The 72,089-nt window shown below is 37.5% G+C and overlaps 4 protein-coding genes across 6 annotated transcripts in view; 1 reads left to right on the forward strand and 3 right to left on the reverse strand.

Moving 5' to 3' along the window:
• LOC576551 (RNA-binding protein 34) overlaps positions 1-20,515 on the reverse strand; it is a 20,678-nt gene extending 163 nt beyond the window's left edge. Inside the window, exons 1-14 of the mRNA XM_030998484.1 lie at positions 20,484-20,515; positions 19,287-19,526; positions 13,889-14,168; positions 13,126-13,266; positions 9,749-9,858; positions 7,672-7,828; positions 5,188-5,472; positions 4,699-4,758; positions 4,208-4,251; positions 3,603-3,686; positions 3,192-3,252; positions 2,565-2,726; positions 1,386-1,490; positions 1-591 (exon numbers count right to left, since the gene is read on the reverse strand). The exon at positions 1-591 is cut by the window's left edge and continues 163 nt beyond it. Coding sequence (XP_030854344.1) covers positions 421-591; positions 1,386-1,490; positions 2,565-2,726; positions 3,192-3,252; positions 3,603-3,686; positions 4,208-4,251; positions 4,699-4,758; positions 5,188-5,472; positions 7,672-7,828; positions 9,749-9,858; positions 13,126-13,266; positions 13,889-14,168; positions 19,287-19,526; positions 20,484-20,515 — 1,932 coding nt within the window. The 3' untranslated portion in view covers positions 1-420. The remainder of the gene's footprint in view (positions 592-1,385; positions 1,491-2,564; positions 2,727-3,191; positions 3,253-3,602; positions 3,687-4,207; positions 4,252-4,698; positions 4,759-5,187; positions 5,473-7,671; positions 7,829-9,748; positions 9,859-13,125; positions 13,267-13,888; positions 14,169-19,286; positions 19,527-20,483) is intronic.
• A 12,044-nt stretch (positions 20,516-32,559) lies between these two features.
• Positions 32,560-38,110, forward strand: LOC576693 (fatty acid-binding protein 2, liver-like). 2 transcript variants are annotated; one of them, XM_030999655.1, is made up of 3 exons: positions 32,560-32,869; positions 37,126-37,574; positions 37,611-38,110. In XM_030999655.1, exon 2 carries the CDS (start codon positions 37,138-37,140, stop codon positions 37,528-37,530), a length of 393 nt encoding a protein of 130 aa, XP_030855515.1. In that variant the 5' UTR covers positions 32,560-32,869; positions 37,126-37,137; the 3' UTR covers positions 37,531-37,574; positions 37,611-38,110. The 2 variants fall into 2 exon arrangements, with proteins under 2 accessions (XP_030855515.1, XP_011667134.1); XM_011668832.2 differs by lacking the exon at positions 37,611-38,110 and having other exon boundaries at positions 32,562-32,869; positions 37,126-37,603.
• Positions 38,111-41,027: 2,917 nt separating this feature from the next.
• Positions 41,028-54,875, reverse strand: LOC576765 (neutral and basic amino acid transport protein rBAT). 2 transcript variants are annotated; one of them, XM_030998443.1, is made up of 10 exons: positions 54,312-54,875; positions 51,276-51,461; positions 48,558-48,703; positions 47,252-47,377; positions 46,362-46,672; positions 45,646-45,756; positions 44,424-44,631; positions 43,530-43,664; positions 42,835-42,960; positions 41,028-42,455 (listed from the first exon to the last, which is right to left on the reverse strand). In XM_030998443.1, the coding sequence occupies exons 1-10, from the start codon at positions 54,697-54,699 to the stop codon at positions 42,111-42,113; spliced, it is 2,082 nt and encodes a 693-aa protein (XP_030854303.1). In that variant the 5' UTR covers positions 54,700-54,875; the 3' UTR covers positions 41,028-42,110. The 2 variants fall into 2 exon arrangements, with proteins under 2 accessions (XP_030854303.1, XP_030854302.1); XM_030998442.1 differs by having other exon boundaries at positions 45,646-45,755; positions 46,343-46,672.
• A 12,456-nt stretch (positions 54,876-67,331) lies between these two features.
• The window catches only part of LOC586832 (neutral and basic amino acid transport protein rBAT), a 20,819-nt gene continuing 16,061 nt past the window's right edge, over positions 67,332-72,089 (reverse strand). Inside the window, exons 11-12 of the mRNA XM_030999368.1 lie at positions 70,547-70,663; positions 67,332-68,815 (exon numbers count right to left, since the gene is read on the reverse strand). Coding sequence (XP_030855228.1) covers positions 68,531-68,815; positions 70,547-70,663 — 402 coding nt within the window. The 3' untranslated portion in view covers positions 67,332-68,530. The remainder of the gene's footprint in view (positions 68,816-70,546; positions 70,664-72,089) is intronic.

Raw genomic sequence — 72,089 nt, forward strand, 5'->3', positions numbered from 1 at the left:
CGTGCTGGGGGTGGTTTCTTTGAAATTAATTGATGGTATGCGCATCGCATAAGATTGGTCAGTTGTCGGGCAAGACCACAAGCCAATTCATTTACTGTACTCCACTCTTATTAAAGCCTACATCTGCACTAGTTTGGCCAGGAGGGATTAGATCTCCCTGCAAGGTCACTGACAGGTGGTTATCTCATCGAATCAGCTCTCAATTAACATACGGTAAGAAAAAGGGGATCATGGGGGACCAACGAGCACTGCTTAGGCATTGTTTGCTACATAGAGGGCCCAAGTAGCTACAAGTAGTGCAGTCCAGCTTTAAGGGAAATTAGCAGATGATGTGGATTTTCCCCATACTGTCTTTCATGTTTCACATAGAATCCTCCGACCATGGCATCGTCTGACTTCATGGCATCATCCTTCAATGCATCATCTCTTCTGTTTGCCTTTGTGGTTTCCTCCAGGCTTCTGCCTCTTCTTCACCTTACCCTTGAACGGTGGTTTCCGAGGTCCTGCGTGTCCTTGAGCGCCTGACCCGGGTCTCGACTTTGAATTGCTCCTTCTGTGCGCAATCTTACTCCTGGTATTAGAATGATCTCTGTAAAGACATTGGTTAAGGAAATGACTCGGTCCCATGCATTTGTACTCATGCTAGCTGTTGATATTATAACTATGTTATATACAAACAAAATCAAAACAAGCACACACTTGGTTTCTTGGTAGTCTGTTATAATAAACTACCTTCATTATCACCGTCATCATCAGCATCCTAACCATCATCATTATCATAATAAACATCATTATCATCATCGTCACCAGCATCCTCATCCTCATCACCACTTTCCTAATAACCATCATGTCACAAGCATCATCATCATCATCATCATCATCATCATCACCACCACCATCATCATCATCATCATCATCACCATCATCATCATCATCACCATCATCATTATCATCATCATCACCATCATCATCATCATCATCACCATCACCATCATCATCATCATCATCATCACCATCACCATCACCATCATCATCATCATCACCACCACCACCACCATCCTCATCATCATCATCATCATCATCATCACCATCATCATCATCATCATCATCATCACCACCACCACCATTCTAATAACCATCATCACCTCACAAGCATAATCATCACCATCATCATCATTCTATTTACCATCATCATCATCATCATCATCATCATCATCATCACCATCACCTCATTATCATCACCAGTATCCCCATCATCATCATCATCATCACTATCATCATCATCGTCGTCATCATCACCATCATCACCATCACCATCATCATCATCATCTTCACCATCATCTTCAACCCTCTCGTAACAAGAAAGTAGACATTGTAAAGGATATTTGTTGTTTTTGTTTCTCCTTCTTGACTGCTCTTTTGACTCTGAGTGGTCTTCCATTCAGCTTAGTACCATCCATCTTCAATGCAAACTGTACTGAAGACGAATCCTGTTTCAAATGAAATACAAAATAGGCCTTGGATTAACACTCCAGCACTTACAAAACCTGCAGAAAATAGGACTCGACCCTTTTAATGCAATACAAATGATCTCCCTATGCCACCATGTATACAGCTGCTTACAGCAATGGATAGATATACAAAAGGCTTCAAGATTATTTAACTGTTTCCATTGCAAAACTAATCTTTACAGGTGTTCAAAATATGTTGTTATTGAGTTTATCAGGATGGGAAAAGGGCAATTTTGGAAAGCCATTGTGTTGCAGAAAGCAATCTTTTCATCAATTGGTGCCTAAAGTTTTGTCCTGATCTGTGCAAGTGGCAAACAAGCCACCAGGGCAGTTGGCACTGCAAGGAAATGAAAGGTCTATATTATACCTCTGCACAGTCTAAAATTTTCTTCACACTTGGAAATAATACTCTTTAAAGATAAAGTTGATTTTTGGTTATGCGATTACAGTACATTGAGAAAAAACACAGTGTGGAATCGATCAGAAAAGGTTGATCATCTAGCATATAAGTATTGGTGTGTACTGGAATCATCAAAATGTTAAGAAATTTGGCCTAGTCTTGGTAAAGCTACAAGTACTGTACACCGGAATATGTATATGAGAGTACAACAACATGTGGCGTAAAAATCTGTCCCGATTTTTATGCTGTAACATGCCTTATTTAGAATATTAAGTCATTTGAAGAGCAATGCTTTACAGGGAACATTTTTAATCTGATGTTCTTCCACACTTGCATAATAGCAATGATAATGTTCACAAACTATTTTTCACCTCTTCCTAGAACTGAACCTTCTCTTCAAATCAAAAATGTGATTTCTAAAATCATCTGAGCAGCAGAGAGCCAATGTGATTGGCATATTCGGAACTCTTCTTAAAGGAATGCTGGTGTGATCACTTCATCATACCTATTTCCTAAAACTGTTGAATATAACCCTGTCAGAGATTCATTTTAATTCATTTTCCAATACCAGCCATGTTATCAAGTAACCATGAATTAAAGTTTAATCCCTATTATACAAGAGTGAGAATTGTTTTTCTTCTTAATAGACTTACTTCAAAGAGCACATATCCAAATCCCTTTCCTACTCCAGTGGCTTTGTCTCGAATGAGTCTCACTCCTTCAACGGTTCCAAACTCCTCAAAGTGGTTTCTCACAGCTTCATCATCAACGTTGAAAGCAAGATTACCCACAAACAGAGAGCGTTTCATGTCATGCTACAAGGAAAGATAATGATGCATGGAAAGTTGGGAGGATAACATTAGGCTCTACTTTAAATATACAGTCCAAAAGGGTGAACAAATTGTTGTTTTTTTAAAGAAGAAAATAAAACATGAACAAACAAAATAGAACAACGGTGAGGTCTACCCTGGGATCAAAGTGATAAAAGCAGAAAAGAGAAAGAGACAGATCTGGGATAGTTTTAGGAAAACCTGAATGTGTGTACTAAACTTATGAATTTTGAAATTGTAGTTGATCAAAAACGAATTGGAAACACTATGATGGGAAATACAGTAGCAGAGTGTTCTTGAATTATATATTCCAAAAGTAATGGAGGATTTGGCTAAAGAAACAAAAGCAATTAAACTAGTCACTGGTACCTTCAAGAATGAAGACTAAAAGGTCATCCAAGTTATACAACATTTATCAATCAAAAAGATATTTCTTTCTGTTTATTATACCTTCTTGTTGTTGCCAGCTATATCCACTCTCATATGATGCTTGTTCACAATCTTGCCATTGCTGTTAATAAAAGAAGAAAAATAATTTTCTAGCGATCGAATTGAGATTGCTGAAAATTGAATGCGCAGCAATAATCTTTAAAATATACTTATTTTGAGACGACATTACAAAAAGGATATATATACGTATTATATATTTATCACACCCTTCTCATTCTTTGTTAGTTTTCACTCCCAAATAGTTGCTCAACATGTGCAACATAAGAAATAATTTACCTGTAGACATTGTGACATTATTAGCAACAAAATAAACGCCTCATTCATTTAAAAAAAGGATAGAAAATTAATTTAAAAAACAGACAAATATTGAATGATGGGATTGTTTTTCAAGAGATATACTGAATGATATACCTTGCTAAAGCTGCTCTGGCGCACTGCTCTTCCTCAAAGACAATGTAAGCATTGAATGAGGTCTTCTTGGGATTCAATTCCTGTCTGAAATATCAATAATGAAACAAAACAAATTGTTGATACTTCTTCATAAAAATACAAATCTACAGAATATTAAACAATTGAAATGTTAGTATTCTTGGTTAATTTAGATGAAATCAAGAGAATTTCTTATCTATTTCAGTATTGTAAATTCCTGAATTCTGGTAGACAATCCATTTTGATTTACCTCTATTAGTCAAGATATGAAGAAAGAAAAATTAAATAAGAAGATTCTGTGCAGGTTTTCAAAGGTTTTTTGTTTATCATTTATTTATTACATTTTCATAGAAATACAATCAAAGCAAATAAACATTCATACAACAAAACACTGAATATACAGACTAATCAATACCATCGGCAATGTATAACAAATGTTTCACTTTACAATTTATGTAAAATAAAAAAGGAGAATTTTAAATAAAGCCTATGATGGCTTTGTGAGACAAAGTTTTCAGTAAGATATAACATCTTAACATCATAAAGTTAAAATAAAGGCTTCGCCCCTGAAGGGATGATGTACTCACTTTATTGCTGCAACTTTCTTGGACATACTGGGATCAGCCGCACCCTGTAAAGTCATTCAAATATATAATAACATTACCATAGCACAGAAATAGATTTCATACTCTCATCTAACATGAACATTATAACTAAAGATACTACACATACCTCTATAACCAGGCATTACATTTGACTTGACTTTCAAGAATCATTTTCTGATTTACAACAAGGCCTGACATCAAAAGATACTGTAATTGTGACAAGTTCATAGAGTGATGAAGAATTTGTATTAACTGAATGTTCTTTTATGATCTTCATGATGCATATCATGTGAGGTGGTTGCCATAGTAAACACATAAGGAATTGGAATATCATCCTGCAGTGAGATCATCTCGCAAAAGCACAATGCATGAAATACCATTATTAACACACATGTAAATTACCTACAAATAACTACAATATTTACATATTGTCCTTCAAATAACATACAATATATAATATTTCATTATCTTACCATGGATCTGAAACGCATGCTTTCTATTGCTCCATAGATTTTGAAGAGTCCTTTCAGCTCCTGTTCGAGTTGGAATTTAAAAAAAAGAACAGGAACAAAGATTAGTTTTTAAAGATTCCAATCAGATACACATTCTCTTGAGCTACATGATAGGTACGTAGCATGCAGCCTCTCTGTTAACCTGAAAGAATAGGGGAGAACAAAAGAGGTTCTTAGCAGGTAGTTTTGACTAGTGATTACCGTTAGCATATTCTTCTCTAGGATGCTTTTACTATATGACACACAAATAAGATCATTCTTTAAAAGGTGAACAAACTAGGAAGAAGAAACAGAAAAAGGAAAGAGAGCACGACAGATAGATAGAAAAAGAGAAAGATAGACAGAGGCAGAGAGGGGGTGGGGGGGGGAGTGAGTAATAGAGGGGGTGATGTACAGAAGAGTAACAGCAACTAGATAGTATGGTAGAGATAAAACTAAGAAATGACTTACTTTCTTTGTTATGTTGACTGGCAGGTTGCCAACGAAAACCGTCCTAGCAAGAACAATAGGATCCATTGGCTCCATTGGCTCTTTTTTGCTTTTCTTCCTCTTGGATTTAGGCTCATCGTCATCATCTTGCGCTCTTCGTTTGGAACCCTTCTGGGGAAGTTTCTTATCAGGACTGCTATCCTCTGACTGAATACTTGTTTGTCCATCATTGGAAGCCTTTTCTTCTGATTGGGTCTTATTGTTTTTGTTCTTGGACACTCTTCCTCCGGGTGTATCTTTGCCTGCCTGGTGAGAACAAAATGACATTGAGTAAATAAATGACACATTTAAAACAAAACTAGTTTAAAGTACTGTCTCCTATTCTCTACAGAGATACAAAAGGGCTTTCAGATGGCAGAACCCCCGCTCTTAATGAAAATGTGTTTAACAACTTAGGTCAGAATAAATTACGGGAAATAGGAGAAAGTGAGGCTGTATGAGTGCATCCATGTTATGATATGAACAACATCATTATCATCAAATAAAAAAACTACAATTATACAGGATTTAAAGGGCAATGCAGCATTTACAATGATATCTGTATGAAAACAGAGAAATAAGAGCAACAGAATGGCAAAAGTTTGAAGTAATTCAGATCAATTATAAGAAGGTTACAAACGTGTGACATCTCTACAAATATTAAATTGGCAATTTAAGTAAGGTCGCAGCAAATGGTGTATATTATCATAGTTTAAGGGGAGAGATCAGACTTGAATAATTATAGGCCCATTTTGATAATACCTGTCGTTATGAAGATCATGGAACGGGCAGTACATAATCAATTGCAAGAATATCTAACAGAAAATAATGTTCTCTCTCCGAATCAATCAGGTTTTCGTAAAGATCATAGTACCCATACTGTTTTAACCTATTTTTCTGATTTTATTTATAGACAAATGGATAAGGGTCACATGACAGGCGCGTAAAATAATGTTAGAAAAGCTTTGTAAGTACGGTATACTGGGTCAAGAAATTAATTGGTTCATGGAATACTTGAGTGATCGGAAACAAAAAGTTGTACTCGGAAAATTTGAATCAGATTGGGGTACGACTTTGTCAGGCGTACCACAAGGCGCCAATTTAGGCCCGTTGTTGTTTACTGTCATGGTGAATGATCTTCCTAAGGTGGTATCAAAATGCCAAGTAATGTTATATGCAGACGATGCTGTACTGTTTTTTAGTAGTAAAAAAAGTGAGGACATTGAATCGGCCTTGAACTTTGATTTGAAACTAGTTTATGAGTGGGTAAAAGAAAACAATCTGGCATTAAACCACAAAAAAACAGAATTTATGTTATTTGGTTCACAAATGAAATTGGCTAAACTTGAAAAATCTATATGCATTCAACTCGAGCAACACCAAATCTCTCAGGTTTATATCTATAAATACTTAGGAGTCTGGCTAGATCCAACATTGAGCTGGAAAGAACATGTGACAAAAACAAGTAAAAAGATAGGGTCAAGGATAGCATTACTTGGTCGTTCAAAAAGATACCTACCTTTGGAGGGACTGAAGCTTCTTGCCAATGCATTAATTTTGCCTTTATTTGAATATTGTTGTAATACATGGTCTAATTGTTCACAAAATGTCCGAGATGTAATCATTAAACAACACAAGAAAATGGCCAGAGTAATCTTGGGGGCCAATGTAAGAACCCCAACTCAAGAAAATTTAAATAAACTCAAGTGGGTAAGCATTCAAAGTAGGTGGAATTATTTCAAATGTAAAATGATTTATTCTGTTTTTCAAAGTCAAACTCCCGTCTATATTTTACAAATGTTTAAAAAAAAACAATCTTTACATAACATTAGAACACGCAGTGCACAAAACGCAGGATTAATTTTACCCAAAATAAAAACCCAGATGGGGAAACAAAGTTTTTCATTTGATGGTGCGGCTTTCTGGAATACTTTACCTAATTTTTTTTTAAAATGCACCATCAAATTCTTCATTTACTCTTTTGTTTTGGCGCTATAATAATTTAAATCATTGAACTGGTCCATTGTGTTGTGTTTGTTTCTTTTCTTTTATTCGAAAATGTTGTAACTTAATTCACTTTGTTTCGATTTGGATTGTTTATTTTCAATATGTTTGTTAATTTTGTATTTATGTTGTAGGGCCTCCACGGAAAACAGTATTGAACTACTGATGGAGCCACCCTACTAAAAAAAGACTAATAAATAAAATAAAAAAATAAATAAATAATGTAACTATGTCTAAATTTTCATTTCAATATACCGTTTCTCCTTTTTTCAGAGCAATTTGCTATTAGGGTGGGATTTCCCTCTAACGCAATGTTTCTCTACATAGTCTTGGAGGGCAAGTTCAGGAAACCAAAACAACAAGGCTAGCTAGCCTACAGATAATGAATAATTGAAACATTTTCTTTCTATAAAGCTGGAGAAGAAAACAAATGATAAAAAACTGTTGCCTTGTGGAGCTTACCTTGTCAAGAGTAACATTCTGCTTGGTGGTCGCAGATGGCTGGAAGAATGAAGCTAGAACCCTTTTTTGGGATCCTGATGGAGTGCTCGTCTCCTCAGGATTTGAACCTAGAAAGTTAGCAATGCTGCCTGGTACATATTCATTTCCAGATTGGTTGCTGTAGAAACAATAAACATGGTAGCATCATTATGTCATATGAGTCTAAATCTTGTCATATTAAATCATGTTTTGAACTGTGCTGGACACAAGCCAGAAGAGGAAGCAAATCAAGTCAACTCTATATTAGAGATTTAGAGGAAAATGTCCTTAAATAACCCATTATTTTATCCCCCCTAAAAAGTGCACTTTTCTTTATTTGTCAATCTTATTTTAGCAATCACTAAATGTCTTTAAAAAGAGATATAAAACCTCATTACTCAGTAGATATATAAGAAATGTTTGATAAGGTTTTTTAATTTTTTTTTAGTTGTTTGATCGTTTGTCAGTTTTGTTTTTTGTTTTTTAGTGTTTTAGTTTGGTTGTTTTGTTTGCTGTCAATGTAAGAAACAATAACAAATCTCTTTTGTTGTTAGTTTTTGTTTTCTGTTATTCTTTTGGGTATATTATGCTTGTACAATGTAGTTATTCTGTAAATCTTCAATCTGGTCTTGTACACATACTCTCTTCTTATCCTGATTTCAAATTTTTCATTTTTTTATAGATGGCAGCACCAATAAGGTATTACCTTTCTAGCTGCCTCCTCATTCACATAAATACTCACTTTTGCTATGTTTTTGTCCAGATCACCTTATTTTTAACTATTATCTAATTCTACCTAATGTTTTCAGACATCGCCACTGGTGCTTCAACTTGATTGTAAATAGTACTAGTTGTAAACCTGTTGTTTATGATAGTGAGTACTATATAGTAGGTGCATGCACAACCATCTGTAAACAACGTTGAAGTACAGTTAAACCTGAATCTACCGACGCAACCGAAACAGAAAGACTGCCCTTTTATATCTAGAAGAGAAACATAATTGTGTCTCTCTTGGACATTGACAATTTTTCAGGCATTGTTTGATGCATTGCTTGGATTCTGGCACACATAGCAGCATTACTATCCTGGCTGTGTACTGTATAAAGATGGGCAACACTGTCCCAGTGTAGTACATTCACGCAACATTTTGTAAAACCTGCTGTATAGTGTATACTTTCAAATGGTCTGATAAACAAATAAGTAACCAATGGAATTTACATGTTTCGTTGATGAAAATTTCCTTCGTTTTTCAGATATTTGAGCCTACTTTTACCGATTAGGCCAACCAAATCAGCTCTGTTCTGCCATTTTCTAATTTTATGATGTTTTTTTAAATGAAGGGAGACCTGAATGCCTGATTTATATGTCATTTCCCTGCTTGTTGTTTATCGTTGCTATCAAATGCGATCAGTTGTTGTAAGGTAAGCCGCAGGCTATCTGCGCATGTCAGATATTGCGCAAATGCTTTAAATGATGTCACTGGTATAGTGTACGCAAGCACGCTTTATGATTTTATCAATATCAGGAGGGAACTAAGCAGTCGTGTCTCGAAAAGGAGGGGAAAAAACTTTTAAAAAGGGCATTAAAAGTAAGTTTACAAAATTTCTTTCCATTCTTAATATTTTAAGTTTTAAAATCATGTGCCAAAAGTGCGGCTCTGGAGCCAGTGGGAAAGGCATTCTTTTTCTTCCAGGCTACTTTTTGGAGGCACTGCAAGGGGAGGCTGAATTATTAATCTTCCGCTCATCATCATCATCATCATAACAACAGTAAGACTAACAATAAAATGATAATTAAATAACAATAAATCAATGTCAATGATAACATTAATACTACTAATAATAGTTTTATTAATAATAATAAATAATAGAAAAAGAAGTCTAATAAAAAAACTTAAAATCAATATAGATCTATGAGTGATGCGAGATTCATTGGATTTGCCACTGAGCCAAGACTGAAGACAGCTGCGGAGCTGCAGTCAAACCATGACATTATTTTCAGTATGTGGGACTCGCTCAGCTCAGATCTCTAAATGTGTAGAGCTTGTATTTCAACTTACATTTCTTTCTTTTTCTCTTTCTTTTTTGTACGTTTTCGCTTCTGTTTTCCTTCCATTTGGTTGCTGTCTGAAACTCTGAATGCAGAATGGTCAGGCTTAAACGTTTCGTATTATTGTGGCTAGCTTTCTGTAGAGCAGCATGTGAATAATAAATAAAATTACGGTGGATGATAGAATAAGTAGACAAATAAAAAAGGAAAATATGGGCAATACAAGTCGTTGTAAATATTATGTGCTCATATAGTTTCAACATTGCCCCTCCCCCGTTGTCTTCATGCAGGAGAGTTCCTTTTCGGGCTTGGAATTCTGAAAATCAAATTTAACTAATTGCATACACTAAAACACGTTTTTGCAGTGTGTACATTTGTATTGCCTGTTCATAAATGTTTATTTGGCCCAGAGAAAAATCTCTTTCTTCAAAGGCCAGTTGTCTATAAAATGTAATGATTTTAATATTTGATTATAGGCTTACCTTCTTACCTTTTGGTTCATAAAATAATCGACGATTTTTTTTTTTCTTTACTTCAGAAATTACGTGCATTTCAGAGCCATTAAAATAATTTTGTTTAATCCCAAGTGTTGGCATTATTTCCCACTCAAGCGAAGTCATAAGTAGTAGAGGTCTGTTTTTAATAGTGTTACATGTAATCCACTACCGCATGGAAAATCATTACATCAACAATTAAAATCAAATTGGAAATCTGAAGAGGAGGCAGCACGTCAATAAGGAGAACATCACAATAATTAGTCAATAAAACTTAAACAAAGAGGAATGTTATCTAAACACATAGTTCGCGATGGATATACAAACTTCTTCGCAGCGCTAATGCGCTAGCGAACATGACTAGTCTCACGTACGTGCAGACACTATTCAGAAGGGAAAGAACGTACTTCCCATAGGTTTAACACGCGCCATGCCCCAATCTGTGCCGCATAAAAAAATAACGCATCCCGGCGAGGCATTTGGAGAACGATTTTTTAAAATCTTAGTTTAAATGGGCGTAGAAGCTACACGTGGGTATGTGTCTCCCAATTCGAATGTCGAAAAGAGGGGGAAGAGAGAGAGAGAGAGAGAGAGAGAGAGAGAGAGAGGGGGGGGGGGGGTACTAAAGACCAACATACAACAGACCGACCTAGAAATCGAATCATAGTCATAAAGGTTCGATTCGAACGCCATCATGATAAATATTTTCTGCATTAGAATATTATGATAAAACTAAATGTTATGCTTTATTATCATCATCATCATCTTAATCAACATCATCCGTCATCCGTCATCCGTTATCATTATGAGCTTCATCGTCATCATCACTATCATCCAGGCGCGGATCCAGGATTTCTTAGGGGTGGGGGCCCAAATTTGAAATCAATTTGAAATTTAGTGTGCTGAAATATGAAAATCGTGCCGTCCAATATTTTGCTCAGTGGGGGGGGGGGTAGTGAGCAATTTTATTATTATTATTATTTTGTTTTTTTTGCTCCCCAAAATTTGAAAATCGCGCCGGGCCCCCTCCCCCCTGGATCCGCCACTGCTATCATCAAATTCATCATCAATATCATCTTCATCATCATCACAATCAATATCAACATCACCGTCATCGTCACTATCGTTATCATCAACAACACCACCACCAGCAGCACGATCATCATTATCGTCATCATCATCTTCCTCATCATCATTATCTTCATCATCACACCGCAATTGTTATAAGATAAAAAAAAATCATCTAAAACTGATAAATTATGGAAAGGGGAAAGGGGGCGTCGGTCGGTCATTTTGACATGAAGATCTAATGTGTGGATTAAAATTATTGTCTAAAATTTGCAGTATTTTGTGCATATTTCTTATTGAATAGGCCTACCCTCCAAACAAATTTTGTTTACAATTATTTCCTGAGGATTTTTTTACACTTTCCCCTATTTCATATAAAGAATTATATAATTTTGTTTTACTTTCCATCTCTTTGACCATCAAGCCTGTGTATTATACAGTAAAGTTTGCCAAATACGACAGATATTCCATTATTTATTAAAGACTTCTTTATTGATCTGATGAATTCTGGATGTGACTGAAAACATATTACATTGAAATTTGAGCTGGTTTATTAACAATAAAAGAATGATATTAATATCGTTGTATAGGAGACCGTTAAAAAGGAATAACATCAATAATGAGCGATATTTATTTACCTTTCACTTCTTAAAACCTCGTCTCAATCGAAAACGATAACCAGTGACACTTTAAAGAGAGATAGGCTCATATATTTTCCCTGTTAAGTCATGAAAGTAGTTGAACTGTGCTCATTAATATCTCTATAAAAGAAAACCCAAGATAGATAGATAACAAAAAGGATAAGCGCTAATACTGTGTTAGCAGAAAAACTTTTTTCTTTTTCATTTTTCACAGGTGGTTGTTTTTTTAATCGATTTTTCATATATCTTACATACATTTAAGAGATTTTCATCATTAGGAATTGTTATCGTTATCGCACATGTGGGAGGCTATGCATTAGTCGACGTTGTCCTACATACCAACATGCAGACTAACAAATATAACATGAATTCAAAGTATATCAACCTTCACGTTTTTTACCTACTCTACCATCAGAATGAATCAAACAAACGTTTGTACAAATCTGTCAAAACAAACCTCGAGTTTACCCTTCATAAATTGAGAAAAAAGGGATGAGAAAAGTCAAGTATAATCGAAACAATAGCTTTTCAAATAAATCTAAAAGCCTACATACAGCTAAATTCCTAAAATACAGAAACAGCCAGGCAAAATCAGAAATAGTGAATTCAAAGTTTGCTATCTAATTTCCTATTGTAAAATTAAACGACATGTACAATTAATTCCTAGTTTCTTCTACGAATATTTTCGAAAATGAGGAGGAGGGCGTTCCATTTTAGATAATTACATAATTTTGGGTACATACAAATGATTTGGGGTCAATTTTTAACAAATAAGGTAATAAATTGTATTTAATTTGTACAAAATCTGCAGGGGCTCCAAACAAGTTGAAATTCCGTTTCTTTGTTTGTTTGTATGAACGTTTTGAACTTTGTTTATATTATGGTAACCTCAATTTTGTAACCTTGATTATTTTTTAAATATGCTTTTGAATTTTAAGCGAATAAAGAAAATGCAATTACAATTTTTATTGATGATTTTTCTTGACATCGAATTGCCAAGATGTCCTCAAATTCATACTTATTTTCATTTCAGAACAAACAAAATGGAAACATAAATTAAAAAGAAATGGCAGCAGGGAATAGAAAAAACGGAGGAGGGGACTAGAAGCCAGGAATTAATATAATTTGGCCTAAGATAACTTTCTCCATCCTGTCATCCCTGTGAACGATGAGGGCGTGTCTTAGACTTTGTCGAAGACGACTTTGAATGAAACATCCCCTTTGGATACAGTGGTCACCATTTGGCCTTCGACAATCTCTCGAAGCATCTTGAAACCATTCTCAGCGGTGAACAAGAGGTTATCACCCTCCCATGACGCAGTTACCTAATAATAATGATAATAACAATAGTAATAATAATACTGATAAGAATAATGATAATAATAATAGTAATAATACCACTACTAATAATGATGATAATAATGACAATATTGATAATACTAATATCAATAATAATAATAATAATGATAATACTAATAGTAATAATACTTCTTATGATAACAATAATCATAATAATAACAATGGTAAAAACAATACTACTAATCAATGATAATGATAATGATAATTATAATGACATTAGTAATAATTCTTTTCTTTAGCCAGGGAATCGCCATCAGCAACAATGCTGTTCTTCCTGACATGCCTGAGGGCCCATTAATTATTATGACCCCAGAAATTACCAGGTCCCCATTTACACCTGGGTGAAGAGGGTAATGTGGATTTAAGGACGTGAGTGTCGGACTTGGATTCGAACCCTCAACCCTTGAATTGAGAGTCAAGTGAATGAACCACTATTAAAGTGGTTCATTGACCTCCAAAATTTAAAGGGTCTGGGAAAAAAAACTGAGATATGAAGAAGGGATAATAACCATACCGGACTTATAATCATGTCTTCTATATTACAAAGAGGAATTTTAATTTGTATTCGTATAATCATAAAGCACTCACCGACATCTTTGGTAGAAAACCGACCAGGCTGGTCTCAAAGCTCGGCCCGACATCGAAGCTGTACGTGTTACTGCGTTCGGGAGTTTCGCTCGTGATGTCGAAGTGGTCATCTTTCTGCGTGACCTTGACAGTGAGTTTGTCGATGGGAAGATTTGGACGACGATCTGCTGGGATGCACATCGTATCCATCAGATCATTACTCAGCTCACCATGACTGACCATCGACCATTCACCACTGAAGTCCGTAGGCATGTTGAAAGTAAGTTGGTTCGGTTTCTGTCTATAAGAGCAAAGGAATGTAATATAATTATATCTACAGAGGAAATGAGGAAATGGGTAACCTTCAAGCCCCACTGCACTACTTGTAGCTACTTGCGCCATCTACATGTATATAGCAAACAATGCCTAATCAGTGACCATTGGTCTAACCCTAACCCTAACCCTAACCCATGGTCCCCTTTTTTCTTATGCTAATTGAGAGCTGATTTGATGAGATAACCACTTGTCAGTGACCATGCAGTGAGGTCTAATCCCTCCTGGCCAAACTATATTGCAGATGGGGCTTTAATACTCCTAAAAATTATTGCACCACTTTAATCGAAATGAATACTAGTACACTGTATATCAACTCTCAACACAGCTTTCTTCGATGATGATATAGGGGCAATAAAGTTAAGTTCTAGAAAGCGATACCCGTCGAGTCAAAACATTGCCATAACACAGCATCCTATTTCTCCAAACAATAGATAAACAGTGTTATGAGTAGTCAGAACACACCAAAACAAAACCAACCTGTGCAACGTTCTCTGCGTATGTATAATGTAAATTGTAAGGGCGTCAACCACGGGGGGGGGGGGGGGAACACGTCCCCCAAGCTTTTCCTATAGGGGGGGGGGGACATCATATCAAATGTCCTCCCATGTTTTGTCAGAAAAGAAGAGGAATCACCATGCAGAGAGCAACGATTTGTATACAAAATCTCACGAATTGGCAAAAAAAAAAAAAAATATATATATATATATATACATTAGTGCCTCTTACCCCCTACCCCCTCTTAATCACTGGTTGGCTGATTCGCCGCTGAATATATTTCCTAACGAATTGGGGGAAGAAAAAAAAAGCTGTGTCCCTCCCATGCTCAAGCTCGGATTGACGCCCTTGGTATAATTGATATCATTGATTCCGTTTGCTGCGTAAATGTAAGGTAATTTAACAATAAATGAGTGAAAGAAAATTGCAAAAATGGGGCATCTGACCATTCAAATATAGATCAGCATTACTATCTTATAGAGTAAAATATAAACAATGAAAAATATGTTATTACAAGAAACACGAGCGAAGAGGCATCTTGACAATACTAGTCAAACTATGCAGTCCTGAGACTCAACGTGACATCCAGAGTTCAATCCTCCTCAATGTTTTTCACTCTTTGTTTTCATTGTTGAAAGGAATGTTTTAACGGATGCACATTTAAATGGCTACTTGCTATATTTTTGCAATTTGTTAATTAGACCTTCTAACGGTTAAATAAATGTTATCATCTAAGCGTGAAAGTTAAGAACATGGTCTTAATTGGCGTTGGTAGAATTTACATTTTTCTTTCATTTGATAAATATTTCATTGACGGATAGTTTATGAAAGTTTTCTTTTATTTGCTGAGTGTAGTTTTCTCGCCCTTAAAATAATTAATGATCACACGCTATATGGACCCCTCTGTTTTCAATATTGTTATAAATGATTATAATTGATTTGTAATTTATTTATTTTTGGAAACAGAAATTGAATTGAATTGAATTGAATATATATTTAGTTTCCCTTATTTTATTGTGAACTTTGTGTAATTTGAATTATTATAGTGTAATGCCGCTAAATCTTTTTCTCTGTACCGCTTATTCTGGAGGATATTGTCTTGTAGTGTTAGTGCATTATGCTAACTCAATATATGGTAGGGGTTTTGATAGCTCCTAAATAAAGGCGGGAATATTGCATGTCACCCTTCCCTTCATTGCAGCTGAGCTCGTAAATTCCACCGTGCTCGTCTGCAGATTAGAAGTGTCTGGGATAATAATGCAATCGAAGCCGCAATAATGACAGTGATTAATTTTAAGTTTACAAATGGTGATGAAGAACGTTTAACCATAGGTTTAACGACTTTCATTTTGCCTCGCACTGATGTGAGATTGATGACAAAGTAATTATTTGACAACATGCCTTTGTTTCATTACAAAATACACTGTCGAGAAAAAGCGGTCTGACATGAGCTCATATCATCTGGTGATCAAGAGCGAGAAGGGCATTAACTGAACGCAAAATGATATGAAATAATGACCTTCTGTCTCTTAGCAGACGATATAATATCGTTCATCACCTGATGACACGTCTCGTAAATTATTTCATCTTCGACTTGATACCTAACAGCTTGGAAACATTGATGAGTGAGCCATAGATAGAAGCATGACCAGTTGTTTAGTATGGGAGGGGAGGGGGGGGGGGGCATCCACCCTAAATCACAGACAGAAGTCAAGTTCATGCAATGCAACTACAGTAACTCATAGTTATTAATATAGTCTACATAACAAGATGATAGTAATATCAATGATATTAATGGTCAATCACACTATTGGTCAATAATATTTCGTTTTACCCCAATTGCCTACACCAGCGGTAAGACAGTGTTGTCGTTCAGTGACAGGAAGGCATGGCTGCATCTATATACCATGGTTATTGAAATTGTAATTGCAATTCAATATTGATACGAACATTTTTATTTACAAACCCGAGTGGAAGCATTGATTCAAAATACACATTGAGGACTGTATATAGGTTTTGAGATTCATAAATATGTAGAGGGAGAATTTTAGGGTGATATTCCATGTTTGGATAGTACGAAATGTTTCATGTTTGGCTGTATAAGCTTTGCTCACTTTTATCTTGTATCGATGCATCCACGCACTGATAAGACGGTGCTTTGAACCGCTTATTGATGAAACTAATTTTGCTTACTCAGGGAAGTCTCACGAGTCAGCTTCAACAATGTTCTTTCCGAAGGCCCTACAATTACCCTATCTATTGTCAAGTAGCCATTTACACCTGGAGGGAGAATGGCAAATGGGGATTAATGGCTTGCCAAAGGGCGCTAGTGCCGGGCTGGGATTCGAACCCTCAACTCTTGGATCAAGAGTCAAGTGAATGAACTACTATACCACGACACCTGTTTATTTTTATTTTATTTTTCATTAAAGAAATGAATTTGTATTGTATTGAGCATTTTCATTAAATGTTTGCCCCAAAAAATCCCTTTCACTATATATATACATTAATTTGCAATAAAATCAAGTAATCAACTCTAGAATCATTTTAACTTCTCGTTTACTTAAAAAAAAATGGGTGAGATTGTGACAATTAATGACACAAATAACGATTCATTACGTCGTTTATTTCCCTTATTATTTCATAGGGCAGCGAGTACTTTCTTCACATTTACTTTTTATAATAATGATACCCTTCCAGTTGGTAAAAAAAAAATCGAGGTGCATAGATAAATAAATCAGCCTGAACTTTGGCACAGATCATGGATTCAACATAGTGCAGTCTGTGCAGGGACTCAGATATTGAATGGGGGGGGGGGGGGAGGGGGGGGGGGGGGGGAGGTTATGAGTCATCACAGTCATGTACTAATTTCTGTCTGGTCACGTAAATGCACCCCCTTTTTTTCTCAATCAATCAACATAAATTTGCAGGGCTGCCTCACCAGGCCAGCGGATAAAAGCGAGAAATTCTCTTTCCCACGCGAAACATTATACTCCTAAAACCACACTGCTCTCACCCTTGTGACACGCTCAGTCTAATAAATTGTATACCTATGTGGATGACTATGTCATTTAAGTGTTTCTCTATTATACCTAGTCCTTTTCAGTCACCTTCCCACCCCTTCAAGGTAAACAAAGCGGGAACTCACCGGCGAATACAGACATTAAAAGTATACATCAATATTGAAACCCCCGTCACACTGGCAACGAGACCTTTGCTAGACAGCCCACAGACTATAGACATGCGGTTCGAGTCCCGCAGCGGTAATAATGTCATTTGACAAGACATTAATCTTCAATTGCCACTCTCCACCCGGGTGAAGTAATTGCGTATCTGGTAGGAATGAATGTCTTCCTTGAATGCCCTGCGCGCTTTAGGGCACTGAGCTGGGCTGAAGCCGGGGTAAACTTTCAAATCGCCTGGAGCATCCCTTGGTAAGGTAACATGCGCAATATATATTTAGCATATTATTATCCTTATCGTTACTAGTATTATCATTATAGTCATTTTTTATCATCGTTATTATTATTGTTTTAATTATGACAACGATTGGCCGAGAGTCGGACGGTCGGTCGGCATTTTTTAGTAGAGTCTTGGCAGTGTGACTGAGGTATCGAGCAAGAGCATTATGCCCCGAGGTTAAAGGATCGAATACATTACTACCCGTTGAAAATACGAACAACTTGAAAATTTGGCTGAACTGTTGCACATCAAGGAAGTGTCACACTCTCCCAAATCATTGTAATCGACACGAATTCAAAGACATTTATACAAGAATCAAAACAAATAAGACATTTTATGAAATTGCAATAGATATAATCCTTCCATTGATAAACAAATTCGCAGTTTTATGTTACACTTTCGAATATACGTTATTTGTTCTGAAGGTTATTCACACGTCGAACTCGCAAATTTACAATTAAGGGGTTAATAACTCCGGAATTCAAATTCCGGAAATTTAAAATCCACATATTTTGCAATAAAGGGCCTATATATATTATATTGTTGACATGGTTGTCCCGAAGGTTCTCATATAAAAATGTTGATAACTTTTGTGTTCGCCTTTTTTTTTTTAAGGACTCAAATTAAAGAGAAAATCAAAATAAAATTGATAACAATTCTGAAAATCAGATATAATTCTCAGTTCATTTGCCAAAATTGCAAATTCTTTTTCATTTTAGGGATGATGAATCGGCATTGTTTAATTTATTCAATCACAAATAATAATTCACTTGCGTAATTACGAAATTTTTGAAAAATTCGGGTTTTTTAAATAACGAGGGATCGATGAATCCTCGAAATAACAAAAAAACGAAAAATTGAGCTATGTTTATTCAAAAAGGATTACAATACTTATGTCCTATATTGTAAATGAAAGTTTCCCTCTTTTGTATAGTTTCATATCAATTTTTTTTTAATGAATAAAAAAGGAAGGACAACAACATGAAGAATATTTAAAAAAGAGCAACAAAATGAATTATATTTATGTTGCGAGAAATCAATTGGAATAATAAAAAATCCATATAAACAAATCGAACAAAAACAGGAAAGAATGAATAAAATCGGATGAAATAAGTTCAGAACATACCTTGAGAAGTTGCCGGTTTTCCTCACCTTTTCAGCGCGTTTGTTGAAAGCTGTTACCGGGTTGTGATGTCTAGCTTGAAGTGAGCTGGGAAGGTCTTCCGCACCAAGTGAAAAGCCTAAGTTTCCTCGCAGTGTCAAGGTTATGCGCATAGACGAACAGGTGTCGATTTGAACTTGAGCGTTGGGAAGGGGGCGTGCATGGCTGCTGTTCCCCTCTTCCGTTTTCTTCTTCACTTCATGTCTGTATATGAAGAGTTTCATTCCAAAAGGAGCTAAATCCACTTTGGGTACTTCTGAGTAAATCGCCTTTTTTTATTTCTCCCCTTTCCCTTCAGCCATGTACCTTCATGTTGTTATATTATGTTAAAGGTGTGAACATGGACCAATAATGTATGATTTAATAAAAATCTAGAAGTTATTTCTGATTTTTTATTAATTTTTAGATTCTTATTTTTCGTGGATTTAGCTCCTTTTGGAATGAAACATGATATTGTACCTAAAATTTGTGAAATTTTAGAATATTTTCTCAATAAAGTCCCTGTAATTTATTTTAATTTAGTAGCAAACCTTTCCTTTTAAATAATAACAGTGAAATCACATCTAAAAATACCTTTTGAAAAGAAAGTAAACAACATATTACAGTTTCATTCCAAAAGGAGCTAAATCCACAAATTTTAATAATTTAGTAAAAATCAGGAATAACTGGTAGATTTTTTTTCTTATGATATATTATTGGTCCAGGGCGACACCTTTAACATAAATAACAACATGAAGGTACATGGCTAAAGGGAAAGTGGAGAAACAAAAAAGGTGATTTACTCACAAGTACCCAAAGTGGATTTAGCTCCTTTTGGAATAAAACATGATATTGCAACTAAAAAAATTCATACTTCCTGGTGAAATTTTTAAATTTGATATCGTGCATTTTGTCCCCATGTAGGAAATCATTATTTTAAGACAAAAAAAACTCAATTTTGATGAAATATGGATTTAGCTCCTTTTGGAATCAAGCTCTTCATATATCAAGATGGATTCATGTCTACGAAGCCTGGCCCTGGAAACAAGGGCATCGCCAGGAGGGGGTACCGGGGGGCATCATACCCCCACCCTCTCACATTTTCGGGGAGTTTTTGTTTTTCTCTATCATGCATTTCCTATACATGCTTAGTTTTAACAGCCGAAGTCAAGTAGTCCTTACCGTAGGACGTGGGGGCTAGCCCCTTCCCACATCCTCACCCACTCCCTCGCAAAGTGCCCCCCTCATGTTCGAGGATTTGTTGACGCTCTTAAATGGAACCAATAGGCCCGAATTCACAAAGGAGGTTTGTCGACAAACCTCCTTTTGTTTCGACAAACGTCCTTTTGTCTTTTACAAACCAAGGTTTGTAAAAACGCGTCGAAACGCGTCGTATGACGCACATAAACCTCGGTTTGTCGACAAACCTCCTTTGTGAATTCGGGCCATAGTGTTTTTAGATGGCATATCTGTAGTCTTCGCTTCACCTTCATCGTTTTACCTCTTAATTATCACATATTTCAAACTGCTTTATTAAAACAAAATTAAAAATTCATGTTTGTCCTGCATTTTTATTTCTTTATTTATAATTTTATTTTCGATACTTTTTCTCATTCTATGTCGATTCTATTTATAACTACATGCATTTCTAAGAATGTTAGAATACTTTACAAAAAAAAGACAAAAAGTTATTGTCCTACAAAGACTCTTCAAATGCTTTACAACTCGCTCATCTTGCCATACATTTCATATTGTAACTTGGTATGGGCTCCAATTGCAAAGACACAAATTTAACCTATATTTATTTAACGCAAAAGAAAGCGGTTCGCGTATGCGCTGGCTCCCATTATTTAGCTTATACCAACCCATTTTTTAATGAATTTAAAGCATTTATTACAAAAAGAAAAGAAAGTGTTTCTGCTGGACATAATTTTCCTTCTGTTTTGCTATATACACTGCATTGTAAATTGATTTATATAATATATACGTTTACAAACAGAATGTTGATTTGTTACATTACATTGTAAATTGATATATGATATTATGTTTCTAAACAGAATATTGATTTATATATTTATAAACAGAATATTGATGTACATCAATGAAGTTTAATAATAATAAATACAAAATAAAATACATGTATTTTTCTCGAGTAAAACATGTTTTTATATAAACGTATAACGAATTTGATCTTCATGTTTGAATACATGAATAACCTGCTTCCTGATACTTTTAAGAATGTTGTTGGTATAAGATAACACTATCCATCCTTACTATCCTACCCGGTCATTTGATGGATCCTAAATTATTGATCCTGCATAAATCAATAAGACATCATGGTCCAGATTTATGGAATGCACTCCCAGATTCACTAAAACCATGTAAAACCCTCAATTCATTCACATTCAATACGAAGAAAGCATTTTTCAGTGTACATTGTTTAATCTTTTCCCAGTGCTGAATTAATATTCAATATTACTTTCAGATTCCTTTAAAACATCCATCACTATATTTTATAACTCCCGTATACTTATATTAGTTTTCTGTGTCAGACATATTTACATCAGCATATTTCATCATTTATTATTATTGTATTGTATATACACATTACAAAAAACTTGTTATATTTGTATAATTATGTTGCTGAAATGTAGTTTGATTTGAATGTTGCAGAAGAAAATAAATTCAATTCAATTAAATTATTCCGTATCCGGACACCTACCCCCTCATTCAATAGAAAGGGAAGGGGAATAGGTTTTGTGACTATATGAATACCCTCAACTAAGAGGGAGGGGGATAAGGGACGTGAGTTATAATGTCACGTGTGAAGTGAGACATTTCTGGCACAGACATTGAACATGTGGTTTACCGACCCTGGATGAATGCTCGCAATTAGTCATTAGACAGTTGTATGATACGTGATGAAATTAACACGTAGCATTTAATAGTGCTAGTGGAAAAATACAACATGCATGTTACTGGTACCGAGGATAAGTCCTCTGGAATGGATTAAGCCATGACATTAACTCTGTATAACTCAAAAGCTTTAAGAAATAGGAAAAAACACCTAGTGTTTAACATGCAATTCTCATGTTAGCCCAGTAATTGTACTATTCCACTGAATGACCGCCAACCCCTTAGTTTCAAGTGTGGTACCTTAGAGCACTCAAATGTATTATCATTTCACAGATGTAAGATATTACTTACAAAATAATCTATATATCAGTTCTCATTATATCGAACATAATTTTGAACTAGACTTAACAATATACTTCTGTTTTTTTAATTTTTTTTATGTGGGGGGGGGGGGGGAGGGGGGGGGGGGGGGGTAAATAGTGTAAACAATCCAACGATTCAAGCTCTATTTGCTTATGTTTCATCACCTTTGTGTGTTCATTCTTCAAACTGTATATTAGTTGCAACTTGTCTTTGATAAAACATTGTTATATTCTTTTTCACGTGAAGTCAATTCAAATGGATTTTAAAATTGAAAATGATTTGTTATATCATATTCTATTTAATGTGATGTTAACTCCAATTGAATTGTGAAATTGTGAAAATGCATAAATAAAAAAAAAATTAAAAAAAATAAAAATTATTCTGGGTTTCACCCCGACAAGCAACTTTTGCTTTTGTTTTTCCCCATCCACATGCTAGTTTACTCATTATTTCACCCTTTTGTTATTTACTTGTTTGTTTGTACGTTAGTTTCTTTGTGTATTTCCTTTGTATTTTATAAAATGTACATTGTTTCGGATTTTGCATGTTTTTTTTTTTTACTCGAATGTGGTAAAATATGATATTAAAGGAAATGAAATGAAATGAAATGAAACGAAACGAACATAATTCATAATGTCTAAGCCAACGCATTTTCCATCATCGTATTGATTCATAAACGAACCAGAACGAGCACTGTTACTATATGCCTTCTAGATCACGATTATAAAGTATAAAAATAATCATTTTTCTTGTCTTAAAGGTAATGACCAGTATTGGAAACGCCCCAATTTCAAAAAATGAAATGGAAGCTCTCATTACCAATCATGTGAAAGAATATGTTTTGACTAATACATGATGATAACAAATTTGCCGGGAAACCGCCTACTAATTCATATATTTGGTAAATTTGTTTCTCTCGTGGTCTGTGAGAGATATAGGGTAGTCCCATATACATCTTTCTGTGTATAGTGCTTGTAACTTTACGAAGAATGGGCCGAATTTCTTATCATTTTGATGATTCCAGAACCTTGCAGATGCTAGATGCTAGATGATCAACCTTTTCTGATCGATTCCACAACGTTTCTTTCACAATGCAATCGCATGACCATAACTGGTCTTTACCTTTAATATTTTAAAGCTACTGAGAATGTAATTGTCTGCGCTAACAAAGTATACGGTTCCATGTGGGGCAGTATTTTGAAAGTGCAAACGTGACATAATCCGAAGCTATTTTTTACGTGCAATGTATAGGGTATATTGTTGACCTTGAATTGATTCCTAAAGCATAAGCGATGCTGTTAATTACATGCACTACTCAACAGGTATCATATTTCAGACAGGGGTCTGAAACTAAAGCGCTTAATTAACTCTTATGTTTCGTTCACTTTGTTTAGACTACTTATATTACACCTCACATAAGTGACATAAGAATAAATTACTCCATCAGTATCTTGTCTCTCAACACATTGCCGCCTTGACACCATGATATCTGTACACTATGATCAATAACGAATCATGAATAGCCCCCCCCCCCCCCAACAAAAAAGTAGAGGTGTCGAAGTCGACTGGTTTAAAGACCGTCAATACTACTGGGCCAGAAGGGATTAGACCACTCAGCCAGTTCATTGACAGGTGGCTATCTCATCAACTCAGCTCTCTCAAGTAACATAAGCAAAAGAGGATCATGGGGGACCAACAGGCACCGATTGGGGAAGTTTTCTATATAGAGGGAGCAATTAGTTAAAAGTAGGACAGTGGGGCTTAAGCTCTTGACTTGAAATGCAAAGGCCGTGGGTTCGATCCCCGACACGGTACCGATGTATTTTTGCAAGGCATTAATCTACATGTACCTTTGCCACTCCATACCCATGCAGGTAGGATGATGAAAGCATTTGTGTTAGTAATTGCCATATGCCCTCACGGTGACCGTATGGTAGGAGGAATACTCCCCAGGGAGTGAATCCGATGGCCGGGGTAATAATATCTATAAAGCGCTCATTAAACGATAAGAATTCAGATTATTAATTATGATAATAATAATAATTTTGTTTACCTATAGTGAAGCCTGATCAGCTTCACTACTTAATAATTCAATCAACCAAATCAATTCAAATATTTAAGCGCGGATTCCAATTGGCAAAGCATTTATTGTAGTAGAATCTCCGTTCTTATTTCCCTCTACCGCTATAATTATTTTTCTTATGTTATATAATGTTTGTACTCTATATTATGTCAAATATGTCAATGTTTAGTTTTGATGAATGTTATATTTTTATATATTCCTTGTATTTTTGTATATTACAAACTTGTTATGTCGTTCTAGAGGGCGTACTTGGAAAGCAGTTTTGTTAAACTGACTGTACCTACCCTCTATTTTAAATAAACTTGAATAAATAAAAATAAATAGAAAACAATGCCTAATCGGTGCCTGTTGGTTCCCCATGATCCTCTTTTTCTTATGTTAAATGAGAGCTGATTTATGAGATAACCACCTGTCAGTGACCTTGCAGGGAGGTCTAATCCCCCTGGCCAAACTAGTGCAGACGGGCTTTAAACCTAGGTGAAGAGTGATACATGTGGATTGATGGTTTGTCAATGGACGTTATAGTGTCGTGCTGGGATTCGAACCCTCAATTCTCAGGATTGAGAGTCAAGCAAATGAACTACTATACATAACATTGTCAACCTTACTCTTGTTTGTCTTATTTATTGATCAAGTCTCATTACGTCTAATGAGTCTGTTTTGGTTTTATTAGCACTGTAAGTTTGTAACAACATTGTAATTTTGTTTGATATCTGCTATATAGGCCTACCAGTTTATGAATATTTTTCATAATCTCAACAATCAAAAAGCATTGTGGAAAATAATTGAACTATGAACCCTTGAACCTGATTTCCAGCTAGACAAAGGTAGATTTTTTCAAAGAAATTATATTCCACTATATTTACATATCAATTGGGCAATTTCCAATTGTTGGATTGAATTTATTTTACGCAACAGTGCATGTGTCATACATTTGGGAAGACCGGCGGGACCGGTTAGGGAACTTCCCTTTAAGTACTATCGAGCCCTCTATCCTAACTTCTTCCCCCTCTCAGTCTCAGCGCGGGAATGTTTAGTTTAGTTGCTTTTGGTGTGAAATTGGGTTCTTCCGTTTATTTGTCAGGGGAAACCATGTTGTTCCGCACAATGTGATGAGAAACATACGATGAATCTACCATCAAAATTCGAACATTTTGAACCGATTTTCTTTTATAACGTAAAAAAGGGCTTGAAGCTTCCATGAACATTTAACTTCAGACCTAATTATAATTACCAAAACATACCCCAATGTAATTTTATACTTTTTCGTAAAATGTCTCATGATTCTTCTCTGTTAGATTTTTTTCTCACTAATGGGAAAAAATAGTGTTTGATTAACATGTGTAAAATTTATACTAGAAATACTAGGAAAAAAAAACTGCATTGAAATAAGACTTAGAAGGAGATAATATTCTTGATGTGTGCATTAGACTTCTTCACACGTCACTCTTCTCGTCAAAAATTACCTTGAATGTCCGGCGTGATACTTTCAAGTCCTCTGTTAACAAGAAAACAAAAGATAGATTATGAAAAATGGCAGAAAGGGACAATTTCATCTTGAATAATGACTAATGAATTCAATGTTCATGTTCTCCTACTGGCCTCTGCAATGTATTCTATAGAGAAAGCAATCGTCTTAGGTGTTTCAGAGCGACCTGTCCTCAGGGTCATCTGACTTGGCACCATCTTCCACACCAGACTGTCAAGGGTGTATAAAGAACATGTCTGGGCGCCAAGGTGCGAGTTATTGTCTTGGCCAGATCGAAAACAAAAAGACTTGCCCCCCTTTTTTCTCTTGCATAAGATGAGAATAATAATAAGAATAAATAAGAATTAGCTGCCAAGATCAATCAGGGTTATTGGTATGACCTCAGAATGGCCTTCTACCGCATAGGTCCAGAGTGAATTAGAGACAAGCGGCTGCCAAACTGGATCCACTTTATATCACTTTGTTCCTCTTTTCAGCGCGTAGCTAGGATTTTATTTTAGGGGGTTGGTATAGTGAGCACGAAGCACGCTCCCTATGGGGGGGGGGGGGGGGGGGTGCAAGCTTTGAAAGAAGACGATTCGTTGTACCTTTCTCGACTCTTAATCTTTGTCTGAATTCTGTCCCCCCCCCCCCCCCTCTCGCGCGAAGCGCTGAAGCTTTGACGTTTCATTAAATTATTAGAGAAAGAAGATGATTCGTTGTACCGTTCTCGACTCCTTTTTCCTTTTCTTCTTCACTTTTTTCCTTCTTTTTCTCTCTCTCTTTTTTTCTTTTTCGGCCGGCGTTTTTTTTTTTTTGTTGGTGGGGGGGGGGGGGGGGGGGGGGCGACCGCCCCCACCGCCCCCCTGGCTACGCGCATTTTTTCGTCATCCTAAGCTCGAACGGGTATGTTATACCATATAAGGTTGGCACCTCGCTATCCGTCCTGTCACTAAAGTATGGTGGCCCTGAAGGGACATCGCGAATAGACTAAATCGTGAAAAATATGCGATAAAATTCACGATATCGTCAATTTTATCGCATATTTTTCACGAAGAAATTCACGAAATTGACGATATCGTGAACTTTATCGTGAACTTTTCACGATGAAATTGACGATATCGTGAATTTTATCGTGAAAAGTTCACGATATAAAGTTCACGATATCGTCAATTTTATCGTGTACTCTATCGTGTACTCTATCGTGTACTCTCCTGACGGGCGCTTCGTAAACAAAACCAGCCCTAGCTGGGGGAGACAGAGAGAAGGAAAAAAGGGAAAGGGAAAGAGAAGATAAAAGGAAAGAAAGAATAATAAGAAGAAAAGAGGGAAACGGGGGGGGCGAAGGGCTCTTGCCTCCTCCTCACTCTCCCCCCCCCCCCTCCCTGCCAAAAAATAAATCAGAGAGAGAGAGAGAAGGGAAAGGGAAAGGGAAAGAGAAGATAAAAGGAAAGAAAGAAGAGGAAGAAGAAGAAAAGAGGAAAACGGGGGAAGGGCGAAGGACTTTTGCCCCCCCCCCCTCCCCCCCCCCCCGCCAAAAAATAAATCAGAGAGAGAGAGAGAGAAGGGAAAGGGAAAGGGAAAGAGAAGATAAAAGGAAAGAAAGAAGAGGAAGAAGAAGAAAAGAGGGAAACGGGGGCAAAGGGCTTTTGCCTCGTCCCCCCGCCCCCCGCCAAAAAATAAATAAGAGAGAGAGAGAGAGAAGGAAAGGGAAAGAGAAGGAAGAAAGAGAAAAACGAAAAAGAGGGAGAATAGGAAAGAAAGGAAAAGAAAGAAAAGAAAGGAGGCAAAAGCCCTTCGCCCCTGTTTCCCTCTTTTCTTATTCTTTTTCCTCTTTTTTCTTTCCTTTTATATTTTCTTTCCCTCTCCCTTCTCTTTCCCTTTATGGCGGGAGGGGGGAGGTAAGAGCCTTTCGCCCTTCCCCCGTTTCCCTCTTTCCGTCTTCTTCTTCTTTCTTTCCTTTTATATTTTCTTTCCCTTTCCCTTTCCCTTCTCTCTATCTCTCTCTCTCTCTCTCCTATTTATTTGTTGGCGCGGGAGGGGGGAGGAGGCAAGAGCCCCTCTTTTCTTCTTATTCTTCTTCCTTTCCTTTTTTATTCTCTTTCCCTTTCCCTTCTCTCTCTTATTTATTTTTTGGGCGGGGGGATGCAAGAGCCCTTCGCCCCCGTTTCCCTCTTTTCTTCTTCTTCTTCCTCTTCTTTCTTTCCTTTTATCTTCTCTTTCCCTTTCCCTTTCCCTTCTCTCTCTATCTCTTATTTATTTTTTTGGCGGGGGGTGGGGAGGGAGGAGGCAAGAGCCCTTCGCCCTTCCCCCGTTTCCCTCTTTTCTTCTTATTCCTCTTCTTTCTTTCCTTTTATATTTTCTTTCCCTTTCCCTTCTCTCTCTTATTTATTTTTGGCGGGGGGGGGGGGTAGGAGGCAAGAGCCCTTCGCCCTTCCCCTGTTTCCCTCTTTTTCCTCTTCTTTCTTTCCCTTTCCCTTCTCTCTCTCTCTCTCTCTCTTATTTATTTTTTTGGCGGGGGGGGGGGGGAGGTAAGAGCCTTTCGCCCTTCCCCCGTTTCCCTCTTTCCTTCTTCCTCTTCTTTCTTTCATTTTATATTTTCTTTCCCTTTCCCTTCTCTCTCTCCTTATTGTTGGCGGGGGGGGGGGGGGAGTGAGGAGGAGGCAAGAGCCCTTCGCCCCCCCCGTTTCCCTCTTTTCTTCTTATTATTCTTTCTTTCCTTTTATCTTCTCTTTCCCTTTTTTCCTTCTCTCTGTCTCCCCCAGCTAGGGCTGGTTTTGTTTACGAAGCGCCCGTCAGGAGAGTACACGATAGAGTACACGATAGAGTACACGAAAAAATTGACGATATCGTGAACTTTATATCGTGAACTTTTCACGATAAAATTCACGATATCGTCAATTTCATCGTGAAAAGTTCACGATAAAGTTCACGATATCGTCAATTTCGTGAATTTCTTCGTGAAAAATATGCGATAAAATTGACGATATCGTGAATTTTATCGCATATTTTTCACGATTTAGTCTATTCGCGATGTCCCTTCAGGGCCACCATACTAAAGCTTCATCAGTGAAAGAAGGAAACACGAAAGGATATTTCTACATAATTCCAGTCACTGAAAACTGCTGACAATTTTAATGGTTTGATGGGTTCCATAAAGGAATGCTCAATGTAACTGATTAAGGCTGTAAGCCATACTTATAGAATGATAGCTGAAGGAGTCTATTGGCTGGAAATTAATCAACTGGATTCGGATAGCGCTCGGGCATTTTTTTAAGTGGATCTTCGTGGGATCTTTTTAAAGCCCATCTTCTCGGGCAAATCGAGGAAACATTAAATTCAAAACTCTTGAATTTAATTGGCATGGGTATAAATGAGTTCATATAAACATGATAATAAAGAAAATTAGGAGAGGTGAAGGAATACTTAAAAGGCCAATTTTAAAGGCGCGATTTTGTCTTCCATTCTCCGTTTACTTGATCGATTGGGGAGTGAATTGGTAAATGTGTGAGGGTATCCTTCTTTATTTAGTAGTACCAAAATATTATATCATTGTCTGGCAAAAGCATGTTTCGGAGGCTCAAATGCTTGTCAAATGCGTCTAGAAACTTGAAAAATGGATGCCCCATGCCCGGTAAGAATGCACTTCTGTCCCTGTATCACTTCAGCTTAAAGCTAATCTTGAGCTCTGGTATGGGAATCGTATATCGAGAGAACATGGCTATAATTCATTCTGGATTGTTTATCCTGTAGTAGATTGATTGTTTGAACCAGTAAAATAAAAACAAACTCACAAAAACTTGCTGGAAGTCATCTTCAATAAAAACGCAACTCTCATTTGAACAGAGTGACCTGTGTTTATAAGCACACAGGGGCTGCGCGCCGGAGTGTCTTCAAAAGTTGGGGGGGGGGGGGGACCAACAAAAAAGGGAATTTTCTTGGGCGAAAAGGGGCACCTAAAAAGAGAAATCTAAAAGCGAAAATATACAATTTTTAGACATTGATATTTACCCCTACATTGTAATTACATTATCAGGGATGATTTCAATGTTTTTTTCTCTCTTTACGTGGTCCAAGATACTGCCTTAGCATCATACTTTGCAGTTAGGTGTGATGGTGAGCGAGCAACCTTTTTCAAGATTTGTGAGGTCGCAGTGCAAAACATCTTATAAAGAGGAAAGAACAATCCTGATGGGGTTTTAAGTACAATCTAATCATGAAAGGTTGAATAGATCTTTAATAAGGAACATAATTATATCAACCTTGAATACGAACGAACAAAGCTTGCTTGCTGCGTACGCTCGTCGAGCGTACGCAGCAAGCAAGCTTTGGGTGCAATTAAAGAAAAAAATTGCTCTTATCGCCTTATATTAGAAGCACATTTTATGGTAAAACGAAAGGAAAAAGGACACTTTTGAAAAATAGCCCATGTCAAAGTTAAAGAGGGGTACCTCTCAAATTTCAATAAGAGACTCATCGGAGATGAAAAGAGGCACTTATAACAATGAAAAGAGGACATGTACAAAGGAAAAGAGGCACTCAAAAATAGAAATGACTTTTTTCAGATTTAAAAAGAGCCAAGTAAAAGGGGGCACTTTAGGGGAAATTTAAAAGTGGAGGGGAGCAATGTCCCCTCCCCCTTCCCCCAGGCTCCGCCGACTCTGTAAGTACAAGGTCTCGGGCCTACCTACCTTGATTTCCTTATCTTTCTATGCTCATTACTCATTTTCTACAAAAGGCATCTGTCAATTATTTGTAATCTTGAACATGCAGTGTAAGTTTGTTGGATTCTGTGAGAATTTATTTTCCATCATTACCAGAACTGAAGCTTATCTTTAAAACATAATGCCAAGCTATAATATGCAGGCTGTGATTCTCGGCAATAGTCCTACAAATAATTTTGAAACAAAAAACAGCGTTGGTTTTCTTTCTTTCCTATCCCTTTGTAAATCTCTATTTATAAATATTGTGTGCTCTACAATAAAGCAGAGTACTCACAGTTTATTTGTAGATGCAGGATTTGGACCCCCCCCCCCTTGTCTGAACATGACTATAAGCCATGTTCAGATGGGGGCTTCTTAGTCGGCGTAAGCTAAAGGTACATGTACTATGTCCCATTTGTAGCCAACACCAAATTCTGTAGAACTTTTCAGGTATTATGAATATTCACGTATGTCCTATCTGTGCAATTTAAACGCGTTTACTTTCTAGGCTTCACTGTCATGCACTATTGAGTGACCGATTTCATTTTTTTCTTCGGTAATAACAAGCATAACATGAGCTGTAAAGGGTACATGAGCATTTGTCTACATCAATAACCTACTTCGTGTAATGGCCAAAATTAAACGATTGAATCTTCAGGCGCAGAACAAAACGTACACCATTCGGTATAAGGGTCTAAAAGAATTGCAATCCCTTAAGTCGATTCGACAACTAACGGTCGATATTTTCACACACAGCCATTTTCAAGCCCTTCGTTATGAGGGAAGTTCTAAATTAGTATATTATCTTTCAAATGCCGGTGTTATTTAATTTTTTTTTTGTTAGCCTGCAAATGGGACATAGTACCTTTAATCCCTGCAGCAGTAAATATCCCATACATATTTGACTTGCACCAGGCGCGTACGCAGGATTTTTTCAAGGGGGGGGTTTTAACATTTATAAATCGGTCCGAAAATTTCGCAACGACTCAGCCAGCCGCTGAATAAGCGGGGGGGGGGGGGGGGGGGGGGGGGGGGGGGGGGGGGGGGGGGGGGGGGGTAAGAGGACACTTTTTTTTTTTTTTTTTGTCTCGAAATTTGGAAATTTGACATTTTGCTCCGTTGGGGGGGGGGTAAGGTCACCTTTTTTAGGTCGGCCATGGGAATATTTTTTTTTTTTTTTTTTTTTTAATAATTAAAATAAAAAAAAAAAAAAAAAAAAAAAAAAATCCAGGGGGGGGTTTTAGGTTTTTTTTAGGGGGGTTTACACACAAAAAATTTCCAAAGGGGGGGTTTAACCCCCCAAACCCCCCCCCCCCCTGCGTACGCGCCTGACTTGCACCATTAGTTGTCCATACCCTCTCGATCGGACCAACTTACCAAGATTAAATTAACACGACCTTCCACCGACCCAGTCTTACTCAGCGGAACTTCCGGAAGTCAGTGGTGGATCCAGGATTTTCCAAAAGGTGGGAGGGGACGTAAAATGTACGAGATTGCAAGCGTGAAGCCTTTACGGTAATATCCCCCCCCCCCATGCAGTTCTTCATTATTGAATACAAGTTTGATTTTTTTTCCTAAAATGGGACCTATATCTTCACAAGCTCTGCTTCTTTTATAGGTTCCTCCACTTTTTCTCAAATTATGATGTAATTAAGAATCTATGCTGTTATCTTCTCCAATCTCGGAAGTTGATTGCAACAGTTTTTTCCACACATCTCTGTTATCTGCCATTCTAGAGCAGGAAACATATTGTATATTTGATTTCCATGCTGTAGATAGATTAGCAATCGAATAAACATTGAATACAAAACCATGGTCAATGTAAATCATATGAAGACAAGTGATTTGCACTGCCTATAGTATAGAGGGCAAACAAATTAATGACATGTTCATATCGGATACCTTGTCTGGTTTGTCGCCCCCTCATTATAATAACATCCATACGATGAGGCTGATGAGCAACTATAGATAGCTCGATGTATACTCGACACTGACCGTATATTATACGTTGCTCGATCACTCATCAGTTTCTGCGGGTACATAATCACATGCATACCGTGCTCGTATTTGCTAGTGCTCCAGAATAAACTTAACTGTAAGTATACATTTCTTTTGCTTTCACGGTGGTTGAAATAAGCGGTAACAAGCTGTGCTTCAACCCTTCAACCAAGGTCTCTTCGTCTTTCTTTATTCTACATTGTACTGTTATGATTGTACTCTATTATATTTTGTTACATGTGCTTTCTGGAAGACAAACAAACTTGATACTTGATAAGCGAACGTTCGGGGCATACTTTTGTAATATTATGAGTGTATATCATAATATTTATGCAGTGCGGAATAGCGCTGTCAACAGCCCTATAATAGGCCAAATGGTCATAAGATAGTAAGAAGATTTTCTGGACAGTATAATGCGGAATACATTACCGTAATAGTTCTGTCTACTCAAGTATGTTTTTTTCGTGCAATGAATTGAAGATAAACATATTCAATTTGGTGTCTATATGATCTGGTTTATGTGTGTAACACGTACGGACTTGCTGAAAAGCAGTCTTTTTAGGATGTGAGTTTTAACGTGATAAAATAAATTAAATTTAATTAAATTTAACCAATTATAATTCCGTTAGGGTGTGCGTGAATCGAGTATCATAATAATGCTTTCAAAGAGAACCCAATGGCTAGGCCCAAATACAATATACCTAGCGATATGAGTGTCTTATGATGATTGTTGTATTTTCTATACCGACACTGTCTGGAAAAGACTCCGACCCCTGTATATTATATTCAGCAATTCCTGCATAACTCACTTCCACACGATTTCAAAGATCGGAAGATCAGCTCAAGGGCAATTTCATAGACATCCCATAGAAATCGTGTTTGGATCACGTATGGTGTTCACACATTTCTTAAAGGGACTCGGTAACATTGTTCAGATGAGAGAAAATCGTAGGTAGTGACTTCAATGCTAGATGTAGAGTATTAAAGATAATCTGATGGTTTGAGTGAAAACATACCTTTATAAATGATAACAATTAAAATAAAAATGATTTTTTAAAAGCCTGTTTTATGTCTTATTTTCATAGAAAACGGTTGGGAGAATTCAAAAATGTGTTGGGAGAATTTATTGTTAGAGGGGTTACACATTGACGCCTTCAAAGGAAACCATAGATATCTTTGTGATTTGAGATTTTTTTTCCAGGATTTTGTGCATGTTAGAGGGTTAGAACAGTAGAAGAATTATAAGAGGTAACATTTCATATATTTTATGCAGTTTATTTCATAAACCTTCAACAATGTTACCGTTTCACTTTAAGTGATTGACAAAGACTATTTCAACAGTCTGGGGTTGATCTTTCGAAAGTATTTACGAACGTGATCACTGCATAATTTACTGACCTAATCTCCCTTTCCCTTTTCTCTCTCTCCCCCCCCCCCCCCCCTCTCTCTCTCTCTCTCTCTCTCTCTCTCTTTCTCTCTCTCTCTCTCTTTCCCTGTTTTTTTTTTAGGGGGGTCCCTTTGCTTATTTTCTCTTATCTTTCTTGAAACATGCGTTCACGCGCCTAATGTGAGGATATGTGAAACCGCAAATAAAGGAAATGACTAAAAATAATTGGAGAGGCGACATGAAAGCTTAAACAGCATAAGACGGCATGATCAGTATGTTTGGGCTCTAATATTATTGTTTAAAGGTAAAGACCAGTTATGGTCATGCGATTGCATTGTGAAAGAAACGTTGTGGAATCGATCAGAAAAGGTTGATCATCTAGCATCTGCAAGGTTCTGGAATCATCAAAATGATAAGAAATTTGGCCCATTCTTCGTAAAGTTGCAAGCACTATACACAGAAAGATGTATATGGGACTACCCTATATCTCTCACAGACCATGAGAGAAACAAATTGACCAAATATATGAATTAGTAGGCGGTTTCCCGGCAAATTTGTTATCATCATGTATTAGTCAAAACATATTCTTTCGCATGATTGGTAATGAGAGCTTCCATTTCATTTTTTGAAATTGGGGCGTTTCCAATACTGGTCTTTACCTTTAAGTTACATGATATGTACAGTATCTGATGATCGATTGCTCTGACAGGTAAACGGTTAGATTTGTCCTGGCATTTTTTAAAAAGGCATATGCATTCAAGTGGCGTGTTCTTTTTTTTTGGCGAGGGGGGGGGGGGGGGGGCATATGACATGTCATGAGCCCTAATTTGGCATATATTGTATTGTATAGTTTTGTAGCCTGGGGAAAGGATTTTAGACAATCTAAGTCATAAGAAATTATGAAGATTTTGTTTGTAATTTTGAATGAGATTTCAGAATTGCCCCCCCCCCCCCCCCATTACACTGCCGCAGTAATAACAAGTAGTGCTTTTATCAAGACTTATCAAGGAAGGATGTTATAGCTACTTCCTTTAAAACGAGGGAACAATGCAATCTTTGTATAATCAGCAATGATCATCATGAGTGACCTGTAGTGGGAATGGGGGGGGGGGGGGGACAAGCGACACGTGCCGTCGTTTTAAGACCCGAGATGACATAACTAATAAACACAAAAATGGAAGAAAAAAAATCCCCATATAAATTCGATTTAGGCTCAAAAGGCAAATGAAAAAAAGATTCCCCTCTGTTATTTTGTTGTCAGAATTTTTGTCTGAATTGCCCTCCCCCACCCACTATTAGCAGAATCCCGGATTCGCCCCTGTATATAGTATAGGCCTACCATGTACAAGTATGATTTTTGTAGTATTAAAACAAATATTTATTAATTTAGGGTAGCATTGTCAGTTTAAAGCTAAAGACCAGTTATGGTCATGCGATTGCATTGTGAAAGAAACATTGTGAAATCGATCAGAAAAGGTTGATCATCTAGCATAGATGTACTGCAAGGTTCTGGAATCATCAACATGAGAAGAAATTTGGCCAAGTCTTCATAAAGTTAGAATCACTGTACACAGAAAGATGTATATGGGACTACACACACGTGCGCGACACGTACATTTGTATCTCTCAACAGGCGAGAGATACACTAATTTACCAAATATATCAATTAGTACGCGGTTTCCCGTCAATATTTGTATTATAATGTATTATTCAAAACATATTCTTTCACACGATTGGTAATAAGAGCTTGCATTTCATTTTTTGAAATTGGGGCGTTTCCAATACTGGTCTTTACCTTTAATACAAAACTGCTTTTTATATTGACGCTGTTGGCCTAGACAATAATATGATTAAAGATTGAAATTATAGACAAATCAATTACTTTAAAATATAGGCTCCATATACATGTACCAAATGATAATTTAAGACAAACTTAGAATAATCTATCAATAATGAAGGCGAATTCAAAGACTTTGGTTGAAATTTACAACAACAAAAACAACACAAAGACAAACAAAATTAATCCGATTTGTGCCTTTGATGTACCGTACAGCAAAGAAGAAAAAGAAATGGAGTAGTGAAAGATGGAAGACTTATGGGAAAAGAGACAGAGAAAGTATGTGATTGTGTGTCCGTTTTTCTCTTTAAAATGCAAAATTTTCCCACTCTAGGGGGGCAAGGGGTATATCCCCTCCCGACCTAGTCAATCTACCACCCTCAAATTTTGACCATCTAGTACACAAAAGACTTGTCCCCCCCCCCAAAAAAAAATAAATAAATAAATAAATTAAAAAAAAAAAAATGACTTAGCCTACGCTAGGCCACTGGGGTTGGGGAATTCACTTGTATAATATTAACTTTGTAGATGTGTTGTTGGTGAGTTGAAACAGATTTCCCTCTTCTTTTTGTAATTATAAGTCCTACAAGACCTAAAACTAGATTTTGTTTCTGCTATTCAATTCTAGATAAATTATGCGTGACCGAATATAAGAAGTTCCTCACTTCCCCCTCTTCTCAATCAGTGTGTATTATTGATGACATTTATTTTAAACGACAGTTATTCATTGGTTCGCCAACGGGTTTGTGAGCACGGGCAAATTGACAAACATTTTATCTATTTCGATTTCATTATGTAATTTCTGAATAGGCAACATTCAGTAATTGTCACAGAAACTTTCGAAAAACCGCCTGATCTTGAGGCAATCTTAATAGTCTTATCCACTGCACGCAGTGAAACGGACCAATGTAAAATCTAAATGTGATTTCTACGGGATATACGGAAGGTAATTTATACAAAAATTGACCCCTGGTTAATTTATTGAAAAAACTCTTTGCGATTGTGTTATGGGTAAAAACATTAACAAATAAGATGTAAAATATAAGATAAAACCCCAAAACAACCGATGCAACTCTTTATCATTAACAAATACATGATGGCTATGTTTTTTCTTTCTTTTTTTCTGCAGAAGCCACTAACCATGCCAGTCAACTTCTCCGGTACGTGGAACATTGCTAGCCATGAAGACTTCACTGCCCTCCTTGACAAACTTCAAGTACCAGAAGACAAACGACCACCGAGCAAGATCACCAATCTTCAAGTGGTGATCGAGCAAGATGGCGACCACCTCAAGATCGTCAGTAAAACCTCGTTGGGTGACAGAGTCAATGACTTCACGGTCGGGGAACCCTGTAAGTTTGTCATGTTCGGCAACATGCCCGAGGTTGACGTCACATCCGCCTGGGAGGGCGATCGTCTGGTGATCACCGATGCCCGCGGCGCCAAGCTCATTCGCGAGATCGTCGGCGACCAAACCGTGTGTACGTTCTGCGTGGGCGACCTCGCCGTCAAGCTCTTCTACAACAAAGCCTAGATCATCGTGAAGGTCTTCTATACAAGTCCCAGATACAACATGACATCATCGCCGTTAGGATCTACCACAACAAGGCCTAGATCATCGTGAAGATCTTCTATACAAGTCCCAGATTCAACATGACATCATCGCCGTTAGGCTCTACTACAACAAGGCCTAGCTAAAATACGTCGTCGTTAATTTCTTTACGAGGCCTACATAAATTTCAACTCACTTTGGGTACTCTGACATGGAAAAATGAAAAAACAATTACTCTAATCTTCTACTTATCTATGTGATACACCGAGTATGTTCACATTGAGAACAACATAACATTACTTGTGTATGTTAACTAAGTTGCTAATTAAAAACCTGCCATTAAAAATTGGAGGCATATTCAATGCCACTTTTGGGGTTTGCTTAAAATGGTATCACACTACAGACTGTAGGCCTATTAATCCCAAAACGACGGTATTACATTCCATTGTATTTGGGGGCATTTTGTGCATTCCAGACTCATCTTTTGATTTCACCGACTTGTATTTCATTGTTGATTTTTCAAAAAAACTGCCTCTTTTGATATATTGTTGAATTGAATAGAATTAAAGACCGTCACCACTACTGGGCAAGAAGGGATTAGACCACACAGCGAGCCATCGAGGTCACTGTGACAGGTGGCTATCTCATTAACTCAGCTCTCATTTAACATAAGAAAAAGAGGATCATGGGGGACCAACAGGCACCGATTGGGGAAGTTTTCTATATAGAGGGAGCAAGTAGCTACAAGTATGGTAGTGTGCCTTTAAATAAAATTCTTAATTATAAAGGAAAATTCAGCCAAGTAAACTGCTTTTGAACAATGTTATGGACTTACTTTTGATTTTAACTGAAAATTTGAATTGCTCACGTTAGTTCTAAATGGTTATTTGAACAGTCCCTACCAACTCAACATTGCGGGAGGTCTTCGTATCAGGAAGAGGGCCGGTGCACTACGAATTATAGGGACAGGCGTGCGACTGGTGTTGTTTATCTGGGTTTACTCTTAATTGAAAACTTGCAGTGTAACATTTTGATTTAAATCAGTGTCATGTCATGTATTAAAGGTATTACAAAGTTTTGGTATGGGGTCATGAATTTGGTTCAAATGAACATATTGAAAGCATATGCGATCCTACAATATTCAGTGATCGTTGTCTAAAGTCTAAAGTTTTGAAATTGTAAATAATAAACTCATAATATAAACTACATATTCTGAGATTTTCATGGTCGCAGCTACCATTGTACGGCCGTAGGCGCTATTTGAAATTCATCAACATTTACCGGGAGTAGCGATACATTTTTATATTCAATTTTTTTCGAAAGCAGAAGTGTTTTAGGGCCTACATTTTCTAGTGCTTATAATACATCCACAGGGGCATCCAAATATATCGAAATTGTAAAGAATCACTATCCACCCAATTTTCAAAATTTCCCAAAACTTTGTATTACCTTTAAAGAGTTGCGATTTATTCAAATTCAAAGCGATCGTATAACCTGATATCAATTGCAACTCTGTAGTATTAAGAGATAAAACTAAGTTTCCGTTTAATCTTTTGCATTCAGTCTGATTGAGTTCTGACTACAATGTAATTTTAAGACGGGGCCATGATTGCTACAATTTGAAATTCGTCTTGTTAACCCTTACGTAATTTTCGTCCAAAGTTAGACTGCAACCGGGTTGTTTTATAGTGCAGTTCAGTTGATTTTCTCGACCTCTTTTTTTAATTTCTCAAGGGGTGGGGGTGCCTCCCTGTCTCCTGATATATATATATATTATGATTCACCGGTCATCTACACACGGATGTAATTTGACATGTTTTGAAATGATTTGTAATCATAATATACAAATTTCTTTGGAAGCGCAGAGACGTTATATCAATATAATTATGATGTGCATTATACGAGACAACATATTATTATTAGTGTCATATATGTGTACATGCTTTGTTTTTGTGATTAAAATTTTGTTAAAGATCAATCTATCCGATTCATTCTCTCGTCTGTTTCAACACAATTTGTTTGTACTTTCTTCTTCTTTTCTCCATTCATACTATCTGTTCAAACCTGAAGTTTTTGTCCTGCTCCTTACATCTAGTCATTACTCTCTCTTTCAACTTTCATTCTTGCACATTCTCTCTTTTAAAGGTAAAGACCAGTTTTGGAAACGCCCCAATTTCAAAAAATGAAATGGAAGCTCTTATTACCAATCATGTGAAAGAATATGTTTTGAATAATACATGATAAAAATGTTGACGGGTAACCGCCTACTAATTGATATATTTGGTAAATTAGTGTATCTCTTGCCTGTTGAGAGATACAAATGCACGTATGTGTAGTCCCATATACATCTTTCTGTGTACAGTGATTCTAACTTTATGAAGACTTGGCCAAATTTCTTATCATTTTGATGATTCCAGAACCTTGCAGTAGATCTATGCTAGATTATCAACCTTTTCTGATCGATTTCACAATGTTTCTTTCACAATGTAATCGCATGACCATAATCTTTAGCTTAACTCAACTCTCTTAATCAGACTTTACTTTCCTTCCTTTCCTCTTTTGCTTCTTCATATCTCTAACCCTTCCTTGTTTCCATCCAGGACTCAGTCCTATTTTTTTTTCTCCCTCTCCATTTCAACGCCCTGAACAACATCTCACAGAACTGTCACCCGTCCATCTTTGTGAAAATCTCATCTGAACTAGTGCTTTCAATACATGTATGTTTCCATGGGATGTTATTGAAAATGACGATTTTGCAAGATGTTCCCTCATTCAATCTCCTCCTCTCGATCCCCATTTCCATATCATCTCTTTTCCCCTTCCACTCTTTTGCATTGGAAAAAAGAAATCCCTCATTCAAAGGAAGTTTTTTAATTCTTATATATGTTCAAGAAAACACTTCATGACTTAAAGACGGAACACTGAAAAAACCTAATAGATAAACAGAAAACAAGTTTCAGATGACCTCTAAACTGTACATGAGATTGAAAGAGAAGGTTGAGTTCTGGGGAGAGGTGGAAAATAATTTGTGAGTATTATCATTGCTATTTTGCAAGTGCGGAAGAACATCAGAGAAAACATGTCCCATGAAAAGCATGGCTCTTCAAATGTCTTCATAGTCTGAATATGACTTAAAAATGAGGCCTCATTTTTTATGCCACATGTTTGTGTAGTCCCATATACATCTTTCTGTGTACAGTGCTTGTTACTTTACCAAGCCTGGGCCAAATTTCTTATAATTTTGATGACTCCAGAACCTTGCAGTAGTAAACACACCAATACTTAAATACTACATGAACACCTTTTCTGATCCATTCTACAATGCAATCGCATGACCAGAACTCAACTTTATCTTCAAGGCCTTCTTACAGGCATCCAACGAATCGTTGTGATGCTACACTGAATCTACTTTGGAAAGCTCTCTCATTTAATAGAAATCGGTAGACATACATTAAAAAACAGACTACAAACACACCATATTCTTGACAGGGAAGATATCTTTTAATCAAAAACACAAATATGCGGGACAAGCACAAGTTAAACTATTCAACTACTGTACTTAATTTCATTTCCATAATCCTTAGCTAGGCAGATGTATTTCTTCTCATGGGCATACTTTACAATCCAACGAAAAGGACAGTTACATGGGGGGCTCTTACTAGTGTGCGAAAACACGTGGACAAACTTTTGAAATACATATTAAAGGTACTATGTCTCATTTGCAGCCAACATCTAATTCTGTAGAACTTTGCAGGAATTATGAATATGTCATGTATACATACATGTCCTATCTGTGAAAGTTATGTCCTAATATTCAAATTATGCAAGGAAGCCCATTTACATTCTAGACTGCACTGACATCAATAACCCACTTCATGTAATGGCCAAAATTAAACTGATTGAATCTTTACACAGCACAAAACGTACGACCAATGGGTCTGAATATCATACTAAATGGATTGCAATCACTAAAGTCGCTTCGACAACTAATGGTCGTTATTTTCACACTTAAAAACTTTTTCAAGCCCTTTTGTTTTGAGGGAAGTTCTTAATTACTATTATCTTCCAAATGCTGTTGGAATTTAATCTTTTCATTTTTTTGGGCCTGCAAATGGGACATACCGTAGTACCTTTAAGTATCATTTTCCTTGAACAGGTATCACATTTGTTTCCACATGAACAACTTTCGAAAAACTAAAAATTTAGCGCTTGAAATAATTACGGTGCTATTGTAATTCTAACTGCTTAAATAAACTAGATAATTGTCTCGCCATTGTTTTTTACTAATGATGGCGCAGGCAGCACTCGACAGAGATTTGACATAACCCTTCACCCAAATAACCCCACATCGTAAATAAACCCAACATGTGTTATATTTCAGGTTTCCAAATCCAATTTAAAGGAAAGGAGATAATTTATATCAACTACAGGTCATGTTTGTTTCAAAAACAGACAATACAAAGAAGAAAAGCAGGATACTATGTGCTTCAGCTGAAAGACAGCATTTATGAAATTCCCCTACAAACAGGGAAATTTGGACACATGAAAGAAACAACCACTTTTTATTTCTTGATTTCTACTAGGATGGAGGTGAATGCATCAACAGTAATATCTGTCAAGGCAAGCTTCGTCTTCTCCGGCATGATACCAGAGCTACTGAGCTTGAACACTCCATGGGTGAACACAGTCTCGCCAAGTTTCACCTCAAAGTCAATCTTGGTAGACGAGGAGCCAAAGTTATTGACGACCAGGTAGCCAGGCCAGTCGGGGAACTGACGCAGGTAAGCGTAGACGGTTCCAGATGAGTGCATCAGATGATACTCGCCAGCAGTCATAGATGGCTCACCATGGAAACTGGCTAGCTGCTTGAAGACCGAGAGTGAGGATTTCATGTCAGCATCTTGAACCTGAAAGGAATAACATTTTCTGATTACATACAATTCAAGTTTGCAAATAAGTTTATATGCTTATCTAGATATCACTGTCATTTAAATTCTTGTTAAAATTTGCTTCTTACAAAAAGAAAAACAATTTTTTTTTTTTTAACATTCAAGTAAATGAAACATTCATCATTTTTTTTTATATTACCTTTGACAAATTACTTGGGGGTCAATTAACACAGAAAGGCAATACTACTTGATTTAATCTAAAAAGGCAGCATTATATTCTGTCATTGCTGCCACGAGACATTCATGTTGGTTGTACAGTCCATTTGTACAAATTTGATTCATATTGGTATCATATTACTTATAAACGAAAACATGTACAAAACAAACAAAAACTCACCTCAACACTGTAGTTGGAATCAGTAGGAAGATCTAGCCAGGCTGTAGCATTAGAAGCAGTGAAGTTACCATTGGTGAAGTTAGCCCAGTACATGGGTCCACGCGAGGCATCAACACCACCAACGGCCTGTTGATAAACAAAAGTGGACTTCACTTGTTAAACACATCAAAACATGATAAGGCATGAAACCAATGAGAAAAACTCCAATTGGCGGAAGATTGTACATTAAAAAAACAAAACAAAACTTGATTAATGTTCTTGGTTTACATAAGAAACATGTATGATGCTATTAATGTTATAATATAAAACTGGATTGACGGTGTCCCAAAAGTTGATGACCTTATTAATCTTCAAGATTTGTATTCAAACAGCTTTGAAAAGTAATATGATTACACAGAACCAGGATGAAATCTTTCCATTCCTGTAGAGACTTTGACAAAAAATTCATTTCCTTTCTTAATTGCGAAGATAAATACTTTTAGCTCACTCTCTTCAAAATTGATTCTAATTAATGAGTTTATGAGTAAAAAAACAGAACTTCAAGAGATTTCTAGTATACACATGAAGGGCTGTATTGGTCAAAGCCAAAAGACATTTAACCGAGCCTGAAAACAAAAGTTGAAAGAACGTAATAATAGGTTCTGGTATGATGCTTTGCTGGAAGAGGACTAACATAGCACCTATGGTATACATACCAGGTCAAGGGCTCCCAGCTCTTCTCCATAGTAAGTGATGGGGGTACCAGGAAGGGTGAGCAGGATAAAGTTGAGTGAGCGAGCAAACTTCTCTCCAGCACGACTAGCAATACGAGACATACTCTCATCACCAAGCTGCATGATGAGAAGGAAAGAGAAGTCATTTATTAGGAATATCTCAGCATCAGAGAGTATGTTTATACTTGTATGTGTAGAGGTAACTAAATATACATATTTGATTAATAGGTCTGGATATCATATAGATACATTGTATCATTTTATACAAGCATATGTAAGTATACAAGCTTATGGTTAATGAGATTTATGCCTTCTTTCTTGTGTTTATACTATGCTCTTCAAAATTACTACCGGTACGTCATTATTTTTACATTCTACTATTTAATTTATTGGAGTATTTTGTTAATATGAACAAATATATGGAAGAAAACAAGTGTGACTTTGAACTGGGTTGAATTGGTTGGAGCATTTGAAACCTTTGAAGAAAATGCACACAGGGGAAAATAAAACCCAAAACAAATAGGAAAGAGTGTACAACTACTATTACTACTACTACTACTAATAATCTGGATTTATACAGCATTTATTATGTAATATCATCCCTTGTGCTTTAGCGATATCAGAACCCAAGACATCCGGTGCATTTGCACATAATGTGCACCATCTCCACTCCCCAGGGAATATTCTTACCATATGATAACTACTAACCCAGAAGTGTAAAATGATTATAGAGGGATCAGGAAGTAAGCCTATTTAGGACGCAAATCAATGTACCACTCAAGATTCTCTGGTATACATTATCACAGTTGGAAGATAAAGCGACATGGAGAGGTAACTAAGTACATTATCAAGATGTTGTGCATTTAGACTACTTACTGTCCAGGTGTTCCATCTCTTTTCAAAACCACCATCCTCCTTGCCTTTTAGCCATTTGGCTACAGCACCCTGGATGGAATCAACGGTTGGATTGGCCTCAATAGACTTAGCAAAGCCAAGGTTGATCACCAGGTCTGCTTCGCGGCTGTCATTGCCAAACTGAAGGACGGCATCGTTAGGAAAACGCTCAGTCTCTGTCACCAGGAGTCTAGAAGAAGAACAAAATAAAATAATAAATATTGTAAATCGTATCTGCACAGAAGCCTCATTGATAAAGATAGCCAGTTTGGGAAGACATACTATTCATAATTGTTTTCCCCTCTCCCACAGGACGAGTATTTTGGCCCAAATTCACAAAGTTGTGCGTCATAAGACGCACATACACCTAGGTTTGTCGACAAACCTCCTTTGTGAATTTGGGCCAATGTGTCTGAAAAATGCATGAATTATCCCTGAAGTGACTAAATTAATCTATGTACCTATATCCAGAGCTGCCAACCTCCAGAACAGAAAATCAGTAATCACAAGGCTCAAAATCAGTAATTTGGGGTATAAATCAGTAATTTCTTATGCGGCGCTATGAATCTAAAAAAACGACACGCCAACACTGCGCGGACGCATGATTATCTGAAATTTTTGGTGATTTTACTCACACAAAGATGTTAAGTATTGAATTTCAGGTCATCACAACACAGTTTATCATGAAAAATGGCTCCTATTCACAGCACTCGCTACGATAAATCATATTTAATTCATTAAAAAAAAAAAAAAAAAAAAAAAAAAAAAAAAAAAAAAAAAAAAAAAAAAAATCTTTTTTTTTTTTTTTTTTTTTTAAATCCGTAATTTGAGACAACATTCCGTAATGGTCGTTAATTTCCGTACCAATTACGGAAAATCCGTACTAGTTGGCAGCTCTGTATATCTATATGATACAGTGAAAAATAGACAAGAGGACCATGAAAATGACCTGTTAATTTGGGGTAAAAAAACAAACTTGGACTAGCAAAATTACCTGGTAATATCAGATATCTCATAGTTACAGAGCCCTTTACAGCTATTTTCTACTATAAGCATATATTCATCTAAATAATTTTCTTTGATACCTGACCATTCATAACACTTTGGAGTAATTTTGCTATTTATAACATTTATATCTTATAGAAATCACATTGTATCATTGGAAGCAAAATGACATTGTTTGATTATAAATGCAATAACTCACCTGTACTTTCCAAGATAAGTGTTCTGTCTGAAGACTTCTCTCCACCTGACCAGGAGATCGTGAAGTTTGGCCTGCATCCCAGGGCAAGCATCACCAACACATTTGTATTGCTGAAATAAAAACAGTACATTGATGGACAAGTTAAAGAGAAGCTTTACTTCTAATTCTAAGAAAGATGAAAAAAGGACATTTTGAGCTTTCTCATTCTTTTGATGTCAGTTTGGAAGAAGTCATAACTGAGATGTCTCCTGAAAGGGTTTGTTCTTTAAAATGATCCCATATTTGAAATACGAGAACAAATAAATAAATGTGTGTGGTCCCATATACCCATTTATGTGTGCTTGTATTTTTATATCACAAATGTGTCAATTTTTTAAATTAAATTGACGATTCTTAAAACTCACAGTACGCACCTCTTCCCAGGTACTGTACAATCAACCTCTCCAGATTAAGACATGGGCTCCTAAAATTTAACTCTGAGCTCTCAAAATTGCAATCTAGACCCAGTGAAATAAACTAATGTGTAATCCTGGGCCCTGTCGTACAAAGCGTTGGTATCAATCGCAAATATGTACATAAGAGATAGAAGACTTCAAACTTTTTTGCGTTTGATTTGGATCGATCACAACTCTTTGTAAGACGGGCTCCCTGGTATACTTGATGAATATCATACAGGAACAGGCAGGAGAGCACCTACCGGAACGAATTCGCTTCCAGATGAGCCAGTTGGTTCTGGTTCATTGCTGGGTTCTGGTTCGCTGGAGGGTTCAGGCTCACTTGAAGGTTTCATAGCCATGTTAGTAGTAGCAGAAGCAGCAGCAGGAACGGTAGCAGCAGCAGAAACGGTAGCATCAGCAGCAGCAGCTGGAGTGGTAGTAGCAGCAGCGGGGGCGTCTGTGCTCCCAGTCGCTTGACGACGGCGGCGGTTGCCTAGGGCTGTGGCCACGTCACTGGATTCAAAGATGTAATCAACATCACTGAAGATGAATCCATCAACCTTGCGATCAAACCAGAACTTGAGCGCATCCTGAGAGATTAATGGATAGAATAATGATATCGGTGATTCAGGAGAAACTAGTATTAGCCACTTCAGCTCTCTCTAGATGACAATACATAAAGCAGCTTGCATATGGTACTATGTTACATATATTAAAATGTGAGAAATGAGGAAAATTGGCTTTCAATCTCACAAATCTCTATAAGCTTTTTCATAGTTGAGACATACTAATACTTAAGTAGGTAGTTAGGTATATGACTCTTGACTGTAGCATCCATGCAGAATATCATCAATCATAGTACAATGTATGGTATATCAACACAAGGTGGCGCTATTCATTTCAGACTCAACTGAAGCTTGAGTTCTAAATATCATCGCATGTACTTAATACAGAAGTTTAACATGTAAAGAACACATCTCGTATAGCACATTATACCTTAAACAAAGGTCTCTGTGCCATTTAATGTCAAGATATGTTGTTTACAATTGAAATTAAATTAAGAGAAATATACCATGCATGTTTTTGGTTCTTTAAATCACTATGAAATTATTTTTTCTTGTAATGAAAGAACATGGTTAGCTTTAACAAGTTGAGATATAGATTCATACCTCAATAGCCATCTGGACGTTGGTGTTGTCATAGTTGAGGTCTGGTTGCTCTGCCTTCAGGTAGTGGTAGTAGCACTGCTTCCTAACAGCATCGTAGGTCCACGCACTGTCACCAAACTTGTTGAGCTGGAGAGAAAAAAACAAAACAAAAAAACAATGAACTCCATATCAATATACAGCACCACAGAGATAAAGTTTTGAACTGTAGGGAAAACTGGACTGTACATCATTTTATTCATAATTTCACAGGAGATCCGTCTTGACTGAAATCCTTAGGGTTCGTCTACATTAGGCTTGTTTTAATTGTGTAATGTTGGTAGCACCTGATTTCAGCACCGAGGACCTATGTGTACTGGACCTCAGGAAGTGACAAGCCCTTGTGTAAAAGGCAGATAACATCAAACCAACATGTTTTTATACAACAGAACTTTTGTAAGACTTCATTCAGACAAATCTTAAAGGAAACCAAAACCTTCATACTAAGTTACTTTTATTGTAAAGTTTAAAAGATTTGAATAAAATCAGTGAAAATTTGAACAAAATCGGGCAAGGAATAAGGAAGTAAGAGCTTTTTAAAATTACTAGTCACCAGAGGGCGGTATTCAATTTGATGACATCATCTGTGAACAACTCTCCATGTTTTTTGCACATAAAATTTCACAATTTTGTTGTTTTCTTCGTATTTATTTGTGTTCTAGATCCGACTTCATAACATGTGAAGTAGAATATCATTTTGCATTCTATATCTTGCTTTCAGGGGAGTACATTATCTCAATCACAAGAAAGAAGGAAAAACATGAAATTTGATGTACAAAAGGCATAGAGAGTTGTTCACAGATGATGTCATCAAATTGAATACCGCCCTCTAGTGACTAGTAATTTCAAAAAGCTCTTACTTCCTTATTCCTTACCCGATTTTGTTCAAATTTTCACTGATATTTTTCAAATATCTTAAACTTTACAATAAAAGTTACTTAGTATGAAGGTTTTGGTTTCCTTTAAGCAGATTTTCTTGTTTTCACACAAACTTCACCAGAATTAAAAACTGAATAGAGATGATGATAGACAATACAGTTAACTTTTCTTCAGTTGAACAAGTTTTTTAAAGAAATATACCAAACTACCGGTATGCAAGATATGTGATATTTACACTTTTAGCATATGTCGAACAATTTTGTTGTGTTCCCAACTCTACAGTTTTTAGTATGTAATACCATGACGTCAAAACATTTAATATATCACATGTACATGTAGAAAATGGTTTAAATGAACCAGAATTTTTTTCTGTCAAAAGTAGTTGACCTACCCATTCGTTTGGTGGGTTGGTTCCATCACCACATTCCTTCCATACATAGTAGTCACTGAAGTTACCGGTACTGTTACGACTGGCCAAGAACCAAGGATGGTCCTTGCTGGAATGGTTTGGTACAAATTCTAAGATCACTTTCAGATCTGTTTTGAAGAAGAAAAAAATAAAGATATATAAAATGATTAATAACTGTTTTTAAAAAAGGGAGGAAAACAAACAAATAATAACCATTTCTGCAAATTGGTAAGTGTTGGCAAGGTTACTGCAGTTAATAGATGACAACAAATCAAAATAAATGTAGGTTCTGGTAACCTGAGCCTTTCAACATTCTGAATTGAAGTTCTGAACAATGCCTCAAATTTAAGTTCATTTATTATACTATTGAACATTAAGTACATGTTAACAAATGTCAACTTGAATAAATCAATAAAATATATAATTGCTGGCCAAATGAAAGGATATACAAGAATTGAAAATAACTTTTCATTTTAAATTTAAGATTCAATCTAGAGAACAGCGGGAATAACATTTTACCACAAAACTTTCCAACAAACTACCCCGATATCAAGACATTTTTTATTTCTTCAATTTAATTATGTCTCCCGCTTATGCACTAATTCAGGGAATATGTGGAAATCTGCTGGTGGTACTGCATTAGAGTATAGATTGTATGTAAGAGCTTGAAATGAATGAACTCTGTATGGCCTTGACTGTCTGATGATTTCTGATCTGTACACAGCAGGAATGCAGGATCGTAGGGCGTGACCATGGTACAGTACATGGCAGTCTGGATTAGAGTGTAAATCTGCAGGCACAGACTCTCATTCGACACTAAAACATAATTCCATAAGGTTTTGAGTAGAGCCTACAGTGTAACTCAGTCAGTCTTTAGTATGGCCTGTTGGCTGTGGTTTCTGAGTCTCCTTGCTCAAACACTGTTATAAATGCATTATGACCGACAAGGGTAAGTGCCTACAAACTAGGTCTGCAACCCTAAGTGGTAGCTAGAGGGAGTCTGCAAGCACAGACTGCATCTGTCAGTTTGTGGCTGTGTCAAAAGCCTACTGTAGTCTCATAGTGCAGACACTGTTACACACAATGACTGACATGGGCTTGTGCAGGGTCAGGGACGGGGCAGGTTGTTTCTCTGCATTGTCAAATCATACAATGGCAGGAAGGACTGAAACAACAGTTGGTGAGCAGGGATGGACTATTATCAAACTTCCTGGTTGAGTAGTGGCACCTTGACAAAACAAGAATGAGGTCGTGCCACTGCACTACGAATGACATTGCCTATTACCCTAGTCCATAATGTTTTCTGTAGCATAATACACGATAATCCACAGGCACAGGTGGTTTAAACATGTAACAACGACAGGTTTAACTTCTTATTGTAAAGGTTTCAGAAAATCGCAACCCGTTTTGAATTTTTTATTGTACAGGTTTAAAATTCAGCAACGGATTAATATTTTTTCTCAACCAATATTATTGATTAGTCCTAAAAATGTGTTTCAAATGCTTCAGATCACAAATCACATTTCACCAGAGTGCATCAGGCACAAACATTTGTTGTTTGGCTATATTGAACGTTTCTGAAACGGTATAGCTCTGCAGTGAATTTTTAAGTCTGAACGCTTACTGACGAAGTGATGTAAAAACGAAATAGACTCACTGTTATAGTATAAATCCTACTTGTCTTACACATGGTTTACAACAGCACCATTCCACTGCCCTGTGTGTGGGAAACGGGGGTATAGGAGATCCCATTGTATGCATAATTCTCATAACCTTTGACCCATGTTTTGGGTTGTTCTTTCCTTTATTGTTATGTGCCCTATGCCCTTATTCCTAGTCTCCGTCCACTGACTCTAATTCGACACTGAACCACAACTTCTAAAGCCTTGAGCTGCTTAGAGTACAGAGCCTATGCAGTTTGCAATCAGAATAGTCTCTCTGATCAGACACCATTACGCACAGCGAGTCAGCGACTGACAAGGATTTGTGCCTGCAAACTACATGTACCCTATTCCCGCGGGATTAATGTTATGAGAGCAAGCACTTGACTTGGCATACATGTAGCACAGGTTGACAGGGTTCAACATACAAGAAACAAAGTGGTTCAAAGATAATCATCAGGGCACCTGGAACAATTCTGTTATTATACTAAAAACAAGAAAGAGATTAAGCCATTAGTGACTGTAAAAACAATGTTTGTTTTAACTAAACAATGAAAGGATACAAAGTCCATCCATTGTGCTACCTACAGTGTAATAGCTGAAAGTCATTGCCATTATCAGAACACAGTGTATGCACGGTTTTGACCTCTTCGTTGGGCATTTCACCATTTTTTTCTCACCCCAATTTTGTATCACATGAGGATAGCAAAATACTACCTACCCGTTCAGTAAGGGACCAATAGACAATTTCCATCATACTACAGGATTACAGGGTACATGTAGGTTATAATAATTGTATATTCCTACAATGTTACAATGGTCTCATGTGCATTGATATATTATTATGAAATTTAGTAGAGCAAGAGTTAAGAAAAAGAATATTGAAGATTTACAACCAAATCTGTACAGAATATTCTAATCTAAGTCTCTTATCATTCAAACATTGCATTCACATTTGGCAACTGTTAAAGAGCTCTATTGTTGCAATATTGAGAGACAATCATCAAAATAGTACACACAAGACAACATTTGATCCTACCTTTCTCTTCAGCACTAGTCATGAAGTCGTCAAAGTCTTTGAGAGTTCCCAGACGCTTGTCCACATTGGTGAAGTTGACAATCTCTTGGCCTAGGTCCTGTCCCTGCAGAGACTGCTGGTAGATGGAAGACAGTACAAGCACCTCGGCCCCAATGCCTTGAACGTAGTCCAGTTTCTTGGTTAGTCCTATCAAATGGGGATTTGAAATGTGGTAAAGAGTGGTTGCAATAAATCTGTGTATCAATGAACGACACAGTCAGTCAGAGATAAATCTGATCAACAAACCATATTTTAGGGAATAGGGATTGAGCCTAAACTTAGTGTAGGGAGGCCAATGCCCGGGCGTAAGGCTTCTACACCTACGATTTGTGCGCTCGTCGCCCACTTCAAAAAATTAGCAAAGGGAAAAAAATGATGTAAAAATAAAAATTGAAGAAAATATGAAAAGAAAATACAATTATACATTTCACAACATACCTATAATCACGGATCTGTAACAGTCTTTCACCATTTGTTGACAATCTTGCAGATTTTGACGTTTTTTAATCCAATAATTGTGGTTGCAGACGACCTTGACGCACTCGCACCACCGACTAAGAAAATCCTAGAGGGCGTAGAGGTTTGCTCACTAAAAACCTTCTCATTGGCAGAAGGTAGACCCTAAAAATATGGGATCCGTTTTGAGTAAAGAACTTTTGATAGAGATCAACATTTCAGATGTTCACAATTGCCACTTCTAACAACTAGAAAATATAAAGAAAAAAGATTATATCTTTTTAAATACAGATTTTTACAAACTGAACATTCGAAAGTAGATAGAGTACGATGTTTCTGTCAATCTTGCGTTGGTTTGAGCCCTATAGCTACATCCATCTCAAAATGAGAAGGAAAACAGTGAACAGTGACGTCATTGTTCGCGCCAAAAATAAAGGGTATTGCGACATAATCTGAGCTCCGGTCAGAGCGTGCCCAAAGCGTAGTCTTATTTATAGACCCTAGTACCTTATTCTCACAGCACTAGATACGAGTGTCGTGAAGTAATGTATGAGAAGTGTTAAAAAAGATATTTCAGTAAAAAAAAAAGTCTACGTGAGCAGTCTATACTCCAATTGAGAATTGAAATGAAAGCCATGATTTGAATGTGTGTGTTGTATGATACATGGTTAGTGAGTGTGTATGTTACGTATAGCGAAAGGGAGAGAGAGAGAGAGAGAGTGAGAGAAATATTAGTACACGTACGTTGCATGCATGGATGTGCGCTATGATTGTGTTCGCTGCAAGATGGATTTTAATTGGACCTCGTAACTTCTCGATCGTTGATAATAAGGAATACTCATGAGGAAATCAAATTATTGGAATACACATCTAAGGTAAATATCAATGAATTATATATATTTCTTTCCTTTTTTGAACCATCGTCTTCGGCTCGTAGTAGTAGAAGATGTAATCGTTCGCACATTGATGGCTGGACTTCAGCCTGCATCGGGGCTTGCCTGTGTCGGTGGAGGGATCAACTAAGAAGAAGAAGGTGTGTACGTGTGCGACCGATTCAAGGCTAGCCGCTGTTGAGTGATTGCACTTTCGCGCGAAGTTTTAAACTTCATCATGAACTTTGTCCCTCGGGCCTGTCTAATTATGAACGTAACTTTGCGACATGAAATATAATTGTTTCAAGGCTCTTACGTACGGAAAGGCGTAGAAGGAAATGGCTACAAACCAGCTGGATATCTCCTATTTGATGGAACCTATGGAGTCGGCAGATGGGTGGATTTTCTTAGTGAAAGTAAATGCTTTCTTTTAATCTTAGTTTTAGTATAAACAAATTAGTAATTAAAAAGTTAGATTTGGGCATTGGCCTCCCTACTTAGTGATTTAATTCTTTTGCCTCCTGATATACATGTAATTGAGTTGAAATTAATATTATAAATGAAATTGCTTTGTCTGTTAGAGTCAACAGGGGGATAAACACACATGAGTTAACGTCAAATTTTTAGATTGACATGTATCTTCATTTTTATTTCAGCTTTCCAGGTTTTCAATAATTTGCAAGCACATTTAATTTATCACAATCTTTAGTTGTTTCTAGCGTTACGTGATATGTGTACATGTATCAAGTTGTAACCTGTATTTACGTTCCTGTAAATTAGTTTTCTTCTCTTCCCCTCTACATGCCCCACCTTGACTTTTTTGTTGTTCTCCTTTAATCTTCTCTAAAATTGCCTCTCTTTTTTAAAAACTCAATATTTCTTTCAATTTTCTGCTTCTCTTTCTCATATCTCACCTCTCTAACACTGTGATTTTCTTGCTCCTTTTCTCTTATAAATCACCCCCCCCCCCCCCCCCCCTCTAGGCTCTAGCTCTCTCTCTCTCTCTAGATTTTAAGAGTAAGCAAGGCTGTAAAACTAGACCCAAGACCTATTACTCAAGATGGTGGGCCTAGACAACTTGTATTTTTCTTCTCTCATTTTTTTTTTATTTACCCTCCCCCAATTATTTTCTGTAAGGGGCCTAAGGGGGGGCGGGTTTATTGTCTAGGACTAGGTCGACAATAAACAATTTCCTATCGTTGTGTCCTTCCAATTTATTCCAATCACGACCAAGCCCATTCTGTTTTGTTGTGGTGGTGGTGGTGGTGGAAGTAAACATTCGAATGACAAAGTAAAGAGCGAACGCATGCCGCACGAACAAAATGCTATGCAGTGCAGTGTGCACTCATTAACATATCACACACACCCGGCATTCGCAGGCCGGCTGAATCCAGTTCCAACCGGCGAAATTACTCGACCATATCGCCCACGCACACTATTGCGCGGCTCGAGCATTGCATCAGCAATTCTGCTCGCATAAAAACAGAAACATAACAAAACAAAACAAGTGGGGAAACCTCGTCATACCGCACATGTTATATTTCTTTCATCATCAAAACAATTTTTTTCCGTTGAACACATAATAAACTTTTAAAAAATTAATAAACAAATGAAATTATGAATATGAAATGAAGAAAAAATGACCAAATACTTTCATGTTTCGACATACCTTGGAGATCGCCATAACCATCACCGTTGCTATCCTTGAATGATTGGGGCACCACTCGGTAGAAAACACTCTTTTCCCACCACTCGACTTCTGGGCATCGAGGTACTTTCACGACAATGACGATTGCAGCAACAAGCATTGCCACCCAACCAACCCAGAAAAGAACCAGCAAGATGTTGCGGGTCCAATTCCAGAAAGGAGTGTCGGCAACTTCCAGCAGCTCAGCCTTATTCAGACCACCCCATTCATTATCCTCGCTGGCAGGTTTCTTCTCGTCACTGCCACCATGACCATCAGCAATCTTCACTTCTCCTTTTTCGATATCGCCTTCTGATTGAGGAGCCATTTCGTACTTGGCATCGTAATCTGGCTTTCTGTCGTCGCCCATCTTGGCTTTTATATGAAGGTCTCTTAGTTAGAAAGATGAAATATGACACCCTTTCGACGTCGTCTTAAAATGTCCTTCTATTATTTTCACCGGCTGTACACGTATGCAGAGCAGAGCTATGCGCTAGGTAATGCAATTATAGACTGTAGTAATGGCGCGGAATTTACTATACTCACGCTGTGATGTGCAGTGCAGTGCGGTACTTATGAATGGGCACGCGGGCGCGAGATCATAGTACATGTACTATAGTATGCGAGCGGTAACTATGGAAAGCCGTTGGTGACTTTATTCACGTGCCCCAGACGTATGGAACGCGGCACACGTCTGCTAAATTGACCAATCACCGCCTGTTATTTAGCAGGCGCGTGCAAGGTGCGATAGCACACGCCTGTTACTTTATTAGCACACGTGTGCCTTTTTCCAGACGGATGCTGTTTACTGCGCATGCGTCTGGAATTGATTGACCAATCAGATATCTTGTTTAATATGGAGTTTAATGTGTGTGTACGGTGAGTGCATGCAGCGCAGACAAGCAAAAATGTGCCTTGCACGTGGTGATCGACGCACGTGGTACTCTTACCGTTCTTAAAAGTATTGACTTTGATTTCTATGTCAGAAAAGAAGTATAAATTGTAAGAGTACTTCCAATGAGGTTGGAACCTTCTGATGCAAAGAATAGTATATCAAATTATAAACGAGGTACCGAACTGCTATATGATTAACGTTTATCCTCCACCTAGTATTGGAGTTTCTAAATACTATAAAGCTAGTCTAGGGTTGATAAAGAAAAGGTAAGTCTAATATCATGAATGGTAGTTTCCAGATTTACAGTCTATCATTCAGAACCTACTTTAATTGCAAATTAGGTGATATACTATGCAACAGTGCCATCGTGATAATGTGTATGATCCAGTGTAGATACATAGTGTTGGAACAAGATCTCTCCCCCTCTTCCATCTCTCCTTTATCTCTCTTGGGTCACTCTGTACAGAGGTCAACCTCACTCGTGGTAGGGGAACCCACACACTCTCTCTTTCTCTCCCTTTCTCCCCCAATATTCTCGTTAATGTTGTGTTGTTGAGCAACACTCTCCATTGGGCTAGGACAGGGGGATTAGTGATAGGAGGCATGTTTGCTTATCATATTAGAAGTTGGAAACACTGTGAAGAGTTTGCATTTGCTTGGCACAAGGGATTGTCTGACCATTATTATTTGGTAGTTTTCAATCGAACAAACCTGCTCATATTTATCCCATAGGCCTAATTATATTTAAGGGTTGATGTTTGGATGTTGATTGGCTTATAATACAACATGTATTGCTGTATATTGCATAAGTGGAAGTTATCACATTTCTTAGAGACAATCAATTTAATATTCTTTAGTCTATATTTCTTGTCTTGTATATAGTTTATGATTATTCCTTTATATTTCTATGTTATATGTCATATGGGTAGTCGAAGCATAATAATAGTGCAATAATTATAGGTGAATCACATGCAGATTGCAGTATTGATTGATAAGTTCGTTTTCCTAAAACGATATTTACACCTGAGATTATGTATGTGTTGTGTGCTAGAGGAATACAACATATTTCTATGTTAGTATTATCATTTCTAAATCTGAGAGGATAATAGATTTAGATTTAGCGTTTAGATGAGATTGCCTAGGTACAATGAAGGTCTAATTTAAAGTTAGGGTATAACGAATCACCATCAGGGCCGTCTCCAAGGGGGGGGGGGGGTGTTGGGGTGCGACACTCCCCCCCCCCCCACCTGTCAGGATATTGTCGGAAAAAATGCGCTGCCGTCGGGAAAAAAGAGAAAAGGGGGAGGGGAAAAACAGAGGGAAAGGGAAAGAAAAGAAAAAGAAAAAAAAAAAAAGAAAAGAAAGAAAGGAAAAGAAAGGAAAGAAAGAAAAATAAAGGAAAGAAAAGAGAAGAAAGAGGGAGGAGAGGAAAGAAAAGAAAAGAAAGAAAAGGAAAAAAGAAGAAAAAAGAGTAAAAGGGAAAGAAAACAAACGGGGGATGAAAGAGAGGAGAAAGAGGGGAGGTAAGAGCCTGAGAGAGGAGGAGTGGGAGTAAAAGAGAAGGGGATTGTTGGGTGGAGTCGTCTCGTCGAGGGAGTAAGAAAGACACGGGTAAATATGTTGCTGTGTCAGGTCAGCTGTGTCGGTATTTTTGCTCGATCCTCGTGTACTATATCAATGCAGAAGTTTGAAGTCGGTGAGATATGTACTACTATACTTGTATTTTCACTTTCCTATAATATCAGCTAAAGAAATCAGAGGTTTGAAATTTTCGGGGAAACTGAATTCAAACAAGGTTTAAGAGTCAACAACGGTACGACGAATCGTCTTCCTTTCTCTATATTGTGATGAAACGCCGAAAAATTCCGCCCTTCGCGCGGAAGGGGAAAACTTCATTTAAACGAGTCGAGAACGGTACAACGAATCGTCTTTTTTCTCTAATAATTTAAGGAATCGTCAAAGCTTCCGCGCTTCGCGCGAGAGAGGAAAACTGAATTCAGATGAATAGGGCTTAATAAGAGTCGAAAACGGTACAACGAATCGTCTTCTTTCTCTAATAATTAAATGAAACGTCAAATCTTCAGAACTTCGCGCGGGAGGGGGAAAACTGAATTCAGATAAGGATTAAGAGTCGAGAACAGTACACCGAATCGTCTGCTTTTTCTCATCATTTAATGAAACGTCAAAGCTTCCGCGCTTTGCGCGGGAGGGGAAGAAACTGAATTCAGACAAGGATTAACAGTCGAGAACGGTACAATAGATCGTCTTCTTTTCCTAATAATTTAAGGAAACGTCTAAGCTTCCGCCCCTCCCTAAAATAAGATCCTAGCTCTGTGATAGCTATGCATGCTGACTAAGTTGACGAAATAATTCGTATATTTGTGTCGTCGTGGAAAATGACCATTTGCGCATATGCAAGTACAATAGATAGTCCATAGGAAAAACAATTTAGCCTTCGGCCCCGGGTTTATAGGGTTAAATTTGTAGATATTGGAAATTTAATTTTGTCGGTAATTGGTGGCTAGTTTTGTCGGTAATCGTTGGCCTCTACACCCCCCCCCCCCCCCCCCCCCCCCCCCACTGAAAAAGGTCTAGCGACGCCCCTGATCACCATATTAGGTATAAATATGATGTGTATAAGAACAAAACATATATAACATTATCTGTATGTAAGTGTTTATTCGATTTGATAATGAAACTGCTCTTATAATAATGTAGATGTTAGTTTATAGGAACTCTGTAGGACCATGCATTATGGTTCAAGGCATGCCCACATAGAGAATTTCGTTATGTTAGGGGTCGGGGCCAAATGCAATGAATTATTGATAATTTATTGGATTTTCTTTGTGTTTTTTTTTTATTTCTGGGGGCGGCGACGTACCCTAGCCCCCGCTGTTTACTCGTACCGTACCAAGGGAATACTGCGGGGAGGGTAGACCGAATGGCGTAGCGTGGTCGTAATGATTTTTTTTTTGGGGGGGGCAGGGGCAGGATGATGGGTCGCGTACTTTATTGGGGCACGACTTTTTTCTTTATTTGTTCAGAATTGTACGTTTTCAATAAATGTTTTCTACAAATAATCGAGGCCATATGGCGACCCCCCTTCCCCCCTCCCCCCCCCTGCGCCTACGCCACAGCCGTGGGGTGTTCCCTATTCATTATTTCGCTTTCTTATTATCATTTTGTTTATTTCTAATTTAATTTTAATTTAATTGTTTATGAAAAGCGACCCTCAACCCATGTTATGAATAACGACCCTTAAACGCGAACCTTCATCCCGGGCCTACCCCCCCCCCCCTCCCCCATCAGTCTGACCACGTAGTGCAGGTACATATTACCGACAATTTTCGTTCAAGTAGTTCATAGATGGCGTAGCCTGTGTGCGTTTCGCGGGGGGGGGGGGTTGGGTGTAACAGCGTTGCCATCTAGGGGCTGATGTATCATGTCCCTAACTCACAGCAAAGGAAGGAATCGACAGAGAGGGGGTTGTATGGACTGAAAGGGCAAGTCCACTTCAAAAATTAATAACAAACCAATCAAACTAAACGTTTACAAAATAGGATAAATAATAAAGGTTTGGATTGTTAATGACATGAAAAACTTTTAAAATCACAAGACAAATTGGCAACTCACTCATGAGTCTGTGACGTCATTCAGGCGCGGATCCAGGATTTCTTAGGGGGATGGGCCCAAATTTGAAATCATGCGACCCAAATATTGGTACGTAATGGTGACCAGCAGTGACGTAATGGGGGGTGGGTACAGGGACGGGCGAGCTTCCCCCTCCCTCCTCCATGAAGCGCGGAAGCTTTTACGTTTCAATAAATTATTAGAGATAGAAGACGATTCGTTGTACCGTTCTCGTCTCTTAATCCTCGTCTAAATTCAGCCCCCCCCCCTCCTCCTGCGCGAAGCGCGGAAGCTTTTACGTTTCATTAAAGGTACTATGTCCCATTTGCAGGCCAAAAAAATGAAAAAGTTAAATTCCAATTGCATTTGAAAGATAATACTAATTTAGAACTTCCCTAAATAAGGTGGGACTTGAAAATGTCTTTAAGTGGGAAAATAACGACTATTAGTTGTCAAATCGACTTTAGGGCTATAGAGCCCAAAAGTAATAGTCTTGATTTTCAGACAATTGTACCGAATGGTCATACGTTTTATGCTGCGCAAAGATTCAATCAGTTTAATCTTGGCCATCTAAAGAAGTGGGTTATTGATGTAGACAAATGCTCATGTACCCTTCACAACTCTTTTCATGTATGTTATTACCAAAGAGGAAAAAAACCAGTCAGTCACTCAATAGTGTCTGACAGTGAAGTCCAGCAAGTAAACAGGTTTCCTTGCATAATTTGAATATGAGGACACTGCTAACATTAAATTTCACAGATAGGACATACATGACATATTCATAATTCCTGCAAAGTTCTACAGAATTTGAGGTTGGCTACAAAAGGGACATAGTACCTTTAAATCATTATAGAAAGAAGACGATTCGTTGTACCGTTCTCGAATCTCATTTTAATCCTTCGAAAATCTTCTTTGTCTGCTCCTTTTTCTTCCTATGTCCTCTTCCTTTGCTCTCCTCTCTCTTATTTTTTTTTTTTTTTTTTTTTTTTTTTGGGGGGGGGGGGGGGGGGGCCAGCGATTAAGGGAGGACCGCCCCCACTGCCCCACCCCGGCCCCGGAAGCTCAGGGGTTTAAGGCAATGAATCACCGTCAGATGAGCATCTAAGGGCCCGCCTTAGGGCCCTAGGTGGAATCCAGGGGGCAAAGCCCCGAAAGCTTAGGGGTTTTATAGGCATTTAATCACGGTCAGATGAGCATATTTTGATACCTCATTATTTTGTGCCACTGGCAGGTAACCATTATTTCTTTCTTGCTCTCTTTCTTTCTATTTCTTTTTAATATACTTTTTTGTTAATTGTGTGTGTGTGTGTGTGTGGGGGGGGGGGGGGGTTCGAGGCTCCCGATCCCCGCCGTTCCGCGCGCCCTGACATGTAGGCACCTCAAGAAGCATATTTCTTGCCTGGCTGTAAATTTAGGAATTTGTCATTTTCCAACAAACGCATACAAAAATATAGGTAATTTACTAAAAAATGAGGACAAATCTCGGAAATATTATGTCATTTTAGCATTATTTGTAAACCACCGTTATGGAATTAGAAATAAACCACGTTTGAATTTTATTTCCCCCAAGCCGCCCCCGCCTCCCTATCGGTACACCAGAGCCCCCCCCCCCCCCCTCCGTTACACCTTGTTGGCGGGAAAAAATCGCAACTGATCTCCCCTACCTTTCTTCTTTCTCTTTTTTTCTCTTTCACTTTCTCTCCTCTTTACCTTTCCCTTCCCTTCCTTTTCTCTCTTATAGGTTGACCGGGGGGGGGGGGGCAAGGGTCTTTCGGCCCCCATTCCGCTCCGCAAGCTGTTGGCGGGATTAACAGCAACTTCCCTTCTTTTCACCCTTTTATTTTCTTCTTCCTCTTTTTTGTTCCCTTTTAGCTCTCCTCTTTCCCTTTTCCTTCCTTCTCTCTATCTCTCTCTTTTTTTGGGGGGGGGGGGGGAGGGGGGAACAGCCTGGGAGGCAAGGCCCTTTCAACCCCGATCTCTTCCTCCCCCCTTTTCTTTTCTTCTTCCTCTTCTTTCTTTCCCTTTCTCTCCTCTTTCCCTTCTTTTCCTTCTCTCTCTCTCTCTGCGGGGGGGGGGGGGGAAGGACCGCTCGACCCCCCTGGATCCGCTCCTGACGTCATTGCCTCGTTATCCTCTTATTGTTTTCTTTCTATTGGTAATCTCCTAACACCAGCATCCTAGTCATATTGACAATAATATGTTTTTGTGTGGATGCACTAATAATCTAATGTAGAGTAATTGTTTTTAGTTAAATCATGAAAAATGTGAATTCTGAAAATTTATTTATATAAAAGTCAATAATTATGAATATACAATATTCTGAAAATAGTTTCAATTTTTCAAAGTTTATAAAAAATCTTGTGAAATGTCAGCCCGCAAAACGATACAAATCATATAACCTGGGCAAAGGCATGGGGAAATCAAGTCAAAAGAGGGAAATTAATGGGATAAAAATATATAAAGCAATTGATAAATAGTGAGGCAATGGCGTCACAAACTGATAACCAAATTGGCAATTTGTGTAGTGCTTTCCATTGTTCCATAGTTTTTCATATTAAAAAAAAAAAATCATAACTTCCTTATTAGTTATCCGATTTTACTCATTTTTTCTGCTCTGCTCCTCTTGTTTTTATACATCTATTGAAAGCGAATTATTTTGAAGTGGATTTACCCTTTAGGTTATACCACATTCAAGCTTTTCGTAAATATACAATATTGCACGATTTATTTTCCAAATAAGTAAGGAAGTTAGATTTCCAAGATTTTGAGCTAAATAAGATAATAAGGTTTTGTGACCGGAAGGCATATGTGAACGAAGCTTTTATTAGAACTTATGGACCTACCATCTCCAGGCACCCAGAAACTATACAATTTTAGCCAATGAAAATTTTCAAGATTTTCGTTTGTCCATGACACTGGAATTCTCAAAACCTCAGGATACTAAACGGAGCTGACCGGACTACAAGTCTAGTTACTGCTAGTTACTGTTTGTTGGAAAATGACGAATTCCCAAAGTTACTGTCAGGCGAGAAGTATGCTTATTTAGAGGTCTACATGTAAAGGCTCGCGGCACAGCGGGGCTCGGGGGCATGGGTCCCCCATCTATTTTGAAAAAGTTTATTCAAGAGAAGTGGGGAGAAGTAAGAAAAATAAATTGTGACCTGCCAGTGTCACAAAATAATGAAGTCTTAAAATATGATCAACTGACCGTAATTAAATGAAATTTCGGAGGCTTCACCCTCTTGACCCCACCTAGGGCCCTAAGGCGTGCCCCTGAATGCTTATCTGACAGTTATAAAATGCCTAAAAATCCCTGAGTTTCCGGGGTATCAAAATATGCTCATCTGAACGTAATGAATGCCCCGATAGCCCCTGAGTTTCCTCGGGGGCTCAGCCCCTGGACCCCACGCCAATTAGTGACCTACCCGTGTCATTAATAAGGTATCAAAATATGCTCATCTGAACGTAATGAATGCCCATTGCCCCTGAACTTCCGGGGGCTCCGCCCCTAGACTCCACACCAATTTATGTTCCGCGAGCCTTGACTTGCAGACCTCAAAATAAACATATTTCTCGCCTGACTGTAACTTTCGGAATTCGTCATTTTCCAACAAACTCATAAAACAGTATAATTTACTAAAAGCATCATGACATTTTACGACATTTGTAAATCACTGAAATCGAATTAAAAATGAACCACTTAAGGGGGAGTCTGCCCCCCTTCGAATTAGTACGCCAGTGGTGTCTAGTGGCGTATCTGGCGCTTGGTCTCGTTTGGGGGAGGCGAGATGAGCGCGAAACCATAATTATCTTTTCCCCCTTTTCTTTTCCTCTTACTCTTTATTTTCTTTCCCTTTCTCTCCTCTTTCCCATTCCCTCCTTCCCTTCTTTCTTTCTCTCTCTCTCTCTCTCTCTTGCTGAGGGGGAGGGGGAGACAAGGGCCTTTCGCCCCCGATCCACACTTTGATGGCGGGAAAAATCGCAACTGATCTCCCCTACCTTTCTTCTTCCTCTTTTTTTTCTTTCCCTTTCTCATCTCTTTCCCTTCCCCTTCCCTTCCTTCTCTCTTTTTAAAGTTTGCTGGGGGGAGGCAAAGGCCTTTCACCCCCTACCCGAACCACATGTTGTTGGCGGGATTAATTGCATCTGACCCCCCTCCCTTTCTTTTCACCTGTTTCTTTTCTTTTTTCCTTTTTTTTTGTTCCCTTTAGCTCTGCTCTGTCCTTTTCCCTTCCTACTCTCTTTTTTTGTCCCCCCCCCCCCTGAGGATAAACAAATTGTTGGCGAGAAAATCGTAACTGATAATCCTCCTTCATTACTTTTCTTATTCCTTCCCCCCCCTTTCCTTTGACTCCTCTTCTCTTTTTTATTTCCCTTTCCTTCCTTCTCTCTTTTTGGGGGGAGAGGGGAGGGGGGCAACAGCCTCGGAGGCAAGGCCCTCAGTCGCCCCCCCCCCCCCGCTGATCTCTTCCCCCTCTTTTCTTTCCTCTTCTTTCTTTCCTTTCTCTCCTCTTTCCCCTTCACTTCTGTTCCTTCTTTCTCTAGCTCTCTCTCTCTTTTGGCGGGGGAGAGGGGGGGGGGAGACCCCTTCGGCCCCCCTGGATCCGTGCCTGGCCGTGGGTGTGTCCCCCATCCAATATGTACTGACCTGAGCAGTTTTGTAATAGCGAACAGGCGCCGTACGTACTGAGCTGAGCAGCTTTGTAACAGCGGACTTGATTGGTTGTCTTAAAATTCAATTTACGAGCGTTCTGCGCATCCGTCTGGCAAAGTAACAGGCGTGTGCTATCGCACCTTGCACGCGCCTGCTAAATAACAGGCGGTGATTGGTCAATTTAGCAGACGTGTGCCGCGTTCCATACGTCTGGGGCACGTGAATAAAGTCACCAACGGCTTTCCATAGGTAACGATCTACGTCAATGCGCGGTCTGTGTGCAAAACTTCCGAAAATAGTCTAGGTTGTAGACCCTAATCAAAAGAAATTTAATTCTGGAATAAAATGGTAAATCGATATTGTCTAGGGTTAGAGTAACTAAATATAATGTGTGAAATTGTATAATCATAACTAAAATAGTTTTTTCTCGAATAATCACTCAATTAATTATTCATATTATGTGCAAATGTTATGTAACTAGACTATATGTAAAATAAATATTACGCCATCTAAAGCTAATATATCTTTGTATGTTTGTAGTTAGCTTTTCAGTCAACAGCACAGAGGCCTATGAAGTGTTCATTGGTTTTACATCAGATTTAGAACTTTTCTACGATGAACTCAAGGGGGAAAATGCATTTTTGTAGTTTCTGTACGCCGCTTGTAGGCTAAATGGTTCTTCTACCGGTTTATATTAAAACCTAATCATTTCTTAAACATTCCGAGTTTCTCCAATTTAAGTGATGTGTGCACATAATTTATGCAAAACAAGAGATAAAACCGAGACTTTCATTAGGTGACCTTGACTTTGACCGTGACCGTGACCAAAAAGATCATTAAAAAAATCAAGAACCAAAACGAGAAAGAAAGACAGTTACACCGTGAATAGATCGTTGGGGCTTCAAAGTCATGAACGCATAGAGTGAACAAAAATCTGCAAAGGTATCGCCGAAATACAGAGCCAGGATAGTGATGCTCCTAATTATGTGGGAGAAAACTAACTAATTTACAGGTTACTACGGGTGGGGACTGAACCCCCCCCCCCCTCCCACCCTTTTAGGGTTGACTGATGAGGTTTCTACCAAAATTTCTGGTTTCCTGCAAGTAAAACGTTGTAACTCCGTTGTAACTTGTACAACCGCCTCTCCCCCTCCCACCCCTAAAATCTTAAAAAGAACCCATGCAGGCAGGGCAGTAAAAATAATTTTACCGTCCGTCAGGTGGCATTTCAACATTGAACTTTTACAGGCCTACTTTTTTGTCTATATTTAAAAGTCCGATGGATACAAAATGAATTTGTGGCATTAACAGAAAGGGTGTTTCAATTTCTCTTTGTAAAGCACTATTCTTATTTTAAAATTGTTTGAGTCTAAGATTCATTTCAAATTCTATAAAGAAAATTATTAAATAAACGGTGTGCTAAATACTGTAAATAATGTATGAAGCCACAAACAAAGCTGGCGAATCAGTACCGTTTTTTCATTTATCTGTTATGATTAATAAGACAGTTATTGTATATCTCAATAGTCAGAATGCGAATAGAATACATTGATTGTTGCTTGCCTAGGACAAACATATCGGCTTGCCCGACCTAGCAACACGTAATGTTTGCAATTTGCATTATGAAAACTGAAATACAATTATTCGTAAAAGGTGAATGAAATAATTCATAACGGAGGCACTTCACTACTCATCCTGCGTCAGTCCAAGAGATTCTGTGATGCGATCTGCAACTGGATTTGTTTGTTTAAAACTACTTTGTTTAGATGTAAAAACGGTACATATAGCGGATGCAACCCCCCCCCCCTTCCCCTCCGGGAACGGAGGGACCGCATGCGTGTTCCCAAAATCTCCGGCTCGCAACAAAGAAAAAGATCTGCCCGTATTGACTTTACACCCCGGACATATGCTGAAAGGGGGGGGGGGGGGAGGAGGGGTGGGGGGAGTAGGGGGGGGGGGTGCTGAAAAGGCTTGTATACAAAAGAAAAAGATCTACCCGTATTGACTTTACACACCGGACTTATTCAGAAAAGGGGGAGGTGGTGCTGGGAACACGCTTATGCGTATCCAAAATAACACTGAGTGGGGGAGGGGGGGGGGGGCGGGGATGCAACCAATTTTAATTTGAGATTAACGAATTATCTTTTAGTCAAAATAGGGGAAGAAAATGATAAAAAAAATTAAGCTGTAATATTTCAAATTTGATTTGATTTTGATGGATATTAAAACAAGACCCCCGTTTTTCAGCGGCCAAATCTGACACCGAGTCCCTCCCCTCACCCTTTCCCTTCCCGTATCCACTGCTACATCTCTCTTGCGCCTCACATCTTTGCCTCTAAAAAGGGGAAAGAATGTATAATAAAGTACATGGCTAGCTACAGATAAGTAGAATGATAGCAGTGAGATCTCCCTCCAATGACAAAACTAGTCTGCATTGTATAGACTAGGTGTGCATTCTGGAAATATTCTGACGTCACACAAGAATCTTAATGTTGACCGTTCCATTACTATACGGGGACAACTCCAAATAAAATTCACATCTTTCGTGTTTGAATCGAATATTATTCATCCTACATTACCAGAATGCTATTTAAATCAATAAAAATATTGTAAAATATTTCAAAAAAATATTGTCATAATACTCACTTTGCACACATAAACAATACCCCCTTGACAAAAAATAACTAAATTCACCCTTTGCATGAGTTCAAGGACCGAAAGTGATATTGATGTCACCATGTTGGTGCATCGTGCGAATGATGCAACGATACGATTGTGTGTTGGCATTTCGCCAGTGATTGTCATTGAGCGAGTTCAAAGATGATTCTTCATATCGAATGCGACAATGGGCATGCCATATTGGCGTATCCAGGATGGGGGGCTTTGACACCTCCCCCCCCCCCCTTTAAAAAACAAATTGGTAGAGGAGAATATTGAGGTACATTTTTAATTCCACTTATTGTTTATTTGGTGTATATGTTTAGATTATCCCAGGTTCGGTTTTGCCATGGCCCGGACCCCGAATCCACCCGATCGGCCCTCTTTTACGATAGTCCCTTGTGTTGTGTATATTTCATTTACCTACTGCTTAAAAAAAAAAAATTAAAAAAAAAAGGGGGGGGGGGTCCGGAGCGGTCTACTCTGTACATACGCCACTGAAGAAGCATATCAAAATGGAAGATGAAGGTTTATCATGCATATTTTGTCAATTATTTGATGTTAATTAGGTTATACAATATCATAATAGTCTTTCACACCATTCAAGCTCTGCAGAAAATTCGATACAATGTTATTGACCGGAGCAGGGCGGGGTGGGGATCGAGGATAGGGAGGGGGGGGGGGGGGGGGTTCACCCTAAAAAAAAACGCCATTGAAGAAGCATATCGAAATGGTAGATGACGGTTTATTTCGCCATATTTTGTCCATTATTAATGTTAATTAGGTTATAATACAATAGTCTTTCACACCATTCAAGCTCTGCAGGATTCGATACAATTTCATGTTACCACTTTGACGCCTTATAATACATATTTTGCAATATTTTCACACATTATAATACTTATACATTTGTTTAGAATTATTATTCCCTTTTGATTTATCTTTATTCAAAATAATGATTGATAATATAAATAATATGCCAACAGCCTACAAGTTAGAGAGAGAGAGAGAGAGAGAGAGAGAGAAGGGGAACAGAGGGAAGAGGAGTATGGGTAGCATAGGGAACGATGGACATAGTTTATCGATCTCAAATGCAATTACTTCTCTCCATTGAATTATGTTTTATGACATTGAATTATTTAAACAACAATGAACAATACTCATGCAATTTGATTAGAACTTTATTCTCTTTTTGATTTATCTTTATTCAAATGATTGATAATATAAACAATGTGCCAACAGCCTACAAGTTAGAGAGAGAGAGAGAGAGAGAGAGAGAGAGAGGGAGAGGGAGAGAGAGAAGGGGAACAGAGGGAAGAAGAGTATGGATAGAATGTACAGGGAACGATGGACATTATCGATCTTAAATGCAATTACTTCTCTCCATTGAATTATGTTTTATGATTTATGATGTATGTCGAATTATTAAAACCACAATGGTCTTTGTACACTGATCATCATTCTGTGTTTGTGTAATTTAACCATTTGCAATATTGTATTCTATAATTATGTATTTTTAAAATTTGCTTGTAAAATGTGAAAATTCAGTCATTGACTGCTAATCACGATTTGTATTATACATGAATAGAACAAGAAAGAAATCCTTTTCACCATCTAATCGAAAATGTCGCCGGCTTTTAATTGCTTGACCGACAATAACAACCTTTTTACCCTTCAATTTTATTGAATAAGACGAAAGAAAATGTTCGTATCAATCTCCACGCCGAAAAATAAAATGAAAAGAGAACCAGGTTACCCATTAGTAAAGTTAATGATGTATGAAATAAAATTAATGGGACTGAAGACAAAATATTATGCATGCACTTTATTTTCATAACATACAGGGTATACAGTGATGAGCGATGTGATATTACATAGAAAAGCTGACAGTGCGGGTTACCACTTCAAACAGGAACAGTTAATATAATTATTCACATAATCTCTAGAAATAAATTTTAATAGTGATCCGTTGTCAGACGAACGATGCACAGTACAGGTCAATCGCGCTGTTAACGATAATGACCTCATGAAATACAATGCGAAAAATCTAATCTGATAATAATGTCCGCAAATAACATCATACTCCTTCCTTAATTGACTTGACAAGAGAAAGAGAGTGAGAGAAGAAGAGAGAGAGAGAGAGAGAGAGAGAGAAGGGGTGAGAGAGAGAGAGAGAGAGAGAGAGAATAAAACACTTCTAAACGACGGGCTACAAGGAAGACAGTTCAAGAATACTTCAGATACATCTATATTTTTTACTATTCTCCTACCATCAGTATAATCATGTACTTATATTTTTCTCCTCTTAAAACCATTTCTTTGCCAATTTTCTTCAGCTTTTCTTTCTTCAATCAATAACGCTTGTTATGCATCAGGCAAGAAGAACTTATACCACCATCCACTGCCAACGTGTACGATCTCATCAAGGAGAACAACCACTCCTTCGCCAGGTTTAAGGTGGAGTTTGTTGAGCTCGACCCTCGAACTTTCACGCCCGCGGTCCGTGGATACTACCACTGAGCCTTGAAGGGGCAGTGAGTCGCCGTCACCGGTGTGGAAATAATCCACCTCACTGTCAATGCTCCCGAAGTTGAGAGCGATAAAGAAACGCTCCTTTTCAATGTCGATCTCACGGATATACGCAATAACCTAAAGAGAATGGAGGGAATATGGGAGAAGAATTTGGTTGAAAGACTGGTAAAATACGAGAAAGAAAATTGGAACAACTGCAGAATACCCCACCACACACCTAATCTAAGGCCTATGGTCCTTACCCTATAATCTTTAACCTAATCCAAGCCCTTTTCCTAATAGTTATTTAATATATTCAGGGGCGTACGCAGGGGGGGGGTAAGCGGACACATTTTTTTTTTTTTTTTTGGTCTCTAAATTTCATAATTTGACATTTTTTGTCGTTGGGGGGGGGTAAGGTCACCTTATTTAGGTTAGCCGTGGGTGTAATTTTTTTTTTTTTTTTTTTTTTTTTTTTTAAATAAAAAAAAAAAACAAAAAAAAAAAAAAAAAAAAAAAAAAAAAAAGGGGGGGGGGGGGGGGGGGGGGGGGGGGGTTTTAGGTTTTTTTAGGGGGGGTTTACATACATAAAAATACCAAAGGGGGGGGTTTAAACCCCCAAACCCCCCCCCCCCTGCGTACGCCCCTGTTGTTATTCAAAACACACTAAATATCGTTATTACTGTAATTTATATACAAAAATACTTATCCTATACTAAATCTTTACCACTATAACTATGAATCTCCTATCCCTTTAGTACTCACCGGTGTTTTCCTTCTCATTTCAACCTTTATACCTGAGAAAGACATGATCTCTCTCTCTATTTTATTTATGTTTGTATGAAATGTGTGTTTATCATCTAGTCATATACCTAATCTTTTTAATTCCAGTACTCAGCCCTTCAATGTGAAATTTTAGTGCAATAAACTCCATTTGTCATTCAATTCATTTCAATTTAGTTCGTCTTCAAGATGAACTCTAATTCCTTATAGGAGGAAAACTGCCCGAAACGAAGGGACCGGTAAGTCGATCGCCCCTGTCACTTTTGAGATCGTAAACGGGGAAGAGATCTTTTGAATTAACCGTTTAAAGATAAAATTGACTTCTGTCATGCGATTGCATTGTGAAAGGCACGATTATTGGAAAAGGCTGATCATTTAGCAAATAAACATTGGTGTATTTTGTGAGGCTTTTGAAAATTAAAAATGCTGAAGACCACATTGTACGCAAAAAGTGTGTATGGGACTGCAAACACAAGTCATGGGTCTGTAACATTTAGCTGTTACTTATTTCGAATATGAGGGTATTTGAAAAGCCATTCTTTACACTTTGTTCTATGATACTTTTTTACAATTCCTATGTCCCACTTGCAGGCCCAAAAAATGAAAAGGTTAAATTCCAACGGCATTTGAAAGATAATACTAATTTAGAACTACCCTAAACAAAACAAACAAAAAAGGGGGGGGGGGGGAGTGGGCTTGAAAATGTGAGTGAGTGACTGCCTTTTTTAATTCTTTGGTAAACAACATACATAAAATGAGCTGTAAAGGTACATGAGCATTTGTCTGCGTCAATTACTCACTTCTTGTAATGGCCAAAATAAAACAGATTGAACCTTTTCGCAGCAAAACACATATACGACCATTCGGTACAAGGGTCTGAAAATTAGACTACTACTAAAATGATTGCAATCACTAAAGTCGATTCGACAACAGATGCTCGTTATTTTCCCACTAAAAACATTTCCAAAGCCCTTTCGTATTTGACGGAAGTTCTATTTTTAGGATTGTCTTTCCAATGCCGTTTGAATTTAACCTTTTCATTTTGTTTGGGCCTGCAAATGAAACATAGTGCCTTTAAGAACGTACCTCGTCTGAAGATGCGACAAAGTTGATGGTGTCTGTTGTCAAAGCACGATATTCACTGCGTAGCGCCACCAATCGACGGAACATCTGCAAGACTGAATCTTCGTCTTCTTTTTGAGCCTATAAAACAATATAATAGGGGAAAAGAATCTTATGTTTTATATATCCTGTTGTCTAACTATCATTAAGATTAAAAATAAATTATTAAATAAATATTCAAATTCATCATTTGATATTGCTATATCAATATGTTAAAACCAAACCAAATGTAGCGTATAACCAACCAATCGGACTGACTGCACTTCAATAAATAGTGACAATTTCAAGCATGCATGCGATACCGTTCACAAAAGGCGATTCAACAACATTGGGCTTGTCTGGAAATACTAAATATTGATCGCAATCAGAGGGATGACTTTTCCCAAAATTGAGAATCATTTGCAGCTCAATTGTTACGCCCCCACTCGGCAGACCAAAAATTCAACCAAAAAACCATCGCTTCTGACGTCATACTCCGATCGTCAACTGAAACAAAAAATGTCCTCACAAACAGAGATTAGTATCTTACATTCCGGCCCCTAAATGTGAAGATTTTACTGAACATTTACTTCTCTAATCTCTTCTTATTCTCAACCTGGACTTACAGGTATATACTTTATCCAAAATTCCAAAGGAATCCCAAAATTTAAAACATAGCTATCTATACTGAATGCCTTCATACACCAATTAACAAATAATCTAATTTACATTAATTTTCATGAACACCTAAGCAACCAAACAACTTTCTTTTCAAACGAAAAAGAAAAAAGTTGTTCATGTCTAGATTTCCTTGTTACAACACCAAAAAAGGACTACAATTTCCTTTTCAAATAAACTTACAACAAAGTTGGTTGCCATACTACCTGTATCAATGTATAACATGCTTCAATATTAACTTTATAAATTCCTACATTAAAATATGAAAACCAAAATTTCATTCTAAAAAATCTCTGTTGGCAACTGTTACCACTACAACCACTTCTTTCAATCCCATTCAAACTAAAAAAGAAATCTTGTTATGTGTCACCCAATAAAAGGAAATATTGATTCTCTAATCAACACTATGTACGATTTCACAGATACTGTTTAAAACTGAATTGAATTCACATACCAATTCCAGTACACAGAGTCATGTTGTTGTACCCAAATATAACTTCACAAGACATTATCTGCTAGAAAACATAAATTTTCCTAGTCGAAACTTCCAAGTCCCTACATAGACAAATACATCATCTGCATATACCATTTCAATCTTTCTATACACAATCTGCATATATGACATTATCGATTCTGGTATTACATATTCTACCAAATAGCCAATGCCATGTAATTTGGTTGTCATGGAAACAGTAATAAATGACATATCATCAACACGTATAACTGATTTGAATGTATTCTGCAACTTTAAGCTTTCTCCTCTGGAAATGAACCTAATATAGAATACATACAAATGCATTCATCATATGAATATAAAGGAAAATCACATTTACCATTTCTAATGAATCTA

Source organism: Strongylocentrotus purpuratus, unplaced genomic scaffold (genome assembly GCF_000002235.5).
Source record: "Strongylocentrotus purpuratus isolate Spur 01 unplaced genomic scaffold, Spur_5.0 spur5_scaffold_5, whole genome shotgun sequence".
Classification (NCBI taxonomy): Eukaryota; Metazoa; Echinodermata; class Echinoidea; order Camarodonta; family Strongylocentrotidae; genus Strongylocentrotus; species Strongylocentrotus purpuratus.

Coding starts and splice junctions, on each gene's coding strand:
- LOC576693 (XM_030999655.1), top strand. CDS start 37,138: ATGCCAGTCAACTTCTCCGGTACGTGGAACATTGCTAGCCATGAAGAC.
- LOC576765 (XM_030998442.1), bottom strand. CDS start 54,699: ATGGGCGACGACAGAAAGCCAGATTACGATGCCAAGTACGAAATGGCT. Junction 44,632..45,645: donor ACTTATCTTGGAAAGTACAG/GTGAGTTATTGC, acceptor TTCTTCTTCTAG/ACTCCTGGTGACAGAGACTG. Junction 43,665..44,423: donor AGAGATGGAACACCTGGACA/GTAAGTAGTCTA, acceptor CTCATCATGCAG/CTTGGTGATGAGAGTATGTC.